The sequence below is a fragment of the Cynara cardunculus genome, unplaced genomic scaffold, assembly GCF_001531365.2.
Source record: "Cynara cardunculus var. scolymus isolate 2C unplaced genomic scaffold, CcrdV1 Un_Scaffold_3465, whole genome shotgun sequence".
Taxonomy (NCBI): Eukaryota; Viridiplantae; Streptophyta; class Magnoliopsida; order Asterales; family Asteraceae; genus Cynara; species Cynara cardunculus.
Genome location: NW_020201487.1, coordinates 1 through 59,820, shown reverse-complemented (window position 1 = coordinate 59,820; position 59,820 = coordinate 1). Strand labels below are relative to the sequence as shown.

At 36.5% G+C, this 59,820-nt stretch overlaps 1 protein-coding gene across 4 annotated transcripts; it reads right to left on the bottom strand.

Annotated features, from left to right (window-relative positions):
* Positions 1–8,814: 8,814 nt before the first annotated feature.
* LOC112503644 (DNA mismatch repair protein MLH1) lies at positions 8,815–48,002 on the bottom strand. 4 transcript variants are annotated; one of them, XM_025107643.1, is made up of 17 exons: positions 47,718–47,957; positions 47,280–47,452; positions 47,128–47,200; positions 46,548–46,682; positions 46,198–46,408; positions 45,819–45,896; positions 42,807–42,955; positions 39,569–39,667; positions 29,816–29,885; positions 29,586–29,715; positions 26,126–26,220; positions 25,944–26,052; positions 21,593–21,758; positions 15,475–15,636; positions 12,360–12,522; positions 12,140–12,285; positions 8,815–9,192 (listed from the first exon to the last, which is right to left on the bottom strand). In XM_025107643.1, the coding sequence occupies exons 1-17, from the start codon at positions 47,949–47,951 to the stop codon at positions 9,148–9,150; spliced, it is 2,238 nt and encodes a 745-aa protein (XP_024963411.1). In that variant the 5' UTR covers positions 47,952–47,957; the 3' UTR covers positions 8,815–9,147. The 4 variants fall into 4 exon arrangements, with proteins under 4 accessions (XP_024963411.1, XP_024963412.1, XP_024963413.1 ...); XM_025107644.1 differs by having other exon boundaries at positions 12,140–12,282; XM_025107645.1 differs by lacking the exon at positions 45,819–45,896 and having other exon boundaries at positions 47,718–48,002.
* Positions 48,003–59,820: the final 11,818 nt, after the last annotated feature.

The window sequence follows — 59,820 nt, the reverse complement described above, 5'->3', positions numbered from 1 at the left end:
GCTGGTTGTTCTTCATCTTCTTATATTTCTCCTTCAGTTTTAAGTATTTATCATATGTGGTCCTGAAGGAGGAAGGAGCTTTAGAATATGGCATCACAATCTTCTTGGATCTGCATTCATCTGCAAAATGTCCGGGCCAGTGACAGTTGTAGCAGACAGCTGAAGCCTTGTCTATTCTTTCAGACATTGGCTTCTCTCTTAGGGAAAGCTGAGGAGATCTACGGAATTTACTCTTGTTGGCAAACCTCCTAAAAGTCTTAGTTAGGAGTGCCAGGGACTCATCAAAATTTGATAAATCAGATTCTGGAATGTCCTCAGAATAGTCAATCTTCGTGATGACCACAGGAGGTAGAGAAGAAACAAAAGGAGTAGAAGTTTCAACTAAAGGGGATTCAGAGATCAAAGCTAAAGGAGAGCTTTTCATTTCCCTGGATTCTTTTACAATATTTCTTTTCAGTTGACGAGATTGCTCATGGTTAAGCAGAATCCCATATAAAGACAAAGGAGAAAGAGAGGACATGTCATTTGACATCTTGAGACACATGGAAAAGGTGTCCCAAGACTCAGGAAGGCATTCTAGAAACTTAGTCAAAGTTTCAGAATTAGAATATTCTCTACCGACAGTCCTAAGATCAATAAGAAGGCAGTTAAATCTTTGATGTACTTCAGACAGCGTCTCGGACTTTCCACAGAGAAAGCTTTCATACTGTCTTACTAGATTGATCTTTCTAGTCTCCTGAACCTGAGAGATTCCTTCATATTGGACACATAGAGTATCCCATACGGGTTTAGAAGATTTGAGTTTCGTCACTGAGTGACAGATCTTATCAGGAAGAGACATAGCGATTATAGACCGAGCACGCATGTCTATAGCTATTTTCTTCTTGTCCTCATCGCTCCATTGATGTGGAAGCTTTGGAATCTGCCGTTCAGGAATCGCGGCAGTCGTAGCTGTTGCTGGAACAGCCGGAACAATAGCAAATGGAATATATGGTCTATTTTCTATATAATGTAGAATTTCAGGATCCACACCTTCTAGAAAGAGGGACATCCGGTTCTTCCAGAGACAAAAGTTGTCACGGACAAACCGGGGAGGTTTGGCAAGAGAACCATTATCTTTTGTGTGTGTGTTTGTATTATGTAAAGCCATTTGAAAGCAGTAAGTTATCTAAGGAGAGATAAATTAATACAGACAAATAACAAAACAGAAGGAAAGAAAGAAAACACTGCTCTGATACCACTTGTTGGTCCCGAAAGGGTCTACAAGATAAGAAACGGTTTGTAGAAGGGAGGGATGAATACAAACACAATGTTTTCAAATTTAAAATATATATTGATAGAGAAGATCAATACATATTTTACAAGACTGTTTGCAAAACAATAAGGTAAAGAAAAACCTATCTAAACAATCTTTGGTTACACATGAAGATATAGCAAACACAGAAAATAGAATGCTATATGATAGATCCTTTACATAAGCTAGAGGATGCTTGAAGTAAGAATTAGGTKGAAGAGTGATGCGCGCACTCTGCAAAGAGAAGAAACACTTCTATTTATACCCAGTGCATTAAATGAACATTTAATGCAATATGGTAGATTTAGAGTGCGTGTCAAGCCTTAAAAGGAAGGCTTGTCCTTTGCTAAAGTGAATAGTACAAAAACACTATTCTTGAGCAGACATCCTTGCCTAAAGTTGGTGGACAAAGAGCCGACTAATCGGCTCCGTACCGTACTAACTTTTGCAAGGGTATGGGTTTGTCCTTTGTGTGCAAAAGGACAAGACAACAACTATCGTGCTAAGCAAGCTTCTTTTGATCGCTGAATGCTGGGATGACCTGGAGCTCTCATCATCATTCGCTGAAGCTAGAGCAGTCTTCACACATATGTAGACAGGTTTGTAATCACATAATACCGCTTCAAATCACGTACTCGCCAGTCTCTAATCTTCAGTTTCAGTCTTCGATGTTCGCTGAAGGTTCTTTGGTGTGAGTGTTGTCTTCTTGAAGTATTGTTGTCTCTGATGAATTTACAAAGCAAGTTCTTCAGCGATCACTGAACATACTCAGTGATGATCGCTGGAACTGAAAATACAGAAACATAAATACAACGTGAAAGGAAAAAATGGATTATCATCAAATCACTGAGAGAGAGGATCAACAGTAAGGTACTTTGACGTAAAAATGTAAATTTTTGTACTTATCAGACAAACTCCCACTGATTTGCTTTAGTGGGGAGAGAATATGTTTAGCTTGAGAATAATATGAACTCAAAGTATTGATGATATAATGAGTTGATTCATCATTTATTTGCATAGACAAATTTCGAGGACGGAATTTTGTTAAAAGGAAAGTTTGTACTAACCAAAAAAAAAAGATAGGAATTGTTAGTCGTTAAATTTCAAGGACTTATAGTGTAAAGCGATCAAAGTGAAGAGTTTAGACCCTAAAATTGAATGCAATTTAATGACAGGAAACTCAATGGTTATGAAACCTACGACCATTTATTATGGCTTATCGTTTCATATTCCATGAAACCGCCGATGGGGCTTAGTATAAAATAGGAGTTTGTAGCTTTATGTGTGGTTTGGGGTTAAGAAGGAGAACTATTGAGTACTTGTGTGTCAATGCGAATGTACTACGGTATGATTTTGTAAAGATGAGCATGCTTTGTGAGCTTGTCTAAGCCGTAAGTGCGGACATGCTGTGTGAGTTTGCCAGGTAATGCTGTGTGAGGAAGACATCTCCCATGACGTCGTTGCTTTGTGATGTAGACATGCATTATAATAATTTTATTTTGTGAAAAGTATTATTCTCATCAAGGCATGCTAATTTATGAAGCTTCGTGAAAATTGTTTATTATAAAAGTTGTTGTTCATGCATGAAAATCGTGGATTCACTGGGCCTAAGGCTCACCCAAAACTCTTTTAAAACTTTTTCACCCAGACGGCTATTTGAGTGGAAAGAAAAGTGGGATAAAGAGAGATAAGGATTAGCTTCAAAGAAGGATATGTGCAGATCAAAACATTGTTATATAGAGCAAAGTTATGTTCCTCAAGATTGTAATTTTAGATGATGATATAAATTGTAAGATTAGAAATTTTATTTCCGCTGCAATGTAAGTGTTTGATCTTGGGATACTAGTTTTGTTATATTTAAGTATTCAAAAATTTTGGGATGTTACAGTCATAATGAGACCTACGGAATGACATACCTTGACACCATTAACTAAAACTAGTGGCAGGTTTTCTTGCCCCTACACCACATACAAGCGTCCTAACTTTTTGATTGTTCGACTTCATTTCTGGTTCTAAAAATATAACAACGTATGAAAAACAAAGTGAGTGAATATATTTCAAATATTTGTTGTTAAATCAAGGAAAATAGGGAATTTTAAGTGGATTTTTACTGTAGCTAACAAAAATATGTGGGTATTTTACAAGTTGATTTGCAAAATTCATGGTATTTCGGCCTTTTTCTTCATCTGACTAATGTTTATTAATTTTAAGACAATATATCTTTCAATCATTTTTGTGTATTTAATCTATCAAAAAGTAGTTGATAAAATACTACAAAATAAAACAAAAATAAGAAATCCAATCAACTTGTTTGGTTGTAGCAACCAAAAACAGAGTTCAAAAAGTACAATAATTACAGATTCCACAAATTTATATCTTGTCCCTTGCACGGGCCTAATCACACTTGGTCTCAATCTTAACCAGGCCTAACAAGTTGTAAAATAAGATTGATTCTAACCAAATATTCATGACCATATAGGAAGTGGCAGACTCAGGATTTTCATCGACCGATTACATCCTTAGGGTGGATCACGCAAAATCCTCTGATGTGTTTTTAGCCGAATTCCATCATTTCAGAGGATTTTTTTTAAATTTGGTTGATTTTAAAGAACTTTTTCCGTTTTTTGGTTGATGTTTCTTGTATTTTCTAATATCCCTAAGCACCTTCTTTTTTTTTAATCTTTGCAGGTGTACCTTTCATACCCTAAAAGAAATCCTACTTACAAATATAAGTTGTGCGGGTGCACGAAACTCCGCTTGGAGCATTATAGATCTGCTATTGCAAATGGGGATCTTCACGTCCGATCGATCCATATCAGGTAACGGTTTACTTGGCAAAAAAAAGAACAATAAATTAATTTTGAACTTTTTTTAAATTATTTGGACAAAAATTGATTACCAGCAACCCAATTAGTCCACCCCTCCAACGAGACCAATGTGAAGAGGCATTTATTTAAACTATTACTTGCAGCTATTCATTTTAAATCTAGAGTAAATTACGGATCTTCACTAAGGTTTCTGAATTATTAGAGGTTTTCTCCTTTGTCTTCACTTATTACATAATACACTTACATCTATATAATCTGTTTCTATTTGGTCCCTTATACTAACAAACATCTATGATACATCCATAATGTATGTTAACCACGAGATAATTTCTATCTTTTTGCCATTTTCCGCTTGGTTAATTGTTTACCTTCTTCACATGAAGAATGACAACGGAGAACATTAGCAATATTCTACAACAATTTAGTACAACTCAATATGCTAAAAGGATTATGATACAAACTTTGAATCGAACCTAAAATTAAAAATATAAATCAAATCAAAAATTAAAAACAATAAAATGAATACAATAAAGCAAAACCTACAGAAATGGGGTTGAAATCCAAAGACGGGGTTGAAGCCCTTAGGGGCGAATTAGCTGAGGATATTGCATTTCGAGAACTTTGATTACTTTGATATTGCTTTGTTTATGGGTAATCATTTTTTTCTTGAGATGAAGATTAATGGAGACCTACTCTTAATATGGTTTCTTGGATCGAATACAAGGTGGAGATTTGTGAAGATATCCAAAATCCAAGAAATAGGATACCAGCATGAGACCTTAGTCCTTGCTGCCACCATGGATCTGGGCTACTCCCTCCATGCGGCTTTAGCTGGCCCAAGATGTCGTCTCAGCTCCTGTTTTGCTTGTGAAGACTCAAGTAGCTAGCTCTGGTGCCCTTAGGTGTGTGGAAAGATTGATCAAACCCTATCTCTTAGGAAAACAAATAGTCACATCATTCTTGTTCAGATATATGTTGATGCCATCATATTTGAATTCACGAATCCCTCCTTATGTGTTTGATTCTCTGAAGGGTCACCCACAAAGAATACATATGCTTTTATTTACCAAAAAACGGAATTTCGTCATGATTGATTGTTAAATAATTATTCTTGTAGAATAATTAATAGTATATGTTAAAAGTGTAATTATGATTATTACGAAGTATTATGTGTGTGTGTGTATATATATATATATATATATATGTGTATAAATGTTGGTCTCGACCATGGCATTTGTAAATTATACATTTAGCATCTGATAGAACACTAAGAAAGAAATTCTTAATATTTGTCTTGGAGTGAGTATATCTGATAAACATCACCATTGGATATAACTCAAAAATATTGACATCCGAACCTTAGTAACTCATAAATTTGAAGGCTTTGGATGTTGATCACTCATCGGATCCTTAGCTTATATAAAATTGTGAAGATCAATCTTCAATTTGATTATTCTTCATCTCATTTGGAGAATCTGATTGACCAATCATCATCAACGTCATTCTATCTTGAGTTGCAAGTACCCACATTTTATAACAAGTTATTTAGAATCCGATGAAAGCATTTCATAAAATATTCTATAGCTAGAATCCGATGTAGAGCTTATATTTTGGAATAGAAAGAAATAGAATTTTTATTTGTAAAAGTCTTATAACTATATGTATTGATCAAGAACGAAAGGCCTTTAATGGAATCGAAGACCGGTTGAAGTGAGGTCATGATTCCCACGAAGGCGGATTGGTTTATCATCAAGCCAAAAAGAAGATCAATATAAGATAAAGTCAAATGGTAGTTTGATGAATACTACTACTGACAAGCCGGATTTTGGAGTTAAAACTTGTCCAATAAGTTTGGCTCACCAACTTTTCTAACACTCATCCTAGTATGGGAGCATGCTCAGCATGTCAACAAAAGTAAGTTCTAAACATTATTTTATTAGTGTCATATCTTTACTATTCCCTCGGCATACAGAGGAAGGGGATAGGATAACAAGTGTTTACATCAACTATAAAGGCTGAAATGAAGAGTGCCAGCATACATAGATCAACAAATCAAATGGAGACACATGTTAAAGTTGGATAGTAACATATAATGCAATGGTGGCTATAAAATGGCACTCTTGTTTTTCATTTCTACTCACCCGTTTTGACATAAAATCTATGTGATAGTTTCATGTGCAAAATCGGCATTAACATATGAAGAACTATCTTAGTCCTTTAGATCTGAAAGAGTACCTTCTTCTCATATTCTTTCAGTGTTAGCAAATTTGTCACCAGTCAAATTGTGTAGGATCACATGTCTTATCTTCCTAGTTTCCGCAATAAATCTGTAAATTTTTGTTTGAATACAAAATATAAAATTAAAAGTTAAAATATGTCGTGTTTGTATTCTAACCCTCCCGGGTAAGACATTACTTTCTAGGACCAACAGCGCCTGCCCAAAAGGGTGGGTGAGTCGGGCGACGGTCTAGGGCATCAAAGCCAAGGGGAATCAACTTAGGCCAATGTTACTACTAATCCATGTCTATCCCCTCTGGAATACTGCTATTTTTAGCACGAAGTTTGTCACGTTTTATAACTAATGGTGGTCAAGAGTTTTGATTGCTCCAAAATCGGCATATGTGATATTCCACAGTCGTAATGAGACCTACGGAATGACATACCTAATACCATTAACTAAAACTAGTGGTAGCTTTTCTTGCCCCTACACCACATACAAGCATCCTAACTTTTTGATTGTTCGACTTCATTTCTAATTCTAAAAATATAACAACGTATGAAAAACAAAGTGATTGAATATATTTCAAATATTCGTTGTTAAATCAAGGAAATTCGGGAAATTTAAGTGGATTTTAACTGTAGCTAACAAAAAAATGTGGGTATTTTACGAGTTGATTTGCAAAATTCATGGTATTTCGGCTTTCTTCATCGGACTAATGTTTATTAATTTTATGACAATATATTTTTCAATCATTTTTGTGTATTTAATCTATCAAAAAGTAGTTGATAAAATACTACAAAATAAAACAAAAAATAAGAAATCTCATCGACTTGTTTGGTTGTAGCAACCAAAAACAGAGTTCAAAAGATATAATAATTACAGATTCCACAAATTCATATCTTGTCCCTTGTGCGGGCCTAATCACACTTGGTCTCAATCTTAACCAGGCCTAACTAAGTTGTAAAATAAGATTTATTCTAACCAAATATCCATGACCATATAGGATGTGGTAGACTCAAGATTTTCGTCGATCGATTACATCCTTATGATGGATCAAATGCCGGCAAAATCCTCTGATGTGTTTTTAGCTGAATTCCATCATTTCAGAGAATTTTTTTAAAATTAGGTTGATTTCAAAGGACTTTTTCGGTTTTTTGGTTGATGTTTCTTGTATTTTCTCATATCCCTAAGCACTTTTTTTAATCTTCGCAGGTGTACCTTTCATACCCTAAAAGACATCCTACTTACAAATATAAATTGAGCGGGTGCATGAAACCCTGCTTGGAGCATTATAGATCTGCCGCTGCAAATGGAAATCTTCATGTCTGATCGGTCCATATCAGGTAACGGTTTACTTGGCAAAAAAAAAAAGAACAATAAATTAATTTTGAACTTTTTTTAAACTATTTGGACAAAAATTGATCACGAGCAACCCAATCGGTTCACTCCTCCAACAAGACCAATGTGAGGAGGCATTTCTTTAACCATTGCTTGTAGCTATTCATTTTAAATCTAGAGTAAATTATGGATCATTAAGGTTTCTGAATTATTAGAAGTTTTCACCTTTGTCTTACTTATTACATAATACACTTACATCTATATAATTTGTCTCTATTTGGTCTCTCACACTAAGAAACATCTCTAATACATCCATAATGTATGTTAGCTACGAGGTAATTTCTATCTTGTTGCCATTTTCCGCCTGGTTAATTGTTCACCTTCTTCACATCAAGAATGATAACACGGAGAACATTAGAATATTTTACAACAATTTAGTACAACTCTATATGCTAAAAGGATTATGATTCAAACTCTGAATCGAACCTAAAATTAAAAACAATTAAATGAATACAATAAAGCAAACCCTAAAGAAATGGGGTTGAAATCCGAAAGAAAAAACCGTTTGAAATGAAAGTGAAACCTAGAAAACAAAACCGTCTAGAATAAGGGTTCACCACCAAGGGCCACCATGAACCCAAACACAATACAATAATTCTAAAGCAAATCAACATACAATCATAAGCATTTAACATAACAAACAACTTTATGCAAATCATTCAAAAAATTTGTGATACTAATCCTAAAATCAGAAATATGATTCAAACCTTAAATCAAAAGTTGAGAGAGACAGAAAAGTAGAAATCTAGTTGTATCAAAAGGTTAATCGAGATCTAGCACGCCACCGAAGTCTGGTGCGTCTGTCGACCAACATGCCTCCGCCCCAAACCCATGGTTAACACCAACAGTGGCACAAGAGGTTGACTACATGGTGTAAAGGGTGATGGCAACAATGGGACGCCGATGTTTTGCCACCATAGATGATTTGACACTCGTGAGTGGATAAAGATCAACGGAAAGAGGGGAGAAAGAGGATGAGGAAAGAGAGTGAGTTATTTTAGGGTTTTATTTTGGTTTTTTATAAATGGAATTCAAAATAACGTAAAAATTGGTAAAAGTGGCCCTTGTACCTTTCGAGGAACCAACTTCAAAACAAATTCTAAAGATAGAAGTTTATTATGTAAACAATGAAGTTAAAAGACAAAATCCATAATGATTCGCAAACCTCAAGAACCAAATCTGTAATTTACTACTAAATCTATTTCACGAACTAGAGGTCTTCTCGAAAACAAGAGAGAAAGTCGACATACATTATACATACTTTACAATAGATTAAAAATGCATTCAAACAGATAAATGTGCCATATAATGAAACGAAGGTCAATTTCTTTCTGATAAATTCTCTTCAAAAGTAGAAACGTATCTAAGAGTTTATAGAAATCGATCACTTAGGTACATGGGTGTGGCTAGCATCTTTCAAAAACCTTGTATAGCTTCTCCAGGGAGGCCACCTACAAGAAACCACACTCAACATCACCACCACCTCTTGTAAATACTAGAATAACATTATCAAATTACTTAGGGTTAAAGTGCTTAGCGGGAAAAGGTCACTACCTTCACCTGCCTAATCAGATAAGATTCTCGATAATTAAAATACTTCCTCCATTCCAAAATAAGTAATCTCCATTCTATTTTAGTTTCTCCAAAAATAAGTGTCTACTTATAATACCCTACTTTTCCTTACCTTTATCTTATATAAATTTAAACTCTTAGGGGCCGTTTACCAAACACTTACCTGGTAAGCGCTTACCGGTAAAATTTAACACTATCACTTACTTACGGTTAAGACTTTAGTCCACCAAAACATCATTGTATGCAACAATTTACCCGGTAAGCGTTTACCATGGTAAGAGTCGCCGCCCTCACTTACCCGGTAAGACTCTCGGTCCTTGTCTCCCTCTTACCGGGTAAGATTCTTGGTCCTTACCATATTCATCCGGTAAGGTAATGTGACTTGGTAAGCACTTACGCGCGGATAAGCGTTTGGTAAACGGCCCCTTAGTTGGACCTTATATTAAACACTTGTACCTTGCTAAAATAGGAATTGTATCTACATAAAAATTTGAAGTTCAAATCATCAACTCAAACAAGGTAAGCTAGAATCATAGTTGATGTTATGATTGTTGAGATTCGCAAGTTATGTCAAAAGTTACTAAAGCCTTGAGGTCTTTAATGGTAGAACCTTAAAAGAATCATGAATTGGCAATGTTTTTATGTTTAGATTGCCATTTGTATTGCATTAAGACTATTGTAGTCAATGCATTGTCGGTACAAAGAAAATGACATCAAATGGTTTAGATTAGAATAACTCATTGCTGTTGAAACAGGGCAGAAAGTTCAGGTTGTTTAAAATGTTTATAAATCGTCCGTTGGTCAGATTGAAGAGTTTTAAGACATCGATGGAAAGCCCCATGTGTCTATTATAACTTTGTAGATTACACTGAGACCGAATTATGGCTCTAAATAGGCTCGAAACAATGAATTTCCAAAGATGGTCTTGTGAAAAAAGGGATTTGCGCACTGTCTTTAGAAAATTAATATAAAATATGTCGTAGCTCTAAATTGGGTGAATCCAACGCGATTTATACCATAGGAAAGACCTACAACTTTCATTTAGACTCAAACACCTGAATTGGCCTCTAAGTATAGGGAAAAGGTTCAACGAGTTGGTACAAGCTGTCCAATACAGCTAAGAAAAGCCATATTATTTTCTTGTACATCACGCCTTAAGACTTGTACGGTATGAAACTCAAATGTCAATCAATCCTAACGCTATTCAAACACCCGTAGAACTATATTTACCGTACAAACAACAATATGTATGGGATTTGGGATGTGAATAAATGTGCCACTCAAATGTGGTAAAGAATTATCGTTTTCATTTGAAGGTAAACCGGGGTAATGTGAACCATCCCTAAGGCATCCATAACTCGTGTCTTGTGCTCTACTATCATCTAAGGTACGGATTTCTACCTCGTTGACACTTGGACATGTGTTTACTTACGCGTGTCTACTCCTTGGAATATGGTACACCATGAATCACTTACCTTGTAGATGGTGTCTAACATATGTTGATACATTTGGATAATTTACGATCTTTGATTTGTTATTTGATTAAAATGAACACCTTTCTGGATTTTGATATGATTATTTGGATTTGGACCCATAACGCTCGTATTATGCTTTTGTAATATGATTTAATAATGTTGATGTATACCATGTTTATGACCCTCTGAGATTTGAACGAATTGGTTTGGCATACATAACCAAGCCTTTAAAAGAACTCTATGATGTCAATATAATTATGGAACATTGATTTTTATAGCGAGGACGCATTCGATGCAGACCTTGTTTTATGATTTCATGTTTTGGTTATTACACTCAACTATTAGGGCATCAAGATCGAGATGCTTTCACGGTGGCTTTCTCATAAGATTAGACCCATAAAGGTCTGACAAGGTACCGGCCATTGGAGAGTGTATGGACTGGTCCTAGACTCCTAGTTACCCAAGAACCGGTTCTGATTATTGTGTGTGCATGCACCTCTAACCCGCTCGACTTAAGCAATCTGATCAACCCTTGAGATTGACATATCTTATGTTCTACGAATTGGGAGGGTAATTATGTGAACCTCCACTTGGTAGACCTTTGTGGTCTTCATTTAATTATTGATTTTTTTTTTATTTTGTATTGATGCTTTTATAATTTCTAGTTCACTTTTGCATTCTTATTTACTTATTACATTATATAATTTGTCTACTAGGAAACTTGCTCAGCCATGTGTTTTGTTGGCAAGGCAGGTCCGTAATATCAAAATGGGAGACGTGGATTGGGAGAAAAGATGGAAGCTATATTTGATCTCTACTGTTGAAGATAGTACCTTTACACTCGACTGTACTAGCTTTTGTAATCTTTTATTATAGACTATCATCTCTTAAACAATGTAAAAATTAACGTTTTGTGGTTAGTATTAGCTCTGTATTATGCTTTGGTGAATTACTATTGAAAGTTTACATTCCCTAAACGGTGACATGATCCCATCCTTGGCGACGCAGGAAAGGGGGTGTTACACTACTTTACCATTCTATCCTTAATTATGATCCAAGAAAATATCGCTCTCGCTCTCTCTCGCTCTCTCTCTCTCTCTCTTATTAAGGGTAAAAGCGTCTTTTATTAGTTAAAAAGTGTAATAATTACACATTCCTAAAACCGTGTGTGGACATTTATCGTGGGACGGAAGGGAGTAGAATAGTGCAAGCGTCTCTTACCTGGTAAGCACTAACGAGGTAAAATTCTCGGTAAAACTATTGGTAAAGATCATCATTCTCTTACCAAGAGGCAATAAGTGTTCAATAAAGATTTCAATATCATTTACACAGTAAAAAGGGAAATTGATACCTGCACAAATGTTCCATTTGTGGCCATTGAAGCCGGGGGCTTGAAAAAGAGCCTCATGGAAGGAAATAGAACATGTTGTATCGACCATTCTCTCTGGGCCCATGCATTCTCGACTTCTGAAAGTAGCTCTTCATCTATATCATCTTCTAAAAATGCAATAAACTAACTTAGCAATTGAACTCTTATATAGGATGGGAGAAATAATAGGATCCGTCCTTACCTCCTGAAACACTTGTTTTCCCTTCTTCAGCACAGCCTCTTTTATAAAATTCCAAACTATCACCTGATGATGGATTTGGCAATAGAGGTGGATGCATAGCATAAAAGTTCCCAAGAGCAGCAGCAATTGTTTGAAAGCAAAGTCTCTCATCATTCCAATTCACCTAAATAACAAAAAACCAAACCACCAATATGTAAAATTTGGATCTAATCTAACTACAATCCACAAATATCACAGAATATTGTCGAGTAACAAAATGCCAAGGGATTTAGAGATTCTGTAAGATTTCCGTTGGTTCAGCATTAAAATTGATATTTACTTTTATAATATTTATTATTATTGGCAATTTCAAAGCTCAAACTTACACCAAGCAACCAGCTACTCACACTCTTTTAAATGTCACTCTATCCTGTTCCTATTACTTTCAGCATTTCATTAAGAGTACAGTAAACGGTACGAGTCATGCGTACAGAATGATGTTACTGTCCAACTTTTGTTGTTCCTTTCTGCCAATTGTTACGATCTGTGAAGTGTAGAAAGCCTCAGCTCGCCATCTTAATCTTTTGTCTCTGTCAAATGGACATTCCAGTAACGGAAGTGCCTCCATTGACCGCGACTGAAGTGGAGAATCTTGTATTCTAGGATGACAAATTGAAAGCCTCGTTGCTCAACATTCAAACCTTGGTTTTAAAAAGCGCGATGTGGTCCGATGCATTAAGGGTCCCGGAAGCCGATGCGTGATGCTGATGCGCTCGCATCACGCACGTGATGCGCCCGGTATTCAAAAAATATTTATAAATTAATTCTACATATCAATTTCTACCTTAAAAATACTTACTTATCAAAATACTTCATTTATAACATAAAGTAGTTAAAAAAAGTGGCATTAGAATCTTAAAAAGTTCGTGGATCAGAATAACAGAAGTACATAACACACAAACTACTACCATGAAGAACACAATAACACAAGTAAATGTCTAATAGTCCTAATCCCTAAACTAAATGACCAACCAAGTGACCAACTAATACTCCCCAAGATCAGCATCATCAAACCCCAACACGGTATGACTATCGACTACTGCTGCTGCTGGTGGTATGACATATGACTATCGACTACTGCTGCTGCTGCTGGACCGCCTATCGACTACTGCTGCTGCTGCTGGACCGCCTATCGACTACTGCTGCTGCTGCTGGTATGACTATCGAGTATCGACTACTGCTGCTGCTGGACCGCTGGTATTGAGTATTGACTATCGACTATCGAGTATCGACTACTGCAGTACTGCTGTCGGCTTCTAAGTTCTATCGATTAGGTCGCTTCCCTACTCGCTAACAGTCAGTCCACGTTCTATCGCTAAAAGTCACTCAGGTTCTATTTTACATAACTAAGAAGCCCAACTAAAAAAAGCCCAACTAAAAAGCCCAAGTAAACACTGAAAAAGGGAGCCCAAAACGCAACATACATGATGCGTTGATGCCTAAGTGATGCACGCATCGTGTGATGCATAGGTGATGCGTTCGCATCATGGAATCGCATCGCATCAGACTCTTTGATGCGTTCTGTCCAGCGCATCAGAGCGCATAATGCGCGCATTTTTAAACCAAGATTCAAACATACACAGTTTATTCTTCATTACAAAAGAAGGTTTTTAGCATGAATTTTAGTACACAATATCACTTTGATTTTCAGTAGTCAACCTGAACACTTTAACCCAATATTTTTACCATGTGATAGTCATTCCTCGAAACGCTAATTCAGTGCAAGTAACTTGGCTATATGGCTAGCAGTCAAAACTGCGCAGCATCAACATTATACTGAATACTGGGGGTGTATAGAAGGGACAGTTGCAGAACAGAAATAATGATTCCTTTCATCCCAAAAAAATTAACACGATTATCATAAAAAATTTGAAGTCAAATAACCTGTTTATCGCTATTGAAGTCATCACAAAAGTAGTGGACTTTGAATAGGTCCACAAGATTTACTTTAGTAGAATATATTGGTTAATTTAGACTAATAGATATGGTCAACGACTTACATTCACTCATGAGGTAATTGTCACTAGTATCTTATATTTATATAGGGTTGGGCTCCGGTGAGAAGGAGAGTTAAGGTGAGAAGCGTAAAAAGGGATCTCCACCTCGGATGCACATTAGGATGAGATGCACCGGATCAATTCCCGTATCAAGCGCGATTCATGGGTGGGTTTGAGATTAGAAAGTGATCAAGGGTCCATATCCCTTCTTATGCTTCTCACCCTAACTCTCCTTCTCACACGATCCTTCGGCTATATATATACAAGGATAATTTTGTCTTCTTTGAAAATTGGTAGATGAAATTGACTACTCCAATTTCTTCATGGTAAGAAATGATTGTAAAGGTACACAACAACAAATAAAAATCCTTTAGAAATCTTCATGGTATTAGAACCAAGATCTACCACTCTTGGCCAATCTATACTTATCTAGCCCCCTCTCGACACTTTGGGACAATATCTTCCCATATAGCCTCAGTTGAAGGGGGTGTGTTAGTCTCATATTGGCTGGACATGGACCATTTCACCTTTATGTATGTTATCCCCTTCCCCTTAAGAGCTCATTTGGAGAGTAATCTAATGGGGTTCCACATATTTTCACATGAACTTATGTATAATTATTCATCTGCTGTGAAGTTATTATGTGAGAAATAAGTTCCAAGTCTACTGCTTTAAATCTTGTGCAAGAATGAAAACTTTAACTGGGCCAAATATGGACTACCGATTACAAATTCTTTTACGTGGCTGTGGAATGCAGATGACCGTAACGAACTTCCATATTTTCATTATCTATAATTCTTGCAGGATGTCTTCGTGGCAATTTTAATATCTAAGTAGGTTATTCAATCATAATCATTCGTGTTATGTATGAACAAGAAAAGCTATGGCACATTCACATTTTAGGAAAAAGAATGTCACCTTTTCTCTTGTTATGTAGAGCAAAGAATTCAAGATGTATATTTGTGTGTATGGATATATATATATATATACATGTGTGTATGTGTGTGCATATATATATATACATGTGTATGTGTGTGTGCACACGTGCATGCATGTGCGTGTATACATATGTAACTTACATCATTTCCCAGACATAGAACAAATTCTGGAGCACGGTCCATGTCAGGTGCGTGTTGGTCGAGTATGACAGGAAGCCTACACAAATTGCCATGTGGATCCACATGAATGCTGAAATATTCATCCAGCATCTCAGCCCTCTGCTTAAGGAGTTCCGCATTCATCTGCGTATAGGATAAAGAAGCAGCTGTAGCAATAGAAATAAACAGTGATATTGAAACTAGTGATCCCACATTGGATGATAGAGGTATATATATATATATATATATATATATATGATATTGGGTTACTCCACTCATGAACCAATTGGTATCTAGTAAGAACCTATTAATATGGATTCGCCTCTGCAGACCCAATGGCCAATACGCAGCGTCTGTGCCACCCAAACACTATGTCTATGTTAAGGTTTAAGAACAGATTGATCCAGGGGGGATGTTCAAACTAGCGATCCCACATCGAGAGAAACAGCTTATGTTATCAATGTATATGCTCTAGATAACACCGCTCATCCAATTGGTTTCAGTTGGAACCCACAAGGGATAGTTAATAGCAGTAAACAGCAGTGGTACTGCATCTTACTTTTTAATATCGATTTCACCACATTGTTGGATTTGAAGAATCAAAAAATTAAAACACAACATTTATGATCATGGACAAACTACAATTGAAGAATCCCCTATGTTGATTGGGCAACAAAAACCCAATAGAAAGTCTACTGCTGGGTGAGCGAGGGACCCTTTGCTTTTTTTCCCTCATTAAGATCTACCTGGAATAAAATTACTTAATGTGGTTTCAGTGTTTAGAGATTTCTGTCTCTTTTCAATGAATTGAACTGACCAGTACAACAATTATTTATAGTCAAAAGAGAGGAGCAAGACTATATCCTATCCATCCATCTATTACAAATCTACGCCGTACATGTAGCCGGTGAATTTGTTGTAATAAAAAATGATGGATTGGCTTAACATCCCCCTGCGAGCCGAGCAGGAGTGTACGAACAGTGAGGCTCGAACGTAACGCAAGAAATCTGGCTGCCAGAAGAGGTTTAGTTAGAATGTTTGCCAACTGATTTTTGCTAGAGACGATAGAGATATTGAGAGATTTAGCGTTGACACGATCTTGAACAAAGTTATAGTCCAATCCCAAGTGTTTCACACGGGAGTTGAGGACCCGATTAGTCGCCAGTAGGAAGGGCCAATATTGTCACAGTATAATGTAGGAGAAGATGGTAGATAAACACCCAGTTCTTTCAAAAGATATTGAACCCAAATTACCTCACTATAATGGCCAAAGCTTTAAATTCTGCTTCAGTTGTGGACCTTGCAATAATGAGTTGGTTCTTTTGGAACTCCACGAGATTAAGTTGTCACCAAAAAAGATGCAAGATGCAATATCCTCCGGTAGACTTGCGAACATCTGCGCAACCAGCCCAATCCGCGTCGGAAAAAGCATGAATGTAAGGAAATTCTGCATCAGCGAATGCTCGATGACATGGTGAACTAGACTTTCTGATAAGAAGACCATGATGCAGAGTGTGCTTGAGATAGCGGAGGATGCATTTAAGCGCTCGCCAGTGTGTATCTCTAGGAGAATGCATGAACTGACACACTTTGTTGCCATCGAAGAGATGTCAGGGCGAGTGAAAGACAGACACCGAAGGCTGCTGACGATACTACGATACTGTTTTGGGTCACAAAAGGCATGACCATCTGTTGCTGACAGCACCGTAGAGGAGGCCATTGGAGTCTGCATTGGTTTGGCATTGATCATTCTAGCTGATGTGAGCAGATCAGTGATGTGTTTTTGATTTGAGTTAACAGCAGGCCTCCAAAACATTTAGAAACCTCAATACCCAGAAAGTATGATAGATCACCAAGACGTTTCACAGGAAACTCAATGGCCAACATGTTGATCAGAGTGTTGATAGCAGAAGAAGAAGAGCGGTAATTATGATGCCATCGACGTAAACTAACACATAGATGGAAACATTCGCCTGAGAAAAGCAAAACAATGATGGGTCGGCACGGCAAGAATGATATCCAAGCTCAAAAAGCTCTGTGGAGTCTCTCATACCAAGCCCATGGCGCCTGCCTTAGGCCATAGATAGCGCGCTTTAGCTTGCAAACATGATTAGGTAACTCCGGATGAGTAAAACCAGGGGGTTGTTCCATGTAGACGTCTTCGTCTAAGAAACCATGAAGAAATGCATTTTGTACATCAAGTTGTTGTAGAACTCATCCTGATGAGACTCTCATTGATAGAAGTAAACAAACTGTGACCGGTTTTACGACTGGAGATAAGTGGCATGATAATCAAGGCCCTCCAATTGAAGGAAGCCTTTGGCAACCAAGCGGGCCTTGTACCGATCGATTGAACCATCAGGCTTGTATTTGAGACGGAAAATCCATTTGCATCCGACTACATTCTGGGATGGAGCTGCTGGAAGAACTAATTCCCAGGTGCCATCTTTTAACAAGGCATGCATCTCATCATTGAGAGCTTGAGTCCAATTTGAGTCACGCAAGGCTGTTGTAACACTAAATGGTGTTGTAACAGAACATTCAGCAGTGTATGCACCAGGTTTTGACAAAGGCCACGGTATGGTTCCATTGATATGAACTTTGGGTTTGAAGATGTGTCCAGCTCGAGTGATTATGGGAGGAAGATCTTCTGATGAAGGAGCAGAAACAGGTATCTGCACTGAGGGAGTTTCATCAATGGTTGTATGAGCAGGAGAAGGTGATTGAGCAGGAGATATGTTCTGTGGAGCTGCTGAAAAAGACTGCTCAGATTAGATGGAGAAGGTGGAGAGGCAGAGGTTGTGGTTGGGATTGTGAAAAGTGGTCAGAGATAGGAGTGAATGATGAAGATGGTGGAGTAGGAGTAGTGAAAGGAAATGTAGTATCATAAAAAATGACATCACGGGTTGTGAAGATTTTGTGAGTCTCAAGGGATTAGCATAAGTATCTGATAGGTACTAAATTAATAAGGATAGGAATAGGCTAGCTTTTTATTGATAGTGGCCCGATTCGAGAGGGGCAAGGTCTCCGTTAACAAGAAAAGATAAATATGAGTAACTTCGATGATAACAATGATAAGCAAGCCTGTTATTTATACTATCCTATTCTTAGAATTAAGTATGGTAACTGCTAAAATCAAGTGTGGTAATCTCTCCCTAATTCCTTGGTTAACCATCAATTGATTTGAGTAAATTCAGCCAGTTGACCATCAATTGTTTTGGCCTAGTGGATTCAGCCAAGTCCCAAAAATAGAATTCAGCTGCCCCATATTGGCAGCTGTGACCCGGTTCCTTTTCCTCGAGTACACCTTCAGCGGGTTTTTATCATTACTTCCCTCCAGGTAAAACGCCTTATCCTCAAGGCGGAATGCAGGAAATTGCTTAGCCACTAGATTATAAGTTTCCCACGTGAATTCTTCGATGGGATGATTATACCAAGAGACCAAAAATTCTAAGTTTGGGCGGCCAGCTTCATAAACCTAGAGATAACCTAGCGATGAGTGATGACAGAACTTGGTTGCAAGTCAATTTCCCAGTCTTTGGTGATGGGTAATGGTGCAGCTGAAACTGAAGAAAAAGAGCCATGGGCAGGTTTAAGCATTGAGACATGGAAGACCAGGTGGATTTTAGTAAAGTAGACAGCAATGACCGAAACTCATCCTCCCCACATTTTGGAAATATTTGATACGATAATGGAACAAGTTTTCGATTTGTTTATGAAATGCTAAGAAAGTGGGAAGCACATCAGATTTGCGTCGTAAATGGAACAACCATGAATACTTAGTGAAATCATCAACAACGACAACATAGTATTTGTATCCTAAGAAAGATCAAAACAGGGGATGGTCCCCATACATTAGAAAAAACAAGATAAAATGGATGGGGGGAAGGTGGATGCGGTAGCTTATGAGACTTGGCATTGCGGCAGCTTGGGCATTGATGATGTGGTCGGGAACCATAAATCGGAGTGAATACTCGGAGATGATGTGTTGAACAAAGGTGGAGGGATGGATGACCAAGACGGGAGTGCCAGTGGGAGAAAGAGGTTCGTTCACCAATATGTGCTTCTGGTTGGGGAAGAGATGAAGCACATACAAGCCATTTTTAGAATCGCCTCGGAGTAGAGTTGCCTGTGTATTATGATCCTTTACCAAAAAATTGTTAGCATGAAATTGGAAGTAAACATTATGATCACAACAAAATCGATACCTCAATAAATGCGAACAAGAAGCTGGGAGACATCACTAATGGAAAACTAGCTGATGTCAAGGGGTATCCGGTAACCCAACCTTTCTAAGGATCAAGGGTTCCAACCTCACCAAAGGTGAGGCGTGTGTGTGAAATTCATTTGCTAAATATAAAAATCTTATACTTGAAAAACAACTAGCCGATGTCCAACAATACCAACAGCTAGTAGGACGACTAATCTACTTATCGCACACCCGACATAGCATTCACAGTTAGTGTCAAGAATCGGCTCAAGCACTGCCCGTATGAAAAACATCTTGAAGAAGCCTGCAAAATTCTCAGATATTTAAAGAGTTACACCAGTGAAGGCTTGCTCATTAAAAACAGAGAAGCCAAACGATAAAAAAGCCTTCCCTAATGCAAGTTGGGCAAACCTAACCACAAGTAGATGTATATCCGGTTACAATACTTATGTATAGATGAATCTCATCATGTAACGAAGTAAGAAGTAGATTGTGATAGCTCCAAATACCACAAAAGTTGAATGTTGAGCTATGGTGAATGATATATGTGGGATACTTGGGATCAAAATAGTTATTCCATACCTCATAATAGAAGTTGAGCTACCAATGAAGTTTTATGATGATAAAGCAGCCATTAGAATCTCACAAAATCCGGTATAACACAGCTGAACAAAGCACATCAAAGTGGACCACCACTTTATAGAAGAAAATGTGGACATTGGAATAATTTGTGCTCTATATGTTGCATCCAAAAACCAAAAAACAAATATTCTAACCAAGGTGTTATTTGAACCTACCTTTGACTTTCTTGTAAACAAGTTCGGCATGTGTGATATATCTGGACCAACTTGAAGGGAAGTGTAGAAAGATTGTAATTAAAATGTGCATCAGGTAGATGTACATTATGCATTAGGTACTTGTACAAATTAGATACCAAATTTATTCAAATAGACAGACCTATTCTTTAGCAAGTAGCTACAATATAACAGCCTTATGACTCTTATCAAATATAATGGATTTCACCTGAATTTCACATCTAGGTTTATCTACATATAGGCCCATGGCCCATTATTGCATCTATATACATAGACTTAGAAGAAACACACCTTCACCATTCTTCACATTTTCTTTTGTTTCTTGTACTTCTTTTAACTGGGATCACTTTGTTGCAAGTCCTCACTAAATATGATACAAGGTATTGTTAAGATATCTTTCTCTAAGTATTTCGATTTCCTGTAACAAAATTATTTTTAAAAACCAAAATTTTAGGTTTTGTCACGGCAATTGGCTCGATTTAAACTAAGAAATTTCTATCATCATGCCGTTTATAAACCCTTTGACACACAATTTACAAACTCTCAAGCCTTCACCACTTGCAAGATAATTAAAAGGCTTGTCACTACTTATGAGAAATGAATATGTTGCTTCAACCGATTTCCGAAATTTAATGTTGATTGATATGCCATCAAATCACAATGGCAACTCTATATGGACTTTGTGACTTCTAAGAGCCTCATGATAAACAATAAGAGAGGCGCCTTGTTCAGGTACTCATGTTTGCTGCCTCAATGGCCATGCCCAAATTCAAATAGGACATAGGTATGTGCTTTTGGTGCAGGTCTTCAGCAAGGCATGGTAGGCCCAAGTGAACTACAGTGGTAATTTTTATACGTTTTTATAAATTTCCAGCTTGAGTAGTGGCTCACATTTTCAGTCAACGAAACACAGCAGAGGATAGGCTTGCAGCAATAGAATAACACTGTGACCCAGAACCCAAACAACTTTGACGAAGACAGATAGACAACTATAGAAGCTATAAAGTCGTCAAGGTGCAAAATAACATGAAAGAGAAATACTGATCAAATCGAAGAAATTGACAGATAATCTTACTTCAGCAATCTTTTCTTTCAAGTCATCGTTTTCACTGCCCTCTGGATCCATATCTTCCTCCCTCAGTGCCAACGTGATTAATTCTCGTAGTGGAGCGGGATCACTCAATTCTATTGCGTTGAAGTAACCAAATCGTTGCAGAACCAGTTGATACATGAGCTCTTTGCTACAAAAAGAATAGATTCAAGAAATAAAGAATGGAGTACCCAAGCTGTAGGAACTCGGCAAAGTTATAGAGATACATCAAGTACTTATACCTGCTGAAACAGAACAGAAGTTTTAGATATAGTAAAATTACTTGGTAATTCTTATCTCCTTATCTGTCTCAGCCTACAGAACCATCTTATGTAGTGCTCTAATTTTTGGGGTCCTCTCTCGGTAACATACAGAACAATTGTAACCTGAATATTTATATGGTAACAAACTTCAAGCAATGAAAAACAGAACTCTTGAGCACCAAAAATCAGCCTCCTAGAACAGCAATCTTCCTACTTCCCACTCCCAACAGCAACAGGATCTAGCAAAGACAGCCTCGTCAACTCTTCTGGTTGATTTTGACAATCAGAAGCATCTCTTTTGCTGATTTGTTGTCTAGACAAACACTATCCAGGCTTCTATCTTCAAGCGCATCTGCTTAGGAATCACCGGGAATAGCCAGCCCCTAGTCCCCTTGCCAAATGAAGTCTAGCCCATCCTTACATGTCAATATGTTATCTAGTTGCATTACCCTTACTTTCACCTAAATCTTCTGTCAGACACATCACTTAACCCACAGAGTTGAACTGATAGGGATTTTCTTTAAGTTTCTGTTCTCATCCAGACCTTTTCATATCCCTTAATCTTCACATATCAAGGTCATATTCCATATAGCTCTTATAACCGTGTTATAGTAAGTGAGCTATTGTTTGATCCCTAGACTTCACATTAGAACCTTGCCTTATTTTAAAGTATCCCAAGAGCTCTCAGAAATAGGTGTCTTATTTTCCGATCAGGGTGCATTCGCTGAGTAGGCATGACATATAGATCAGGTTCAGTTGTTTATTGGTGGAAATCCACTATCTTGGAAAAACAAGCAGAATAGGTAGAGCTAAGACATCTTCAAGAGATATAGTTCAGCTCTTGAAGACATCATTTTGTAAATAGCAAGTTTTCTGTACTCAAATCGACAAACATACAGCCAGAATGCTTAGGGGAGTATAAATAAATGTTGTTTCTTGTCCAGTGTTAAGTTCAAGTACTGAGCTATACTGACATCACAAATGAAATTACCTAGACAAAGCATCTACTTGCAAGTTGGGAGGTCTCCCTAAGATGCTGACTATTACACTCTCATAGTTAATCAGCCACCAATATAACAGAACTTTTTCATGAGAAAACAAAACAGATAGAAGTACATTGTCATCTCATTTATGACAGCATTATCAGGACATAGGACTTAAGATCTATTCAGCATGTGCACAATAGAAGTACATATTAGTTCGCGAATATCTTCACCAAGCTAATACGCAAACCTCAAATCAACTACATATCAGCAAGTTAGCATGATTGACATCTATGCTCCTACTCGGGGAGTGTTGGATATATTTGAAAATGATTTAGACATAGTTAACATTGATTTCAACATCCTATTCTATTTATATTTAGGCCAGTTTCAATTCTTAGGTCCACAATGTACTCCACATGTAGTGTATCTAACATCAATAAAGAATACTATATTACAACCCTAATCTCTTTGAGACTAATCTGACCCAAAAAACTTACTAATTATATTAAATTTATATACATGTGTATAGATAAGAGCATCCACAATCATGAACCTCTTTAGAGGTTCATGATTTTCCACAACAGCTTTCTCTCTCTGCCACATCAGTTTTCTCTTTCCCACACATTTCATTAACCCTTCACTCTCAATCATGAACCAGTCCATAGTTTATATAACAAAAAACTACAAGAACAAAAATTATAATAACTGAAAATTACTTATAATAATTAAAAAGACAATAATTAGGTATTATAATTAAAAAACAATGTTTAAAAATTACAATAATAAAAGTTATGCTAGTTAACGATCATGAAAAATAAGGTATATAAATAAAAATCATAAAAACTAAAAATTAAATTGACAAATTAACCAACAATATTTTGTAATTATAATACTATATTAATTTATGTTATAAATAAAAATTATCATTTTTAAAATATACATTATTAAATAATAATTAAAATATACCGTAAAAATTATCAACGGCAATGAGTATATTGTTTTTTAGTCATCACAAAATATATTTCATTTATTAACTATTTTAATAATAATAATAAAAAAAGGATAATGAGGAGTGGAAAGAGAGGTATGGAGTTGGAGGTGGTGGGACGCACAATATAGAGGTTCCTCTGCATGAACCTTTTCTTTTCCACATGGCTTGTACCGATTTTCTCCAATGGTTTCATTTTTTTAAGGAGTGGTCCATAAACCTCTTCCCTTTACCGATGTGGATGCTCTAATAAGAATACACCCTAATCAATGATATTGTTTCCACTTGCATTGCTTATGTCACCCTCTCTGAACAATCATGGCTAGCATATGTCCATGATTCAAGAATCTACCAATTGTGCTTTATCTGGTTCTTTAGTGCCATTTCATTTCATTTTATACAGACATCATAATACTGAGGAAACATATTTAGCTATGGGCCTACCAATTTCAACATCAGACAAGAATAGTAATCTTTCTTCAAACTACTAAAACTGATCATCAGCGCATCACAGAGTGTATAGCAGAGAGCCCTTAATATAGAGTTATAGATCATCAAACCATCATTTAGATCACTCAGTGACACATACAAGGTGAATATATAGTAATGGTGCTTGTGCCTAGATGATAAAACGGATGTGCTTCTGAACCGGATATGGACAGTTCCAACAAGATTTCATTCTTGAACAAAAATCCATTGTATGGACAGCTATCTCTCGAGCACAGGTTTAGGTTCGGCCTCAATGGGAAAATAAAATGGAGCACCTTATGGCCCTGGCCCGTAAATGGACCTTTATGAGCTTCTAAAATATCTTTTGGGATCTATATAGGTTACACTTCGGGCTTATGTCAACCACATGTGGTATTTATAGTTCTCAATAGGTCACTACATGAAAAAGATAGGGCATCCCTGATCATAAAACTCTTACAAACGTCAAAAGTGATAGAGAGCTACTTGTTTACCTCCATTTCTAACCCTACTATGATCGAATTTCCTTTAAAATAGGGTTTTGATAAGAACAGGCAAAACCAGAATACTTAAATGTTTAAACTAGTGAGTTGAAATACATAACTTATAACAATTAATCAGTAGTTCTTCTCTTTGCAGCAAGACCATGAGGTTTACCAGAAAGTGAAAAGAGAATATGGCATGAATTGTCAAATAAGATTGTAATAGAGTGGCAGGCTTATTAGAAGCAACGGTAGATCATATGTAAGGATAGCCATCTCCCTTATGCAGTTAGGCTTGTTTTAAGAACCACGCCCTAGAACCCGACAGCCAAGAGAATATGCAGAAGGTCAACATATCGCTCATAGCACTCAAGTCCAGGTCAGTGGTAGTAGCCTCTCTTAAATCTTTAGTTATCACCGCCGGCCCACAATTCCCCTGATGCAATTAGCATCTGAATAGCTCAAAGTGTAGGCTGTGGTGAGACAAATGTGATTGGGCAACACATATATTTGGTAGACACAGATGCTGAAAATGTGAAACTAAACTTTCCCCCGGCTAAACACAGATGTGCAATAATATTTACATGATTTGATCGGTCGTGCCAATTGAAAATAATGAGTAGATGCACACAATCATGCAGGGATTGCTCATAGGAGTTGCACGAGGCTGTCACATATGATGTCGAATTTTGTAATTACATTTCCTAGGTCTGTATTAATGTAATTGGGGCACATTAGATAACATTAGGGTGTCTGTGCTTTGAGAGATTTTCTAAGTAAGAACACTATTGTAATCCTCCTTTGATTTTTGAAATTAATACAAAGCCTCCTCCCCTCCCATGTGGGCATACACAATCTCATTGATAGTAGAACCATCATTGTTGCGTTCTCATTGTGTTCTTCATGTTTTGTTTCATTACATATTGGTGTTATTTGCATTGAGTTCGATTGTAGCATTTGAAGTTGCACTTGGATGATCATAAGCTTGAAGATTCTCCACATTGTGGTTGGTGTTTGTTCTTTTGTTATTAGTGGCTAGAGAATATTTAATCCCAACAGCAAACGGGTGGAATAAGGTATTACCACACATTCAAATACATTTAGTGATCTTTTACTTTAAAAAGCTAAGGAACAAGGCTAGTATATTACCTTAAATTTACAACATTTGCAAGATATAAATGGGTATTATGCTGAAAGAGAGCAAAGACATCATCGGCCATTCCAACATATGTGCAGTTCCTTACAATGTCCAAAAGACCTAAAAGACAGAAAGCACTGCCATGAGTAGTACAATATTAAGCATTATGAGAAAATGAGTTTGGTCTAAATACCAGAATGGCAACCACGTTCAAACTCATCGATAAGCTCCTGAACACTCGTAAGATCAGCAGTTTCCTTTGGGTTCCTCCTTTGCCTGATGGAAGATCTGCAGTCAGGTGATGAGATGTGTGAGTCTGAAAACCTGGTTGTTAATTTGAAGATGCAATACTCTCCCTAGGGATCCCTCACTTCAGCGCTCATTACAACAAAAACCAAGTACTAGGTGCCTACAAAATTGAACGATCTGGACTTCCTAAATATCTTTTTATTAGAAAGATATCACACATTGGGCTTTCTAATGCACATTTAGTGTTGATTTGTTTCAGTCTCTCCGTCCCAGCGATTAAGGCATTAATGCACTATATATTCATATCATTCTCAATAACAACCAGACATGACATAGGCAAAGACTAATTTGTTTCATCATACTTGAAATAAAAACGTGAGAGTTCTACATTTGCTGCCCGGAACATCTAGCGGCAAGCACATGGGGGTGTTCGATTCTTAGTTCGTTTCTGTATCTATTAAGTAATTCTTCTTGTTCTCGTTGTTTGTGATTTGGATCCTTGAAAGGGCTGATGCATGAATGGGTTGTACTTCATCGAAGTTCAAATGGTCCATACACTTTGTGTAATTAGACAAAAGTCCCCGAACTTTCAGCATTACAAATTAGTAACTAAGCTTTCTGGATGTAGAATGATTCCACAATATCAATTGCAACAAAAATAACCTAGAACTTCACATGATACAAAACATGCCTGGACTTTTTAGAATTCACAGAACTAACAATGAATTCTCTGCCATAACAAATTGAATTACAAGACTTTCACAAAGCATAAATCTAGCAAAACAGTTTGGAACCAGGTTGGAGATTCACCAACAAGAGTGAAACAGGATTGGTGAAGTCGCCTGAATGGGAACATTTTATTAGAGACCAACAAGGTGGCCAGTTATACATGCCATTACAAGACTGTTGAGAGTTGCATGATGCCACATCGCTTGTCATTTCTTGAAAGTGTCTTTTTCGGGGAACATGGTCAACCAGAAACACTTATGTTCGCGATTCTTCATCCACAGATGCAAAAAATGGCATTTGGGCCAATAGATAGAGCCATCCCATCCAATGCCTTCTCATTATCGCTCCATGGGGGCTTTCTCAAAGGAAGGTGCCAGGTTCATCAAGGTTGAAATTAAACCTGATAGAGATCCCAAACAGGTAGCAATAGGCTCCAAAAAGGCTTGCAGATGGCAGATTGAGTGTCAGGAGTACATCACAAAAGCAGATTGGAATCTGTGAGGGCAGATCACAGCTTGAATCAGGCTGTCAGAGCCTTCAGAGGATGCCTGTGTATGGTCACAACTCACAAGTATCCTGTGAGGCTTTCAGAATCCTAGAAAACCATGAGAGGGATGACAAGGGAAGATTAAGTTTGTGAATCTGTTGAAATACATGACAAGATCAAAAATCTCCTACAAAACTATGTGCGTGCATTGGAAGGATAGATATGGGCATATGGCTGGATCTAGTACTGATAGATTCAAAGAAGGCTGAAAAAATCTGGATGACTAGTCAGATCCATGAGCAGGTTGTGAAAGAGCTGGAACTGAGGCAGCAAAACTGTTGGTGGTGATTGATTACAGGGTAACTGCTTGCAGTAGCCTAGAGATGATGAGGCAGCGTTGAAACAAACAAAAACTACCATTATGCCTCCTAATGACCAGAAGTGAAACTCTCAAGTGATTGTGAACCTAAAGCTTTGGTACTATGAATATAAACACGAATATATAGCACCAATAGTAGAATAATGGGCTGAAGCTAATTAGCCAAAGTCTAACCTAATTGTATCTCCTAATAAGATCCAACTATCCAAAAATATTATGAATTCCTTAAGGAAAAGGTCTATAGCAAATTCATATTTTGTATATGAAAGATGCTAACATTCATGCATATTAACATATATAGCTAATGCAAGGATGGATTTGCACATATAGGTATCGATTATGCTTTAGAAGAACCAAGAAAGAAACACATCTGAAAAACAATTTGTTAGGCAAACCGAGTGTGTTTGCAGGAAAATACCTGTGTTGTACACATAGGCAATATGTCCTCACATGTGATGACGCTTAAGATATTGCTCATCAGAATAGGTCTAATGGGTAACAGTTCCAGGTCACTATTCTTGGAGGACACCCATAATTTCTATAAGACACATATCAAGGTCACATCATGCTCCTGATACTTGTCATTGGGAGGCTGTTCTATGTATCTTTAAGGTATATCAGTGGCACCCATGGAGAGGCATCGTTTGGCGGTGTATATGGTTGGTTGTTGATCAACGAAAAGCATGAAACTTAGTTTCATGTGTACCATGTGCAACTTAGTTTCATGGAAAAAACAATAAACAGCCTACTGTCTTTCCAATAAAGAATCTGGATACTAATGGTGAAATGAGTTTGACAAAGACATGCATGAGACACTCCACTGTTACTAATGAGGTTATACCATGATAATTGGTGTAATTCATCTAATGAAGATCCAGACCTTTCACAAGCAAAGGATGATAATAAAAGTTATATGCTATTTGCTAACCTATATACAATGGTGAAATGGGTAACACAAGAGATCCTCCAACCATCTAACCCATCCGCATTTAAACAGAGTATTAACTAGCAAATATTGTGAAGAAGCCACTATGGAAACCACATATTGATTTATTTTTGGCAAGTTCATCGTGACATGTACCCTTTGCTCAAACTTGAGAAGTGTTGTACTATACGCATCTTTAGTTCAACTTTTATGCATCAGTATTGCCTAGCAAACATTGCATGGAAGCCACAACAGAAACCTCATATTGATTTTTTGTGCAAGTTGAGCATGGCAGTTACCTTTGCTCCAACTTGAGTGTTGGTCACCTCTTTACTTCAACCTTTATGCATATAGAATGTGTTGTCCAAGTACATTAGCCAAAAGGGTTCCCTTTGATTTGTTTGTAACTTATTGTTGACCCACAAACCAACAACGTACACATTGATTATAAGGTAATTCCCCTCGAGTAAAAAAAATCCAAATCATTATTAACTGTAACAGCAACAATAGTAAGAAAAAAATAACAATAACAAGAAAGAAAAACTTGTTCATCTCATGAGTAGAAGTACTGAGACAATTACCCCATGTGCTGAATGGTAAAAAGAAGATGAGGGAACTTAGACAAATGGACTTTACCAGCAAGGAATGTCCCCAAACTAGTGCCAAGTTATTGAAACAAAACTAACTTCTATAATCAAATGCAAAATTTGAATGTGATAAGTAACTAATAGTCTGTTAAGAAGATCAAATTCCAATCAATCCTTACCATGATACAAATGGAGCCCTGATCACCACATGGAATTAATACATTCATATATGAAAGTCCCAACAAATGTGGATCACGATTCACAGAAGTCAATGGGTCCATATACCAATTATCCTACCTGAAAGAATTCAAGCTACAAATGCTTTCATGGTGCATGGAAGGCTTTACTTGCAAATAAGCATGCAACCTCCCAGATGGAGCCTGTGAATCTGTCCGCACCATCTTATGTACAGGTACTTTCTGTGACCCTCCAAAATATATGAAAACAAGTTAGAATGCTAATAGAATCATCTACTCTTATAGATATGATCAAGTCTAAGAAAAAGAAAAGAACACCAGTTTGCATACCAGAAGTTGACGTATTTATAGGAGAAACTTTATCTGCGGCTACCAAACTGACTGGAGAGCAATCAACTTCCTGTTAAGCACACAAAATAAAAGATAATAGACGAACCACAATGAAAGGGTAGACGTATCTATGCCTTCGTCGAAAGAGTGGAATTAGATGATGGAAGACATTCATATTCTGCTCTTCCATGTACTATGCTGGAAGAATGTGTGTTATTTATACATTACTTCAATATAGCATGTCCATGTTTTCAATGAGAATGCATGTACATTCTTAAAAACAATTTTTCACATAAAATGAATAATGTATGAGAAGATTGTATCCTGTCCAAGAAGAGAACACTAGACAAAGCTAACAAAAACTAATGAACTTGTAGAGGTTTTGGGTAGAACATTTGTATTTACCATCCAAATGAAGTATATAGTGGGTGATGGGTGTTATAACTTATCATTTAAATAAACAAATAAAAGGAGAACCCTAAAGAGCAGGCTAACAACAAGATAGTGGAGGCCTACCATAAACTTGTTGCATATGAAGGCAGCCTTAGTTTTTGGCTAGATACGAATAGGATGACTGGTGTACCCCCAAAATCATTTCTCGCTATAGTGACAAAACGCTCGGCCTGCATCCCGCCCAAAAGAACCACTCACTAGCTAGCCAGACTAGTGAGCTTCTTAGTGAACTCACTGCTGAGTTCTTCAGTTAGCTGGGACTTTTCCTGATCCGGACACTAAAGATTCTCTGCTATAATCCTTTTCCTTTACAATAGGGTCGTCGTCGGTCCTCTTTTGCACTAAAAACCCCAATGTGTTTGGTCTTCTTGACGATATGGATAGCAAACTCATCATCACAATAGAGCCTTGTCAATTAACCCCTAACTCTTGTATAGTTTGTCTAGGTCATCTCTCCTATGAAGTTAGCCTTCGCCTAATGCTCAAACTCAGCATGGAGTAAGACACTATAAGGTTGCCACAATAAACACAAAGAACGTAGCACAGTCGTGCCAAATCATTCCTTTGCAAATGAGTCCACTATGCAGTGGCCTTAAGCAAAGTAAAGAATTACTCTCCCTGAAAAACACTACATACAAGAATGTTTCACGTAAATAACACAAACAATCCCTAATGGTCCCAAACAAATTACCAGGAACCCAAACATGTACAATCCAAAACAACAACGCGCAAAACAAAATTCTAGCTATGTGTAAACAACGATCAATCCAAAATAATCAACCCACAATAATGAAAATAGCAAGAACAAGCTCAAACAGACAAATATAGTAATGGCACCAAATCGAGACACTGAAACTTAACGTGGTTTCACTATCGATGTGATAGTGTACATCATAGGGGAAAGATACGCTATTATTGATAAAAGGTGAATTACAATAGAACTTGCATGATCAAACATGTCAAAAATAAGCAAATTTCTTCTCCAAGTTCGCAATCTAGGGTCTCGATCTAAGGTTGACGCTGAGGTCACCTGGTTCCCAAAAATTTAGTGTTTGTGAGCCGCTAAACATGAGAGTCGGGTCACGCGTGCTCGAGTTGCAAGGTCGCAAATCATGTACCGCAAGTCCCAAAGTAATCCACGACACCTAGCCACAAGTAGGTAGGTCACGCACCTCAAATCGCGATGACACAAATTATGTACCATAGCTATTGAATTGCTTCCAACCAAGGTTTTAAAAAAAGGAAATGAGCCTCGGGCGTTTTTCCCCTTAGATACATGAGGCATAAGCCTTTAAACGGTCCAAGACGTAAGCCTTTAGGTACATAAGGCATAATCATCTTCTTCAAGACCATCTTCGATTTCTAAACCAACTTAAATATTCTTCCTCTTTCTTGAATTCGAATCCTTGCCTTCATACCCAATTGTCTCCTTGCGGTCTTCTTCATCAATTAGATTATCTATCAATTAATCACCCAAAGAGATATATTCAACAATTGGATCTTCTTACTCTTTTAGCGCCATCTTTAGATATCGATGTTTTAACTTCTTGTTGTACATAATGTACACCAAGCTATTCATCTTCTTCAAGCTTAGGTGATTTCTTCTCTGCACTTGATCAGTTGATTGAACGTACTCCATTTACGTTCACATGTGGAAGCCGAACAAGTAAACCCAAGAATTTTTGTCGCAAACGACTTTAGCTCCTGCACCGTAGTCTAAAATTTCGCGCCATTGAATTGTGTCGATGAAAAAGAGAAAAATTAAGTATACTTTCTAATGGCAAAAAATTCGTGTCAAACGTTCTTGTCAAGCTCATGGATAGATTTGTAGGGAACAAAGGAGACGTCGAAATGTGTCTCCCCAACGATTGCTAAAGTTAGTTTGGACAATTTAATGTGACAATGGGATTACATTCAATGTTGTAAAAAGTCCCTCATACTTCATGTGGTGTGCGGTTACAAATTATTGTCGTGGAATTAAAGTACCTACAATACACGAGATGAGGATCTGTATAAGTGTATATCAAAAGAAGTAAAGATGACTACCGGAATCGTAAAAAGCAACATTAGAAATTGGGGTCTCATTGTCATTCGATGGTTGTTCAGACATGATAAATAAAAGCTTGATCAATTTTCAAGTCAACAATCAATTTGAAACATTTTCTTGAAAAGCGTTGATGTATCGGATCGTTGGAAGATGCACAATAACTATTTTAGCTGCTTGATGTTGTTATCAAAAAGATTGGGGAAGATATCGTGACTCAAGTGATCACAGATAATGTTAGTGCATAGAAAGTTGCAGAGAACTTGAATGATAGCCAATCCAAATGAATAAGAAAATGGCGACAAGGCAATTGAGGTAGAAGGCAAAGGTTCATATTCAAGAAAGAAGAAAAGTATGCAAGTTGATTTAGAAAAGAAAGAAGAAAATGATTATGATTATGAATATGACGGTGGAGATATGCAATTCAATCACCTTCATGAACTTAAGACTGGAACTAATTAATTTAGTTTATGTTTTTAGAACATAAAACTAGCAGGTTTATAACTGGATATTATACCTTGGTTATTTGGTAATGAAATATAGAATTATGCTTTTTTGTCAAGTGTTATGAATTTATGAATTCTATTTGTTTTATTTTTTGGAGCTTACACCCCACCTACCTAACGGAAAAACACCTCGATGCTCGTTTCCGTTTTTTAAAACTTTGTATAAGAGAACCGGAGACACGAAAAAAGGAGACTACCCATCTCCTTTCTATTTTGCTTACGCTCCTGGTTTCAATCTGTACATCGTTTTGCAAATATCCTGTTTTGCTTTACGAGTTTAAATCATCTATATCTATTCCATAATTTGCACAATGGTAAGAGATAATTATGGTTAAGTTAGAAGAAAGATTTAGTAAGTATTTTATTGGGTCCCGATGCTCATAACCATGGACCCATCAGCTTTACTCTATATATTCATAACTCTCCCTCAATAATACACATATTCTCTTCATACTTGAACGTTTACATATTGAAGAAGATGTATTAGCTTTACCAATTACCAATTAAAGAGCTCGAAAACACCAATGGGTCAAGAATCTTTAACTAATAGATGATTTAACATAAAGAGAAGCAAAAAAAAGTGGGAGGATTGGTGTACATCAATGAAACCAAAAAAAGCACCTAAATTCTAGGATAATCACTATTGACTCAAACAAATTACAGAGAAATGGTAATTAACCCGTTATACGAAGGTTGGTTTAGAACATAGTTACTCTATGACATCCCATTAGTTGGAATTTGTGTATCAATCATGTCGAGCTTGATCCAAATAACCGCATTAACCCATTGTAAATAGGTCAACCTACTACCCTCATATCTCCATGAAACAAAGATAACTATCGTTGAAGCTTTTGCCAAAATAAACCGGCAGTCAACCCCATAACGTTTGTGATAGATACAGAATTGATGAAGATGAAAATAGGCTGAATCTTATTAGAAATAAAGGATAGTAGCCCGATTCGAGAGGGGCACAGTCTCCGATTACAAGAACAAGGAAATTAGAAGATAATTCTCAATGCCAATCATGAAAAACTAGCCACTAGTTTATACTAATCAAATACTAGAATTATGGGTAGAAACTAAGGGCAGGATTATACACCCTAATTTCTAGGGTAATCATTAATTAAATTGATTGCCTAAAATCATCCAGTGACTTGATCAAGAGGACTCAGCCGGTTTCCAAAGATAGAATACAGATGTCCCATTTTTGCAGCTGTGACTCGATCTTTCCTTCTTGAGTACACTTTCAATGGTGGATCTTTATCATTACTTCCCTCCCGGTAAAACGTCTTGTCCTCAAGACGGAATGTAGGAAATTGCTCAGCCATTAGATCATAGGTTTCCCATGTTGCCTCTTCTTCAGGTCGATTACACCATGAAATCAACAATTCGAGGACCGGTTGGCCAGCTTCATAGACCCATCGATGAGTGATGACCGAGTTAGGTTGTACATCAATTTCCCAGTCTTCGGTGATGGGTAATGGGATATCTGGTACCGAAGAAAAAAGCCATGGGCAGGTTTAAGCAACGAGATGTGAAATACCGGGTGGATTATAGCTTCGGGTGGTAATTCCAACTCATAAGCAACTGGACCCCCTGCTCTTTTAACACGATATGGTCCAAAAAACCTTGGAGACAGCTTCTCATAACAACGTTTAGCCAAAGTCTTTTGGCGATACGATTGAATCTTCAAGAAGACATAATCACCGACCTGAAACGTGAGTTCCCGTCGCTTCTGATTTGCTTGGCTTCACATTCTGTCTTGGGCCTTTCTGAGGTTTTGGCGAAGAAGCTTTATCATATCATCCTGATCAACTAACTGTTGTTCCAGCTCTGCGTTTTTTGTTTCGCCCGCCGCATAGGGGAACAGCGAAGGGGGTTCTCGACCATACACAACAGAGAATGGAGTTGTGCCAGTGGCCGTGTGGTACCCCGTGTTATATGAGTATTCGGCGCAAGATAAGTACATACTCCATTTGGTTGGTTGTTCACTAGCAAAGCAACGTAAGTAAGCTTCTAGGCAGCGATTCAGAACTTCGATTTGGCCATCCGTTTGAGGGTGGTAACTTGTGCTCAACTTTAATTTTGTCTGATTTAATCGGAACAATTCTTGCCAAAAGTTGCTGAGGAAGACAACATCTCGATCAGACACAATGGATCGGGGAAAGCCATGCAACCTGACTATTTCCCTACAAAAAACCGCTGCTACTCCTTTAGCTGTATAGGGATGGGATAAGCAAATGAAGTGAGCATATTTGCTTAAATGGTCCACTACAACTAAAATAGTATAAAAACGACTAGATGGTGGTAATCCAACGATAAAGTCCATGGAAACATCTTCCCAAATTTGATTGGGAATGGGTAGGGGCTGCAGTAATCCTGCTGGAGCCAACGTCTGATACTTTTGTTGTTGACAGATTATACATTGCTCGACAAACTCCCTGACATCCTGTTTCATCTTTGGCCAATAGTAACGAGAATAGAGTCTTTTGTAGGTTTTTAAAAAACCTCCATGACCACCGATTGGAGTGTCATGTGCTTCTTGTAACAGCTTGAGTTTGAGATTGTGTATCTCCAAAATCACCATCCGTCCATGATGAAACAAAAGTTGATCCACTAGCGAGAAATCAGGAACGGAGGAAGGATTTGTTTGCAACTTCTTGATCAAAACGCTAGTAAATGAATCAGTTTGCAACCCTGCCTTGATATCAGCTACCTCAACACAAAAGGGGATGATAAGGGTTAATAATTCTCCCGAGTGGGGTCGGCAAGACAGGGCATATGCCCCCTTGTTCTCTTTCCCAGCCTTATGAACAATTGAAAAATCATAAGGCATGAGTTTTAGCAAAAGCCTTTGCTGCTCGGTAGTGGTGATACTTTGTTCTAATAAGAATTTAAGGGTATAGTGATCGGTGCGAATGAGAAAATGTCGGCCAAGCAAGTAATGGCTCCATTTTTGGACCGCAAGGACTAATGCCAACAGCTCCCTGTCGTAAGCCGATTTAAAGCGGTTAGATGGGGAGAATCCTTTACTGAAATAAGCCATGGGATGGTCCTCTTGTGATAGTATCACCCCGACCCCATCTGATGATGCATCACACTCTATAACAAAAGGGTTAGAGAAATCTGGTAACCTCAAAACAGGTGTAGTCAGCAACGCCAGGTCATTAAAGACCTTAAGGGCTGCCTCGAACCAAAGAAACACATCCTTCTTGGTCAATGCAGTATGTGGTCGGGCTATAATTCCATAATTTCGGACAAAACGCCTATAATAGCCAGTTAACCCAAGGAAACCTCTCACCTCTTTTACTGTTGATGGAAGGGGCCACGACTTTACTGCTGAAATCTTTTCTTCCTCCACACTAACTCCTTCCGAGCTGATTACATGTCCCAGAAACACAACTTGTCCTTGCCCAAAACAACACTTAGATAATTTGGCAAAGAATCGGTTGTCATGCAGTAATTTCAAGATCTGTTCTAGGTGAGACTTGTGTTGTAGATTAAAATGTCATCAACGAACACAAGTATAAAACGTCGTAAATAAGGACGAAATAAATCGTTCATAATAGCCTGAAACGTGGAAGGAGCATTGGTTAAGCCGAAAGGCATAACCTTAAACTCGTAATGACCCGAATGGGTACGAAAAGCCGTCTTTTCAATATCCGGCGCTATTACTCGGATTTGATGATAACCCGATCGTAAATCGAGTTTTGAGAATACCGTAGCTCCATATAATTCATCAAGTAACTCGTCAATGTTAGGTATCGGGTATTTATCAGCTATACTTATCTTGTTAAGAGCCCGATAATCAACACACATTCGCCACGTATTGTCCTTCTTCACTAGTAAAACCGGACTTGAGAAAGGACTTGTGCTCGGTTGTATAAAACCAGCTGCCATCAATTGTTTCACCTGTTTTTCTATCTTAGCTTTTTGGGAGTGAGGGTAACGGTAAGGGCGAATATTGGGTGGGGTTGAGTTTGGCAAGAGCGGGATTGAATGATCTTGTGATCTAACGGGGGTAAGTCTTGGGGTTCTTCAAAAACAGCCATGTATTGTGTAACAATAGGCTGAAGTGGGGTTGGTATGCATGGCGGAATTTCTGGATCAATGGCCAAGTGTTGAAAACTAGATGATTTTTGAGGCCTTGATGCAACACCTTGTAACTTGTATTGTTTCCCATCGATTTTAAAGATCATGAACATCTTTTTCCAGTTAGCTTGGACCGTATTTAGTGTGGTTAACCATTGGATACCCAATACTAAATCAGCCCCACCAAGAGAAAAGGGATGAAAGTCTTGAGTGATCTGAAGCTCATTGACCTGTATAGAAAGATTTTTGCAAATGTGGTTGCACCGAATTACATCCCCATTACCGATTTGGACACCAAACTGTGCCACTGGTTCAGAGGTTAGTTTGAGTTTGTTGACCAAAACATCTGAAATGAAATTATGTGTAGAGCCACCATCAATTAAGATTAGAACTTTGGTAGAATGAAGATTACCTCGGACCTTGTTAGACTAAGTCAACTAGTCTAGTTTATATTATTAATATTGTCTAGGGTCCAAAGTGTAATTAGTTTTACCTATATAAGGTGTATCAGATTATTATTATTTTTCAATCAAGTTTAATAGACCTTCATCGTAGTAGGGTGTGGTTTCCCTAAGATAGCATGCAAACTGATTTCGGCCGCTTCTTCTTGGTCAGAATCGGGATTAGGGAGTTCTATTACATGTGATTCCTCCATATCCTCCTCTGCCTTGAACACCTTGAGGGTACCGGTTTTACATCAATGACCTGGTCCGTATTTGTCGCCGCATCTGAAGCATTCTCCTTTCAAGAATCGGTTTTTTTTTTTTTTGTGTCGGAGATCCGGGGAGTGTTTTTTGGTTGGGTTGATGTTGGAACTAGGGTGAAGGGTGTTGGTTTGGAATCTGATTGAGGATTTTTTGATCTTGAAGTCCAAGAAGTACTTTTTTCTGGCCGGTTAGAAGAGAGTTTAGATTCAAACTCCAAAGCCAGGCTCATAGCACTATACACCATACGTGGCTTGTGGATCCTTACATCAGATTTCAACTCATCTTTAAGACCATTCAAGAACACCCCTAAGAGACAATGATCAGGCCAATTTGAGACCCGAGAGGATCTCTTAGCAAACTCCTGCCAATATTCTTGAACATAACCAGTTTGTTTGATGCTACATAGGAATTCATCCGGGTTTTGGAACTCTGCCAGACCAAAATTTTTTGTAAACGATTGGGTCAATTCCTCCCAAAAAGTGATGGGTTGGTCGTTAGAGAGCCAAGAGTAAAGGTCCAAGGCATCACCCTCTAGCTGCATTGAGGCCACTTCAACCTTCTCCACATCATGTATTTGATAATACCTGAAATATTTTTCAGCTTTCATCAACCATCCGCGAGGATCTCCTCCGCTAAAAGTCGGGAATTCGATTCTGTTATAGGGCCTATATGGTTGTCGGCCCCTCCAGGAACTTTCCCCTTCATCACTCTTGCTTCCTTGGGAAAAACCTCTTACCTTTAAAGCTGCAATCTCCTCCCTTTGAGTTGTTATATCTGCTTTCAACGTATCAATTGACTCCAACTTTGCGGCAATGGCAGCTAATTGAACGGAAATTGCTTCGAGTTGGTTACTGCCATCGTTTGAGTTATTCCGGGTTTGCACCATTTCGATTTCCCAACAATGGAACCAAATGATAGATACATAATTGATGAAAATGAAAATAGGCTGAATCTTATTAGAAATAAAGGATAGTGGCCCGATTCAAGAGGGGCACGGTCTCCGATTACAAGAACAAGAAAATTAGAAGATAATTCTCGATGCCAATCATGAAAAAACTAGCCACTAATTTATACTAATCAAATACTAGAATTACGGGTAGAAATTAAGGGCAGGATTCTACAATCTAATTTCTTGGGTAATCATTAATTAAATTGATTGCATAAAATCATCTAGTGATTTGATCAAGAGGATTCAGCCGGTTTCCAAAGATAGAATACAGCTGTCCCATTTTTGCAGCTGTGACTCGATCTTTCCTTCTTGAGTACACTTTCAATGGTGGATCTTTATCAGTTTGGTACTCTAGTCGGAATTTAAGTTGGAAGCAAGACTCATCGCCATGACTTTCACTAACATCACATTACTAACCCAATTACCCAAAGTTGGTCCATATAACTTGAAGAAAATGTCCCATTGAATTTGCACAAGATTTGGAAAACAAATCATGGGTCTTTTAATTAGATTTTGTTAATTACTTAATAATATACCTCCGTGAATATTGTTTTACATAGTTAGCTCTGATCTCATCACTGACTCCTTGAGAGAATAGGTTGTATTTTTTATCCCTTCAATATCTATTACTCTTGTCAATACTTCTTTGTGCCAATTAGACTATTCTTGACAGCAAAGCTTGTTTAACAGAGAACCAAGTCATTTACAGAACCTTTCCACTCTCATGAGCCATGGTCACTATGTACTAGACTAAACTCTGATGACAACCCAAGGAGATTACAGTAGCAGACTAAAAAAGTCATAGCAACGGACATTACGAGGTTTAGCATCTATCAATTAATTAAGCATCATTATCAAGCCTTTGTCACCTTTTTGGATCCTTAGAAGTTGCCCCACCATTCTTAACATGTAAATTCACTTCATAGATGGAGCAACAACTTTTTTATTAAAGAAACGTATCCAGTTATTCAGAAACCAGGAAGTGTTCCAAGAAAAGGCTACCTGTTCTTGATATGTGCTTGCCTCACTGAAGTTTCTTAGCTTCAATTCTATCGTTGATTGTATCCTCTCAATAATAACCTCCTGGTTCAAAAGGCTCACCTGCGTAAAATTATAAGTTGAGTTTAGATCAAAAGGAAGTACTCATTCCTTTAAGAAACTCTAAATATAGTATATGTAAGATAGTCCCTGGTACTAAACAAATAAGTAAATAAACCACAACTAGGACCTAGTTCCAATATCCATATTCTAGCACTCCTAAAGTTGAGCCCATATATAAACCATGCGTAACTTGCTACACATAACAGAAATCATAATAACCATAAAATAACAAGCTCTTATGCTTCAAATATTCAGATAACAAAGAATTAGATTGTGAAAAAGTCAGCAGAACTCTCCTTTCATCTATGACGATTAAGATGACAAATCATAAGCATGATTGCAGGCAGAATTCAACAAAAGTCAACTGAAGAACTAAATCCAAGCCAAGCCTAGATTTATCCAAAATTATCCAAGCAACATAACCCAAACCAGAAGAACAAACAAACAAAAGGAGTTGGCATAACAAACCTACCAACTCAAAACAACTAGAAGAAAGGCCTAAAAACAAATCAAGCTAAAACAGGAGTCTACCTAGCCTACCAAACTGTCAACCAACAAAACAAACAGAGAGGGTCTAAGCAGCCAAACAAAGCAAACCAAGTCACCCATCACCCATCAAGTTGGTAGGTCCTGATGATCAACATAAAGGGGCACCACAGGGCAAAAATCCTCCTCAAGGACGTGTCAATGACATGCTTGATATTCCAGCAAAGTGAGCCATAATGCACAATAACCACCAAAAGCAAGTTGAAGGCCCATTAAAACTCTAAAATATTTGTCAGACCAACTTTACAATCAATTTTAATAGTAGACAGATATTACAACTCAGCTAAATAACAAGTCCCTTAAACTGCTCAAAAATTAACAGACCATCACTATTCCCTTACAATTTTAGATAATTAAAATTATCCCTATGAACTTTCAAGAAATAAAAGAACGTGCAGTTTACTTTTTGACTTGGCAATCAGTCCCTAAATTTCATAATTTCCAGAATGACCCCTAAACTTTTGGAAATCTATAGGTTATCCATAAACTTTATGTATTCTCAAACAGACACCTAAGCATTGTGAAATTTAAAAGCACTCTGCAAAACTCCATGAGATTGAAAGCAACCCCTGCACTAGTAGAGACTTTCAGAACACATCAATTAGGCCAAAATAACATTGATTCTGGAAACTAATCTAGCTATTTATTGAACCAAAATAGCAAAATTCGACAATGGCAAGACACAACGATATCAAAGACTAGACCAGCTATACACATTGCATTAGCAAGACGAAGACAGCAGTAGCAACTCTCTTACACAACTTCACAGGACTCGATACAGTAGTGATATTAAGTTCTTGATATTTTCATGTAAACTAAGGAAAAAATATGCAAAATTCCGATATAGAGAAGTCATGGTCCTGCAGTAAGGTCGCATTTGGTACGCAGACAACACAAGACAGGACCGTACAAGCTGCCCACACCCCACCCCAAAAAAATGTCAGAACATGTAATGTGTCCTCACGATATCAACGATACCCATCAAGAACTAAAACTCACTAAATCTCAGAATATTTAACCTGCCTTGACAACATCTACAATCTCCACCGACAATCAAAGCCAAAGAGAACACTCTTCCCTTTCAGCAACCAGTTCCCTTGGAACATCCAGAATAAGCCTGAGATTAGATAAGAAATAAGGCATACCTATATAACAAGCAGGTAGCAAATAGATATTCCTAGAGAGCTTTAAGAGATCATATGGCAATCGCATAAATATCAAACCTCATAGCCACTTAGAGCATAAAAAGAATCCATACAAAGAGGATACAACTAAGTCAGTAGGCTAGCTATTGCTGAAGTCTAATAGCATGAAACAAGAGGTGTTGCTCAAAAGCCTATATTATTCCACTAACAAAGTCACAAATACACACATTATAAGCAGGCAAAGGGTTGAAACAAACAAAAACCTAATAGCAAACCTAACAAAGAATTACAAATAAATGACATAAGCATCCCTATATCTAACCCCTAGTTCTGATATCTACTTTCTAACATTATACAATTTCCAAGTAACAACAAAGAAGATATAAGTAGTCAATTGTCACACAAAAAAAAGATGTTTTCTAGCACTACTATTTCAAATCCTCAATGGAATTGTTGTATTGTGTGAAAATACCTGCTCTACAACATGCACGTTGGATGCTTGCTGCTAAGAAATTGTGCGGTGACCATTTACATCATTCTTCACAATCAAATATTCTGTGAAGAAACTAAAAACTAGAATTCTAAACCACAAGGGTGGTGCCTGATTGGTTTGAGCTTGGCTCCAAAGGTCAAAAGTACCTGGAGGTCCCAGGTTCAAATCCAAGGAGGAATAAAAATCCCCTTGTGGCCACGGAGGTTCAAATGCGGTGACTCCGGGCTATCTGCAAAGCAGGTGGTCGCCCTGGGATTAGTCGGCTAGCATAGCGGGTTGGATATCCAGGTTAATCAAAAAAAAAAAAACTAGAATTCTAGAGTCTCAATGTGTTTTCAATAAAATTAGAGGAACCTAGCCAATAGCTTCATTGCATTCGATCAGGTAGCACATGATAAACACTATAGATGCTGAAAATGCATTTAATTCTACTATCCTCCATGTACTAAGAGGCTTTTGGTCTAATGTCAACAACTCCGTGAACTAAGGTGTAGCATCTACTAAGAAGGCCAATAGATTTTATATGGCTTTGTAGATGAAAATCAAGAAACTTTCTATGTTTAGATTTTTATCTCAGTAGGTATAATCTACAAAGGTCATTTTACTTATTGAGTTCACCCACTTAAGGGTTTATCATAGGTGAAAAGTGAAAGCAAACAGGAATGTCATCTTTTACTTAAATGTGCAAGAGAAATGCAAATAATTTATTATTTTTATGTTCAAGAGAACAACCATTTATGTTATTTACTTTGGAGCATCTTAGACGTTTCCTACTCCTGCTGGAAGATGATTATGAAGAGAGAGTTGGTAAAAAAGAAGGCGAAGAATTTATGCATTCAACCTTTATGCATCGGTTAGCTATACGCTTTAATATAGTAAAAACAAATAAAGAATTTTAAAAATGCTGATGATAAATCACAAAGTTAACGAGAAATCATGCCAGAAACATCACTACCTCTCTTTTTGTGGGATGAACATTGACATCAACATGCTCCGGAGGCAAGATAACTGACATGTATATGAAAGGTTTTGATGCTTTGGGCAAAGTTGCAGCATAGATAATTTCGATTGCCCTCTTCAGAGCAGTACACTCAACTAATCTTTCTGTAACAATGTGAGGAGAAAAGAAAGTTATGTTAAAACAAGTATCAACACATTCATACGAATGTCGAAAATTAGCATAAGCCAGTGTTCAAAAGTGCCTGGAGGTCCCAAGTTCAAATCCAAGGAGAACAAAAAATCCCCTTGTGGCCACAGAGGTTCAAATGCGGTGACTCCGGGCTACCCGCAAAACAGGTGGTTGCCCTGGGATTAGTCAGCTCGCATAGCGGGTTGGATATCCAGGTTAATCAAAAAAAATCAGCAGAAGCCAGAGTTCAAATGTTCAGTGACGTAAATCATCAGTTGCTACACACATGAAAGAAGAAATGCTAGAGCATATTTTCTTTTCCTTTGTTCCTATATCTTACATTTGTGTGGTTTCTCAGATACAGAGTGGATTATTTAATAATTGGTGCTTTGCCTTCCATGGTCGTATGTTGCAGCAGAAAACCAATGTTCCATCTTTCATTACACATAAATTGATGATTAGGGAGTCATTATTAAAATGGGTTATGATGTTTTAGGTTCATCCAGAGAAGTCAAAAAGTAATCTATAATTTTGTTATGCAATTATATTAAGCTATATATATCTTTCATCTTACAACTAAACCTGAAGTGAGGTGCACTAGCTTTTAGATTTAAATTTATCTCTATGAGGCACACGTTTTCACAAAAAGAATGTTGTTTTAATATCCCAACTCTATCAACCATAAAATATTGCAAGGGGCATACCCAAACATCATCTGATTAGAAGATCAACTAATATCGCGCAATCAAAGTCTACCCCAAGCTGAAAAGGCACACAATTTTAGGAATGTGTAATTATTACAATTCTTAATTTACTAAATTTTACCCTTAATAATTGGAGTAATGAATTTCTCCATCTCATAATTAACTGTACAATTGGAAAGTAGGCACTTACTTTTGATAGTGAATACTTTGGAACAAACTAAAATAGAAATGGACACTAATTTTGGGACGCAGGGAGTATAGAACTTAAAATGTATTTTCCATTATTGCCTTTCTAATTTTGCAAATGATGAATTTTCACCCAGATCACACATTCCTCACCTAGTTATTTCTCTCCTCATACAGTGAATCCTAGCACCCCCAGATCATTGAATAAGGGAATTCTGAAAGGGGGAAGTACCCCCAACTTCCAACCTCCAGCAATTCCAACAATAGTTATTACAGTGAAGCAAGTAAAAGATAAGAGTAAAAAGGAGAAACAATTTGACTTTGAAAAATCGATTAGTTAAATTGCTATCAACTGTAAACTTACTGGGACCATAGTTGTTAAAAGCTCAAGGTGCACTTAAGCGCAAAAGCGTCCCGGGGCCTAGGTGCGGGCCTCAGGAATGCTAGATGCATCTTATCAATACACACACACACACACACATAGTTACACACAACTCAAACATGCAGTAAATACAAGCCTCCAATGCAGCAACCAACAGTACTTTGATAGAGGCAGAAGGGTTTAAAGCGTGAGCTATGAAGGAGAAGTTTTAAGGTTTGGGTATTTATAGAGAAGGAGGCTTGAAGTTCTAAGGACTGGAGCTTTTTAATATTAGGGCTTGACTTATGTTATCTATTTAGTAACACTCTTTTTAAGAAGTCTAGGGGATGAGAAGATGAGAAAACTTATTTGATCTTAGGGTTTAACTAGGTGTTTAGTAACTCTCTATGAGGCACACCTAGGATCACAAGGCGCAGCGCCTTAGCGAGCCTCTTGAATACGCCGAGCCTCAACTTGAAAAAAGCCTAAGACCTTAAGGCTTAGGAGCATCAGAGCCTCAGAGCCTAGGCGAGCCAAGGCGCACCTCAGGCGCGCTTTTAACAACTATGACTGAGACAGGGAAAAAAACTAGATAACTACATTATCTTTTTCAGCAAGCACCACAATTTGAGAAATGATGGTACAAAATAAGTAACAATATCTACATCAAGCTTGTACAAGAAAAGTGAAAATTTAGCTTTTTAGTTTTTTATACTATTTTATTAGGAGAAAGAACAAGGACAAAAAAATCATTGTAGTTTAGAATCTTTTTGGTAAAAGGGACGTAATGCATTTTTGGCATAAGACATCCTATTCTGGAAGTTGTTGAACTTATTACGAGATGGAGTATTCTTTAGCATTCCGGTCACCAGTACCAATGCTGGAATTTTCCAATAGAACATCAAAAGGTGGAAATTAGCTTTTATTTACCATTATTATTAGCAGAAAGAACAAGAACAAAGAGATCACTGTAGTTTAGAATCTTTTTGGTGGTACCGTGGTAGGGAAGTAACACATTTAGCAAAAGACATCCTATCATGGAAGTTGTTGCACTTGTTACAAAATAGAGAGTATTATTTAGGCATTATGGTCGTCCAGTGTCAATGGGAGAATTTTCCAGTCAAACGTGAGTAAAATGTAATATCCTCTGTGACATGGGAAGAGAAGGCGTGAGCCAGTGATGACGGATGCAAATCTCCTCTATGTAAAGATATTTTTATTATGAATAATTACATTAGTTCTCCCTAATTTCTACAATAAACTTCGATAAAAAAAATAGTTACACCTATCAAGAGCCTGTGAAGAACCAGCACTAGGATTTGCACTTTGGGGTCTAGGAAATGTGGAGTGCAGAAGCTTATCTTGACAAAGGAGGAACCTACACGAGCTTAAATTTTGGACCCAATACACCATAGATCTTCTATTTAAGGATCAAGATGCATATAACTGTATACACTTCTTGAAACATTGTAACAGAAATAATTCTAGACTGCTTATTTGTGGTCAAAATCTAATTTCATATAGAAGCAAATTCCAGGTAAGAACAGCCAATAATTCGGAAAATAAGGAGTCACTGAATAACTTCACCAAAGAAAAACACTGCCAACAAAGAGACCAAAATGTCCTCGGTATCGATAGGCTTGAGAAGCCAATAAGTAGAGACAACTGCACACATAAAGATTATTAGGCTAATCAACTTGGAGTTCATTAATAGCCCACCACAAAACCACACACTGACACCGGCAAAAGAGCCATGTGAATAGTTAGAGTTAAACAACATAAAATGTTTTGCTATGACAGTTTAGTTTCATGTAGACTAGTGGAAACACTCATCTTACATCCATTTTTTCTTTTAATTCTATGAAATTCCATGGAAACAAACCCCTTATCAGAAACTGTTTGAAATACTACTGACAGACCAAATGAGCACTTTGGAATATTCTGAAATCAATTATTCCGTACATACCATTGATAAAGAGAACCATGGTAGTCTTCTTTGAAGAGTAATTAGGGTCAGATATATGGCCATCCATTTCAAATACTGAACTAGATGGATTAGCATCTGAAGCCTCTATTTTTATCAGATTGTTAGCAACTGAGGCCCCATAAACAGATCTGATTGCATCAAGCCTTGAGGACATAGCAACTGAGTGAACATCAGCGCCAGCAGCACCATGCTAAAAATCAGATAGTGAAAACGTTGAAGATATTAAAAATAATTATAAAATACGCCTCCCATGAAGAAACACTGGAAATTATGGAGAGCATAAATAATTACTTGGTTCTAAAACAGGCAAAATTACTTCATGTACTCACCTTTCTGCAGGAGAAGCTCACGTTTTTGTGATGGATTGCAAACCGACTTAACAGGTCAACAATTTTTGGATAATCGTCGGCAGAGTTCTGAAGAGTTTTCCTTCGTGCAATCATGTTATAAAATAAATTCTCAATCTGGTTGAAACACACACATCATCTAATCAACATGGAAACTTTTATACAGATTCAGAATCTCAGTATTTGCAGAACAAAATGAACTTTGAAACCTTTTATTTACTACTATACATTTTGGTTTTCTAGAATCATTGGTGGTATGACATTAACATGAGTCGCTATGATGAACTATTATCTCATGCCAACAAATAGTTTCCCGTCTTCTTAGCATCATAAAAAATACTTTCTCCAAGATATATCTTATCCACGCATGATGCATAATATCATGCTCCATTCCATACACACAAAAAATGAAGATCAAGTATAACTTCCCTTGACCATCATACATCTATGTGAGAGAACAAAAAGAAAAAGAAAACTTTACCTGAATCCTATCTAACATGTCATGAAGTTAACAATTTGCATTATTAGAACCAATTTGTTTGATGAAAGAATGAACTCTCACCGCTACTCGAGTCCCTTTCACAGCAGCAATCGCCTGGGGTTCATGCCCCATCACCCCATCTCTGTATGATACCCTAATATACAGAAACCATAACGTAATCAATCCAAGGTAAACCCATGAATTTCATGGAACAATTTAAAATAAGAACATACTTATAACCATGCAATTGACCACTGGTTATAGTGATGACAGTAACATGAGCAACGTAGGTCATGCTTGCCAGGGCTTCTCCTCTAAACCCCATCGACTTAATTGACTGTAAATCTTCGAATGCAGACAACTTTGATGTAGTATGCCTCTCACATAAAATTGGCAAGTCCTCACGCTGAAACAACAATTAACCTCTATGTGAAAAGCTCAAACTACTTTCCAAAAAAATCCCAAATTTCTGACAATAATTGCAACCATCGTCCCAACGGATGTCCATGTTTGGCTTCCGAAAACTTCAAACTTGACGAGAAGTGGAGTAAAATATATATAGAAGTAACAAACTTCAGATTTGTCAAAATGAAACGTGTATGTGGACTTTTTGGGGAGGGAGTATTTTAAACAAAAACATAGTACTATAACGTCATGAGAAAGGGTTTTACGCGGATTCCATGGCCGTTATCAGAGACTTGGATGAGTTTGAGGCCTCCGTCCTTAACCACTACATTTATAGAGGTGGAGCCGGCATCAAGGCTGTTCTCAACGAGCTCCTTGACAGCGGATACCGGGCGCTGGATGACCTCACCGGCGGCAATTCGGTTGACGACGGACTCGTCAAGGCGATGGATCCTCGGAGGATCTCGTGATGCGAGAGCATGTACTGCATCTGTTTCCATTGGCGGTGGCGGTGGCGGTGGCGGTGGCGGTGGCGGTGTTTCGTATTCCATGCCTGAAGTCGCCCAATATTCAGGTGTCTCGCTATGAGGACTTTTTTACAGTAGAACGCACCATATTTCGCGCCAAAGAGAAAACATATTCAGATCAATGTTCTTAATGATATTTTGCAATATAAATCCCTGATTAAAATTGCTTGTTAGTGGAAAGATAAATTATCTCAGATTATAAATATAGCTTATTTTTAATATCTATACTATATTATAAAGTATTTGATAAAAACTTTTAAAAATCATTTTTTATACATGAAGTTTGTTTATTGATGCATATTACTTAAAATTCAATATTACAAGTAAATAGAGCATAAGTACAACTTATTAAAGCTTCATATTTGAATTCGTGTAACTAACTGCAGATAAATATAATCAAATAGAGATAAACATCTCATTTTAAATATAAAAAATATAAAATATAATTAGGATAATTATTGAGTTCTAACAAAATACTTAATTATTATCTTTATAAAAAATTATATTATTAAACCAAAAATATAAAAATGAATTAAAGAAATTTTAAATAGTTAGTTTGTACTAATATCAATATTTTTTCATTCTTTTATGATATCTTCATATTTATATTTTATTCAAAAATATAAATGTTATCGCTTTCTTAAAACCACGTAAGACCATATTAAAACACCGACTAAGACAAAAATAAATAAAACGAAACATTAAAATCGATGTGTACCTCGCTGCATTGTGCGGGTACCCTTCTAATACATTTAAATATAGATAATTTAACTTATTTAAATAATAGTTGGAGTAGTTTATAAGAAGTTTTTTATCACTTTTTCTAATTCTAATCCTTATTAATATTAATTATAAATAAATATTAGTTATTAATAAAGAAATCTAAAAATTAATTACTACTAACATTAATAAATATTAGAGTAGATTACATTTTTGGTCCATGTAGTCGTCACATACTAGCAGCTCTCGTCCCTTTTTTTTGAAATAGTTACACTTTTGGTTACTGAGGTTGCCATTCTATTTTACTTTTTTTCTTCCCTACCAAAAACCTTTTCCGGCGTCCACACCCTTCGGCTTCCCACTCCCTCCACCGTCCTTCCCCTCCGGTGCGACCTTGCTTTTCTAAGAACATTGAATGTTTGTGCATGAACATTGAAGTTGTGAGCTCCATCTTTTTCTCTCTCCATCGAAGAACACCTCAACTGGGTTTCGTCTTTTTATTAGATCTTGGGTTTGATTTTTTTATTTAGTTTTTTATTGAGGTTTCTATTTGAGTTTTGGTTTTGGAAACTATGTTTGTTTTGAATCTGGGTTTGTGATTCGAAGTTCAATGCATTGAAGAAAGACTATAAAGTCGTGTTCTTGACATTTCTAGTTCGAGATCCGAACTCGATGCAACCTTCTACTAGTACTTAGCGTATACTGTAAACATCATGTCTTGTCTTTTCCCTATGAAAATGTCAAATGCAATGTTTCTGGTTTGGGGTCCAAACTCGACGCCCTGTGCATGGAGGACCTCCTTAGCAAGATCCAGGGATGATACAATTTTGGGTTGGTTTTAGATTTGTGTTTTAATTTTGGAATTTGGGCTTTGATTTTTTATTAAAGTTTTTTATTTTAGATATAAGGTTTTTTTATTGGAATTTGAGTTTTTGATTTTTAGATTTGAGTTTTTGGTTTTGTCAAATTAGGCGTTTGAGTTTTCGATTTAGCTAGATTTGGGATTGCTTTAGGACTTTAGTTGGTCATCTTCACCCGAGAAGACCGAGTCTTTGCCCGAGAAGATGGCCGAAGTTCTTCGCCTGAAAAGATGATCGGAGTCTTCTTCGGAGTTCGGACTGTAGGGTATCGAGGGGTGGGGATTGGGATGCATCGGTTGTACCATAGTACGTATGTTTTAACATTTATTTAAGAAATGGAAAAGAAAAAGATAAAAAGAAATCTTATAAAACAAAAAACATAAAAAAGAGTAAAAAGACCTATACGCCCTCAACTTAACTGAGTTTTTTTAAAAGAGCTAGTGAGATGGACCAAATCCAAAACAAAATGAAAATGAGAGGGATCAATCTTGAAATGATGTGGTAATCATAATGACCAAAACTGTAATTTGTTAAAAGAGGGACGTGAGTTAGTGGTCGGTGACAACCATAGAGGCAAAAGTGTAATTTACTCTAAATATTAATTAATAGTAAATAACATTAACAAAAAAATTATTAATTAATTTTGATTATACATTAATGTTAATTACTAATTATTTAGAATTTGTTATACAATAAGTAAAAGGAGTTTTTTGCTAGGTATTTGACCAAATAAGATCCCAATGAATAATCTATAATAATTCGTAAATCTAGAATTATCCCTTAGCAGGCTTGGGACTAAAAGAATGGTATCTGGCATTGGGTGTATTGGGATTTAGAAATATTTTAGTATCCTTATGCATGAAGATAATCAATTCGGTCGTAAAAAAGCCAAAAATAAGTGATTTTAGCCCTAGATAAATAAACACATCCCATTGCACTGATCGGGGGCGTTCGTAGTGACTGAGGGGGTCGAAGACCAAGAAGTGAGTTATTTATACCAAGCATTCTTCTTACGGCTAGATCCAATCTCCTGTCCCTGCGGAAAGGAAAAAGAAGTTCACGCTCTTCCTAAGGGTGTTATCGTCTAAAAGCTATGACAATAGACATGGAGATGGAGAGTCAGGGCTGTTTACCAAACACTTACCCGGTAAATGCTTACCGGTAAATTTAACACTATCATTTACTTAACGGATAAGATTTTAGTCCACCAAAACGGTATCATATGCAACAATTTACCGGTAAACGCTTACCATGGTAAGAGTCGTCGCCTTCACTTACCGGGTAAGACTATTGGTCATTGTCTTGGTCTTACATCGGTAAGATTCTTGATCCTTACCATATTCATCCGGTAAGGTAAAATGACTTTGTGTTCACTTACTCGAGTAAGCGTTTGGTAAACGACCCCTTAGATTATAAGTGAAATATCTCGTAGTTATCTACTTGTAACTCATCCATATTAAAAAAAAACTTATGATTAATGAGAATACATATTCCTTCACTCTATTTTATTATTGTTCTTTTTCAGTTATTCTATAACAGATTATCAACACGTAAGCTTAAAAATTCGTTGTCATTGACCATCTTCGTAAAAAAAGTTATTTAGTTTGTTGCCCCGACACTAATGAAGGGTTTACATCCCTTTGCATATAACATGTATTTCATATAAAAGAAATACAATTTACATCACAAAGGTCTCACTAGTACAAGAAACTTATATACAAAAATTTTACAACTCAAAAATTCCAAAAGAATGTTCCTGTACTATCACATGTATAACAACATGTATCTTCAAAATACATCAATCAACATATTGATCTTCAAAACAACAAATAAGCACATTAGAAAAATAATTACATTTTCCCATTCCCCTTACTACTCTGGACCCAGCTGAACCTGCAATGCATATTTTAGAACATAAAATGAGGGTTAGATCAGGAAGTCTATTGAGATAACCCTTGTTTTGCAATTACAAGGTGGATATCACCAAAACCTTTTTAAAGTTCACACTTGAATATCCAACCACTTTAAATCAAATATAACTTCAGTAAAACAAAACTGCAAGTTATAAAACGATCTTACCACATAAAAGATTAACCACTCAAGTTCTCATAAACATCTGAAATACAACTCTTAAGCTCACAAGTCACAACTGATCAGAGCTTATGGTCTCAACCTCCACGATCATAATAAAGAGTACCAAGAATAACAATCACTGGAGTTCTTGGTTATTATTAAAAAACTTTTAGGATATAACCAGATTTATATATAAATGAAGATTGATTAAATAATAACCAACGACTCTCCGGGTTTTATTTCAAGTCACAACTCTTTGGAATATTCAAAACATGATATCTCAAAATCATTTGAGAACTCATGCAATTAATGCCTCCGGCTATAAGCCATTTTAACCTGCTCAATGACATTGTTGTTATCGTTTCAATAAGAGCAATATTCCCAAGTTTTCACGTCACAAAGAAATGTTGACTCAGAATTATCGCATCTTACAGATGTGACAACAAGAGCTATAAGAGTAACCACACACAAATACCACCCTTATCCAAATGTACACCTCTCCTTGATATGTCATCTTTGTTTCCACCTCAAATATACAGATAAATCTGTAGTTTTAGCCAATAATGGCTTCAAAATAGTTTCATATCAGAAACTTTATCTCAAGAACTTCTCAAGTTCTTAAATTCACTTTTCAATCTCAATTCCGTATTTCCTTCAAAACAGACTTTACGTCACAACCATTTTGAGAAAAGATAACAATATCTTTCCTTAATTTATAAACCTCATTTGAAAGATACAAAAATACTCTTTATCAATATAAAAACAGTTTAAAACTGTTAAACAACATTTGTGAAAACCACTGTTTTTATTTCACAAGTTTTTGGGCGATAACTGCCCCTCATCGTCCAATACTATGGCCGATGACCCCTTCCTCATCGGACAACACACTTAATCCGAGCAACACATTTAAAAGGTAACCATGCTCACCAGTCACACTCTGTTCGGATACATTCTCATCGGACAACACTATGTATGGTATCTAACTTTACCGATCAACACTTTGCAACATAATTATTTGTTAGGACTGAAATTAGGTATTAAATTGTATTCATCTTGAAAGATAAAATTGTCTATAATTGTATAAAAGTTATCGTGTTTGACTTTTCATAGAATAGTTTGACTTTGACTTTGTCTATTTGTTTGACCCTATATAAAGGGTATTTCCTTTGTAATTGTTGTGGGATGCTTATTGTAATATCAGATTTACGTAATAAAGGTTTGACCAAGATTTGGGTGTTGACCTTTTCTCTCTACTCTCTTAAGTGTTCTTACAAGATTTATATAGATCTGCCATCGTTGAATTGGAGCTTTAATGAAGATTGATTAAAGTGGGATCTACAATTAGTATTAGAGCAGATTGTGCAAGAAATCAACGGAAGAAATCATCGAATCTGAAGAATTTTTTTGAATTTTTTCTATGTTCTTATTTGTGTTCTTCGTGTTCTTAGCATTTTCTTTGAGTTTGATTTGGAAATTTTTGAAAATATGGTGTTTTTGTGTTAAAATTTTGATCAAATTGATCGTAATCGAATTGTGAATCTTTGTTAAACACAAGCTTTTGAGATTTGATCGTTTTATTTCTAGATTTGATTGTTTTTTTTAGTTTTAGAAGTTTTTCGTATTCTTGAAACTTTTTTAAAACAATGTTTTTGATCCTTTTTTAGCTTTAAAATTTTGTTATTTTGTGTTTTTGGCCATGTTAAACCCCATAATTGATAAAGTGAAAAAGTAATGAAAAACAATAAATGATGAAGAATCATAAGACCGATGAAGACATCAAGGCAGAAGTGACTAAGTCTGGAGCACAACCAAAGGACCGATGGACGACCAAGGATGCGATGGAAAGAGCATCTTCATCGACCCTCTGTTCAACTACACTTAGAGAATTATCCAGAATTCATCCTGAAGCATGCGATGAAGACTTAAAGATAAGGATGATCCATCATACCATGAATGACAGCTGTAGATGACAAGTCAACAACTAGACTTYGAGTTTATCTTTGATATTAAAGCTTATCCATAGTTTAGATAAATGTTATCTGTTAATAGAAGATTAGCTACAAAGTCTCATTAGATAGTTATCTTCTTATTAGCTTACTAGTATAAATAGGTGATTAGGCCTATTGTAAAAAGAGTCGCTTTTACGTTTTTCTTATTTATAAAGTGAAATCTTTGACGCTCAAGATTGTTCTTAATTGTTCATAATTTCTTCTTGAGTGTTCATCACTTTGTTCATCAAATCACTATAATTTGGTTATTATTAACTAGATTATTAGTGTTATTGAGAGATCTGGGATCAACAGGCCAGCCCAACCGGATTAGGCCCATCCGGTTTAGACATTTTAGTTCAAAAGCCCAATTTCTCACCTGTTTGTTTTTGTGTACATCGCAGGAGGTTTGAACGGACTAAGGTTTCATCGGTTAAGGCTTGAACGATATAAGGTTTAGATCGCCCAAAGCCTGAGCGGGTTAGTGTTTAAATCGCTGACAACTTGATCGAATAAGAGATTTCATCGCAGACAGCTTGAGCGATTTAGGTCAAAGCTTGAGCGATTTAGGTCAAAGCTTGAGCGATTTAGGTCAAAGCTTGAGCGATTTAGGTCAAAGCTTGAGCGATTTAGGTCATAGCTTGATCGATTTAGGATACAGTGTAAGCGATTTAGGGATCTACAATACAGTTTAAGTGGATAAGGGTCTATATCGCTGAAGACTTGAATGACAGTTCACTTATAGTTTGAGCGATTTAGGTGGCAAATCGTACAAGTTGTGACCGGAGGGTGGTAAATCGGACAGAGCTTAACCGGGTTTGATGTTCATCCCTCAGTCCATCTAGGTTTTCACTCGATTTTGTTGTAAATTATTCAATCTTGTGTAAATTGCTTGGCTTGACAGGTTTTGTGTTGCTTACACTCGACTGATTTTCTGCTTAATCGCTTGATATGGTGAGCAATATGAACAGATTTTCATAAATCGTAGGTATTAGACTAGGTTTGATTGTTTTTAGCTAAATCGCCTGGTTTGAGCGGATTCCTAAATAGTTCACTGTAAATCACTTTTTGTGTTCGATTTCACTATAAGTTGCTCCTGTCTTGTTCGATTTTATCATACATCGCTCAATTTTGTTTTTGATTCTAACTACATTACTTAGATTGATGGTTTTTACAGTCTTAGGCGGGTTCTTAGCAACAATCTTTGTATGTTTGTGTTCCACTGTTCGAATTTAAAAAACGGTAGTAATAAATATGTGGTTTATATCCAAATGGATTGAAAGCAAGTGAATGAGGAGATTGATTTTGAATTGGAAAGAAGAGTAGAGAGCTACAAAGAAAAATACATTAATTTGTTTGGTGAGAATTTTGCAAGTAAAGAGTTTATCAAGAATCTGCACGGAGAAAATAAAACCTTAAGAGAATATTCTGAAAAGGTTTTATCAGATAAGACTTGCGAATTTGAGAAAACTTTGAACAAAGTAAGGAAAGAGTGTGAAGAAGAATTGAAGACTTAGATTGATGCTAATAAGAAGTTATTCAACAAACTTCAAGATCTGCAAAAAGTGAGGAATTCTTCTGAGAAAGTTAATCCWGAGACTGAGAACTTAACTGCAAAACTTAATAAATCTGAGAGTGATTTGTATGAGTTAAGGAATGAATCTGAAAAGAAGAAGAAAAGAGTTTCTGAAAGAGAGAAAAAGTTTGAAGCTGAATGTATATCTTATGAGAATAAGATAAACTCTCTAGAGCTGAACGTAAAAATGATGTTAAAGCAAATATCCGATTTTGAGCAGCTGATCATCTTGGAACGTGCCAAGAATGATAAAGAGAAGAAAGACATCACAAAACAGTGTCAGAGCCAAACACAAAAATTATTTGACAGCATTGCTCTAAAGCAGAAGGCTTTAGATGAAGAAAAGAAGCAATTTGCTCTTGAGAAGAGAATTACTACAAAGAAACATACTGCTATTGCTAAAGGGCTTGCTGAAAAGAAAAAGCAGCTCAGATGAAGAGAGAAAAGAGTTTATAAATCAAAAGAAGAAGTTTGAAATGCTCAAGAAGGAGTTAGAAGGTAAACTCCTGGACACTACAAAGAAATTGTCTAATCTGAAGACAGACCTTGAAACTGAGCTGAAAATGAGAACATAACTTAAAAATAAGTTTGATTTAGTTACTGTTGAAAGAGACCAACTTTTACAGAAAGTCAAAGACTTTTCTTGTGCTCAAAGCTCAATTGGTTCTCCTTCTCAGTGTAAAACTAGCTTCTATGACTGTTCCAAATCGAACAGTTATTCAAGCAGCCCTAAATCAACTACTTCTAAGAACTATTCTCGTTCTTTTAATCAATATTATCAAGGGTATGTTATCGGATCACCCAATTATTCTTCTAAGATTAAAAGCATTTGGGTTAATAAATTTGAATCTGTTTCATCATGTAGTCCTGTTGTTACTAATCATCTTCCTTGTTTTGTAAGATCTACTACTAATTTGATTCATCTTAGTAAGATAAGAATCATGTGCTCCACATGCAAATCAACAGATTGTAAACAAGAAGACATCCAATAGATGGAGTACAGACAACAATATATCAGAAGGACTGGAAAGGTAAGAACATGTATGATTATAATAACTGGTATGGATCATATTATGTATATAATCATCCTGTTAATAGTGCTAAAAAGAAAACATCTACTATAAATAAATGGTTTGGAAGTTACAACATACCCCAGCCCGATACTAACAAAATAGGACCCAAATTCATTTGGGTACCAAAATCTATCTAATTTGATTTTGCAGGTGTGTCAAGTTAGCGCTGATCAGAATATCATATCATTGATGCACTAATGCAGGGGGAGTTGTAGTCTGTTCCAAACAAAGGCTTCTGAACAATTCAGTTCAAGTACCATGCTTTACCGAGTGTGGTTTCTAAACACTCAGTTTAGGACCGTACTTAAAATGTTTTCTTATTTTTTTTTAATTTTTGAGCTGAATCGAAACATTTCTATAATCTACTTCCTAGGGGGAGTCTCTAGAAGTTCAATAAATGTTTTCAGGAAGTAAATAATTTTTTTTAAACGTGTACATTTTCTGAACAAGTATTTCCTGATATTTTACTTGCGTAATTTTTCATCGTACATAACTCCAATACCTGTTTCAGCTATTCTTCAAATTGTTATTATCACGTCTCTTATATAAATTATTTTCGGTGATAATACACTCGTTTGTATTCAAAGGTTATTTTCTATTTTTTTACCTTGAATGATATACATTTCATTTTTTTAATTTGAATCTATAAACTTGTTCTTACAGATCTTCATTCATTTCTCTCGCATACTGAATAATCTGATCGTTGTCGCATCGTTCCTTCATTAATTGTGCTTAAAAGCCAAATTTCTTGATCAATAAATTTTATCTGATCATTGTGCTTATCTGCAATAATGTTTTTGATCAACTGTGCATAATGCTAAATTTTAGGAGGGACTGAGTGTTTATCAGAAATACCTCAATGGAATGTCAGAATCGACAAACTTACCTATGAGGACAACCATATATGAGTGAGTTTAAATACAAAAGGGTTTGTGTGCAGAGCTTAAAATGAAAAGAGAGGGGTAGTTGTTGTGAGCTAAAAGAATTGACGAGAGTTGTGTCAAGATTAAAAGAACAAAAAAATCATGTTCCAAACTTCTAAAATTCGGGCATATCACACAATCTATTAGTTCTGAATTCTTTTGAGACTAATATTGAAAAAGGCAAAACCTAGACCAATTATTGTCACAACCCCACCAACTACTCATTTATCTCTCAACAGATAAGTGTTTCAATAACACTTGGGGCATGCAGCTCATCATCTATCGATTCCTCATTCAGAGAAAGTTGATATTGAATCAGAAGGATATATGTCCTCCCTTCAAGTCTTTTTTATCACTAATTGAGTCTGATAAATTTGTGTAGTCCACACGGTTTATCTTTTTGAGCCTAAACAGAAGCATTAGTTGCTTTTTCTTTCTACAATACACAGATTTTGCATTTTATATGTTATTTTGCCAAAACATTAATATATATGTTATTTTTAAGCTATCGATGATTGAATGGAAGACCTGGTGAAATGAGCATCATAAAGTCTCACTATATACAGTACATCCGTTGTAATGAGTATATCTGTTATATTCACAGGCCAATCTTTTTATAAGATTGAAAACAATTTCATACGTTGAAATTGGTTGTTATCTTTCCATTTCCTTAATCTGAAAAGATTAAACAAGTGGATTTGGAAAGATCTACTTACAATTTCATGAATTGACGGCTTTCGCAGGAAATTTCATGAATTCATGTGTATGATGTCATGATTATCGTTTCATCATAAGGGGGAGTATGTAATAATGAATGAAATGTCCAATTCCGAACATTATAAGGGGAATTTATTGAAAAGATCAAGGGGGAGTAACATCAAAGATGGCAAAAGACTCAAAAGGAGTGCGACTAGAGATGATTACAGAAAATTATTCTGATGATAAAATGACTGAGAGATGTTGAATATGAAGATCAATTTTACAACAGTTTGCTGATGAAGACTACCTTTGAAGAGAAAATTTGTTAAAGATCAATTCTGAAGATCGTTTTTGTTTCTGATCTATATTGTCAAAAGAGAAGATCATCGTGGTTCTACATTCGAGGGGAGAATGTTAGAAGATCTTTCTCAAACAAATGATTGTCTGAAAATTTTGAGTTAAAGATTGTTTTGAAGAAGACATAGAGTGTTTAAAGCATCAAAGTTCAAACGAGACTCAAAGCGCGGAAATTCTTTCAAGTTTGAATACAAAGGGGGAGAATTTTATGACTGAAATTAGGTATTAAATTGTATTCGTCTTGAAAGATAAAATTGTCTATAATTGTATAAAAGTCACCGTGTTTGACTTTTCATAGAATAGTTTGACTTTGACTTTGTCTATTTGTTTAACCCTATATAAAGGGTATTTCTTTTGTAATTGTTGTAGGATGCTTATTGTAATATCAGATTTACGTAATAAAGGTTTGACCAAGATTTGGGTGTTGACCTTTTCTCTCTACTCTCTCAAGTGTTCTTACAAGATTTATATAGATCTGCCATTGTTGAATTGGAGCTTTAATGAAGATTGATTAAAGTGGGATCTACATTATTAAACCGGCTAAGGCTTTGTTCGATGAACATCCTTACTGGACAAGGCATGCCCGATAACAACTCTAATCCGGTCAACATTCTACTATACAAACATCAACTCAATCAACACTTGGATGATGGGTGTCCAATTCGGACTACACTATGTCCGGTTAAGGGTCTTCATCGGACAAGACTATGTCCAATAAAGTCCTCATCGAACGATAAGTTAAAATACTAAACATCACACTAGTCAAGGGTTGGCCGGTAAGGATCCCTCATCTACAACACACTGTTTGTCCCTATTTCACTGATCAATCTTCATGTTATCTTCACAATCATGGCAAAATCGCATATATCTTCAAGAACATTCATAAGAACATTGAGAGAAAAAGTCAAACTTCAAAGCTCAGTCAAACTCTCTTATTACGTATCAAATTTACAATAAAGCTCTCTCCTTACAAATTACAAAGACCATTCCTATTTATATGGTCAAACCTACTAACACAAGTCAAAGTCAAACCTGTCTAATAAAAGTCAAACACGATGACTTTTACATTATAGACTATATTTAACTTTCAAGACGAATACAATTTAATACTGATTTTCAGTCCTAACATTCTCCTCCTTTGTATTCAGACTTGAAAGAAAATTCTGCACTTTAAGTCCTGTTTGAACTTTGAAACAATAAGCACATTATGTCATCTTCAATATGAAATCTTCAACTTGAAATCTTCAAGCAATCAACTTTTGAGAAAGATCTTCTAGCATTCTCCCCCTCGAATGTAGAACCGCGATGATCTTCTCTTTTGACAATGTAGAACAGTAATCAACAAAAACAATTTACAAGATGTGATCATCAAAGGATCTTCAGAAATAATCTTTCAACTTTTCTTTGGTAAACTTTTGAAATATTGATCTTCTCATTCAAAAACTCTCAGTCGATGTAGCACATGAATAATCTTTCTGTAATCATCTTCAGTCGCACTTCTTCTTTTGAGTCTTTTGCCACTTTCAAAGTTACTCCCCTTTGATCTTTGCATCAAATCCCCTTTAACAATGTT

What these genes read in the sequence shown, in the direction of transcription:
- LOC112503644 (XM_025107643.1), bottom strand. Translation starts at nt 47,951, where the DNA reads ATGGAAACAGATGCAGTACATGCTCTCGCATCACGAGATCCTCCGAGG. An exon ending in TATAAATACGTCAACTTCTG is followed by an intron (nt 29,716 to 29,815) that starts GTATGCAAACTG and finishes TATATTTTGGAG; the next exon opens with GGTCACAGAAAGTACCTGTA. An exon ending in GAAAACAAGTGTTTCAGGAG is followed by an intron (nt 12,286 to 12,359) that starts GTAAGGACGGAT and finishes TTGCATTTTTAG; the next exon opens with AAGATGATATAGATGAAGAG.